We start from the raw sequence: 62394 nt of genomic DNA on the forward strand, positions 1-62394 counted from the left end.
ACTATGTGTTCTATGATTACTATTGTGGTGACGCAAATGCCAAGTGATGGGCGTGTGGGCGTACACCGTGAGTATTACGGCCTGGATCATTCCACGGCACTGCTTAGTAGCTTTTTTGTTGATATTCGTGCTTCTATCATGTGATTAAGTAAATATGCTGTAAAAACATGCTAGATATCCTGTTAGGGCTTCATGCCGATACTATTGAGACCCGAGTGGTCATTTCTTGCTATCATCTCATTTCATCCATTGATATTCTGTACTCAGTCTTGCTCATGCATATCATATCATGTCTCGGTCTCAGTTATTATTATTTGGCACATCATATTATTATTTTTTGGCTAGTTTCATGGAGCCTGTGTATGTGAGACTGGAGAGTGATGATTGAGTGAGGCCGAGAGCCTGATTATTAGTGACAGCTATGGGATCGGGCTGCACGCCGCAGCGAATTATTGATATATGCCTTCATTGGCTTGTGATAGCGCTTTGGCTGTAGAAGCTCATCCGGAGTCTGTAACACACCCCCAGTGAGCGCAGTTGATTACATTCAGGGATAGATCTTCCCTTGGTATGGATATGGATCTTCTCCATGATGGCTGGATTAACATGTTCCTCGGTACTGGAGATTGTTGGTCTGTGATGTGTATATATTCCGGGATGGATCTTCCTTGGGCTTTGTGAGCCATATACAGTACCGAATGGTTGTGAGGTTGTTATTATTATTATTATTATTATCTGGAGATGGATCTTCTCTATAGGCTGGAATGGCCTTCCTCAGTACTGAGTGAATATTATCAGAGATGTATATATTCCGGGATGGATCTTCCCTAGGCCGAACGAGCCATATACAGTACTGAGTGAACGAGCATTTTAGATTGCGGGCACATGAGGCACTCAGCATGGCTCATTTCATACAGCATGTGCATTGACATGTAAATGTAGCAGAGTTACACTTCTTTACCTTGTTCATACTTGCTCTGTTTTACTGTTCGAGCTGTTTATTTAACTGAAAGTATGCCTATGTTTCTGTACATACCTTTGATGAGGTTGAATTCGTCACTACCTATCAGTCCAAAGGTTGGACTTTTTACTTACTGAGTTAGTGTACTCACGTTACCCCATGCACCTCATATGCAGATTCAGGCACTTTGGATTCAGTGGCGGTGGTTGATCGAGGCTTCTGACTCAGGAGATTATTGAGGTATCTTCACGGCGTTCGCATGCCTTGGTTCTCCACTTTACTTTCCAGTTGTATTTCAGTTGTTCCCTTAAACATTATATTAGACTATGTATTTTCCTTAGACGCTCATGCACTCACTGACACCTCGATTTTGGGCTAGACTGTATCTATTCTTGGAATTTCTTATGTTTCAAATAGTTCTTTAACTGTTAAAAGCTTCCGTAAATATTTTTAAACTTATTATTATCGGGTTGATTGTTGAGTTGAGGCTGGCCTAGTACCACGATAGGCGTCATCATGACCGGCCAGTTTTGGAGTCGTGATGTCAAGCCTCTCATTTTTATGTGAATGTACATGTCATGCACAAAATTAAGCTTCATAATATACGCCTATAAATAATTATTACATTTTTTCATCAATAAGTATTAAGAGCTCAAATCTACAAAATGGGTTATATTTTATCCATTGACTGAAAATTAGATAATCAAGTATGACAAAATTAAAGAAAAAGGGTCATATATCTCCCGTACTTTTCAGATAGTTCAGATTTCTTATTATTATTTTTAAAAAGAATTTAGAGCTTGATATCTTTCTTGAGTCGCCACCTTTCGTCACATTTGTATATCAGAACAAGGAGCTCTCCTTCTCTCCCTATTTAACTAAATAGGACTTAGATAAAGGCAACATAAATTTGACATCTAATTTAAATGGGAATTAGATATAGGAAAGCTTAGGAGGAATTGATACATTAATCAAAATGATGGTTTCTTTGTCCCTCTACTTTCCTAAAATGATTCGGTTATAGTAAAAATATATTACTATTATTCCTAAGAAGTGTATAGTGCGTATGTAACTTGAAAAATGCAACAAATTAATTAAAATCAGTAGAATGGGGACTAACAGAACTTTTGATAAATACATATGCAATTTCATCTTTCTCAAATATGTATATATGTAACTATTCGGCCGGTCGTTTTAAGAATTGGCGCCCCGCCCTATTAACTGCATTTTCCATATTTGTTTCTGCTATTATGAGTTGTGGGGAGGATTTATTTGGAGTTTCGGAGAGTTTTGGGACACTTAATCCCTAAATGAGAGTTTAAGTTTTAGATTATGGACCGTAGTCGGAGCAGTGTGAAGACGGCCTCGGAATGGAATTTCGTTGGTTCCGTTAACTCCGTTGGGTGATTTCGGGATTAAGGACGTGTTCGGATTGTGTTTTGGAGGTCCGTAGCTTATTTAGGCTTGAAATACCGAGAGTTAAATTTTCGAAGTTTCCGGTTCGATAGTGAGATTTTGATCTAGGGATCAGAATAGAATTCGGAGAGTTGGAGTAGGTCCATAGTGTTGAATGTGGCGTGTGTTCAAAATTTCAGGTCATTCGGACGAGGTTTGATAGGCTTTTTGATCGAAAGCGAAATTTGAAAGTTTTGGGAATCCTTAGGCTTTGATTGGAAAGCGATTTGTGATTTTAGCGTTGTTTGATGTGATTCGAGTGTTGGAATAAGTTCGTAGGATGTTTTAGGATTGGTTGGCACGCTTGGTTGAGGTCCTGAGGTCCTCGGGTGAGATTCGGATGCTTAACGGAAGTTGAATTGGACTTAGGAGAAATCTAAAGTTGGCTGAACCTGTCATAACTACATATGCGTGTGAGGGACCGTAGGTGCGGCGCCGCAGAAGCGGCTAGGTGACCGCAGAAGCGAAATTTGGCTCAGGCTCCAAAATCCGCAGGTGCGAGAAGTCGAACGCACTGCGAGACCGTAGGTGCGGTAAGGGAGTCGCAGAACCGGAATTTTTGGTTTAATGAAAAGTCGCAGGTGCGGCTTGGCCTTCGGAGAAGCGGGACCGCAGGTGCGGTCCCAGAGCCGCAGATGCGGTTCCACTGGTCAGAAAAAGGGCAGAAACGAGAGTTTAGTCTCAAAATCTTAGAAATTGATTTGGGAGCTCGGGATTGGCGATTTTGGGGGAGAATTTCACTGGGTGTTTTGGGTAAGTAATTCCTACTCGGTTTTGATTTTTTCACGAATCTATGCTTAAATTCATCCTTTAAATTCGAATTTGGAGTAAAAATTTAAAGGAAAATTGGAAAAGTTCTTGGGCCTAATTTTGGAGTTTTGGTCAATATTTTGATGTCGGATTGGAGTAATTTCTGTATATATGAACTCGTGAGCGTGTGAGGATTCTAAATTTGTAAATTATACCCGATTTCGAGGCGTGGGCCCGGGGGGCCTTTTGGGCGATTTTCCTAATTTTGCGTATTAGCTTCGAATTAATTAGTTGAATTAGTTACTTGAAGTTATATTTACATTATGCAATTTATTTGAATAGATTTGGGCCATTTAGAGTCGAGTACTAGTGGCAAGAGCGTAGTTTCGGGTTGATTTTTGAGCCAATTCGAGGTAAGTGGCTTGCCTAACCTTGTGGGGGGAACTCCCCTTAGGATTTGGTATTGATGATATGTGAAATGCCTTGTACATGAGGTGACGAGTGCGTACATGTGCTAATTGTTGAAAATCATGTTTTCATTAAGTAACTATAACTGTGTTTTCTTCCCTGTTTATACTACTTGTAATTTAAGCCTATTGTTAGCTTAGGGAAGTATGTCTAATTGACTTGATTGCTTTATTTGAATTCTGTGCAGCATGCTAGGTTAGAAATACTTGTTTTACCTTGGTATGAAACTGGATTGAACTTAATATTCTTCATGTTGTTGTTGTGTTTTTACTTTGGGACTACGGGACGGTATCCTGGGAGATACCCCTGCATGTTTACTTTGGGACTACGGATTTGTATTTCGGTAGATCCCCTGCACATTTACATTGGAATTACGGGGCTGCACCTGGTAAATTCCTCCAGTACTGGGTATTTACATTTGGGACTACGGATCGAAATTTCGGTAGATCCCCGCGCACTATGAGTTGGACTACGGGACGACACCCGGGAGATCCACTGAATATCTACATTTGGGGACTACAGGACGGTATCCTGGGAGATCCCCGATTGTTATCTCTGTGTTGAGTTGTATTCCTTCTGTGATTATTTTTGTCTCTGTTGTAGTTGTTGCTACTTTTATTACCCTGTGTTACTTTAATACTGCTTCTTTTCCTTATATATTATTGTACATGACCGGTAGGGCCCTGACCTTCCTCGTCACTACTCGACCGAGGTTAGGCTTGGCACTTATTGGGTACCGCTGTGGTGTACTCATGCCCTCTTCCTGCACATGTTTTTCGTGTGCAGATCCAGGTACTTCGACTCAGCCCTGCTACCCTTAAGGCGAGGCAATTCTCTAGAGATTTCGAGGTATATCTGTCGGGTCCGCAGACCGAGGAATCTCTTTCCATTCTCTCTTACAGTTTTAGCCCTTCTGTATTTATTTTGATTTAGACATTCCGGAGTTAGAGCATAATATAATATCCATAGCTTGTGATTTTATGAGATTCCGGATTTTGGGAAGTTGCTCAGTTTGAGAGTTATATTTGTATATGCCGAGCGGCATTTTAAACCTTCATTACGTTTATTCCGCAGTTTTTTATTAGTTGATATGTTGTTTTCCCTTTTTTCCGCAATTGTTAGGCTTACCTAGTCGTAGAGACTTGGTGTCATCACGATAGTTCACGGAGGGCGAACTGGGATGGGATCGTGACAATATAAAATTTTGTCTGCAAGATCAAGAGGCAAATAATAGCAAAGTTATAAGTCATATGGCAATAGCTTTCGTCGTAAATCCATATTCTAAAGCTATTTATATTACAAAAGATTTTACTATGAATTTTTTCTAGACTTCATTAGAGTTATCCAATAGTCTTGTTTCACGTGAAAAAAACTTGTAAAAATATAGCTAAAGAAGAAATAGTCAAATGTCAACGATCCATCGCCCCTGCACTCACACTAAACCATAAATATTCTACCCAATTGTATTTTTTTGTCCATTCAATGTCACTTGGCTTTATTTTTTAACCGCATATATTTTAATTTTAAACATAATTTGGTAAATTTCTGTATTATGCTAATATTATATGGAGAATCTGCATATCAATTCAAATTCATAATATAGGATTTTCAATACTAATTAGGAGGAATTGAGCCTCTTACTATGTCCGTTTTATATTTAAGTATTAAACAATAAATACCCGGACTTTGAGGGAAAACCGCCTTCTTCTCTACTTTTTATTCAGTTTGCAACGATATATGTATTTAACTGTAGACAGCACATTTTACAACCAAGTTTGAGAAATCAATGTAACCATATCTTTTCATATACAAGTTCAAGAGAAAGAAAGTACTACTAAAATGTCTTGCAAAGTGAAAATAAAAAGTCAAAAAATATAAAAAGAATTGCTACTACTTGTACTTAAATTAGGTGAAAACCCAACAATGAAAAAGAAGAGACGGAAAATAAAAAACAACAAATCAATTGAATTGGCATTTTAAAAGCATGAACTTTATGATAAAGGACATAAAAATTCCGTGAGTACAACTCAAACAAACTCTAAATAAGAAAAATCACTAATTATCCTACGATCATCTCCAAGGTTTAAATATATTGGTATCACTTTACAAGTAAAAAAACAATTTCTACCAAACTGAGACATTCAATATAAAATATCTTAAATGAAGTCATACTACATAACCAAGCATTGTCTAGATCATAACTAATATTATTAAGCTAATAAACATGACTACTAACTATATCTTTTATATGCTGGAATAACAAAACAAAAAAAAGCAAATAACGAACCAGAATTAAGCGTGACAGCAGTGGCTCGTCGAGTATTATTCTATAACGCTCTCTTTTGCGAAACTTTTTTCAAAAGCATATCCCTCAAAATATTTATCACACTTGCAGCTTGCAGTGAAACCTGGTAAAAACTGCAAACAAAGTCAACTAAATTCTTAAACTTGCATCCGAAATCATGCGTAAAAATGATTACTTTGACAAATTTTGCCCAATCGACAATCAGATATAACTCCAATTTAACTTAGAAAAGAAAACAACAGATAATAAAAATAATGTTGATAATTATGCGGAATATGGAAGTATATGCGTATAGAAGAACTTGGTGTTTTCGCGGTTCGCTCATGGTTGATTAAGCCATTAAGATTATACAAGAGATGTAATTTGTGGGTAATGCGGATAACAATGGGGTAATTAGGAGTTGTTTGTAGGTGTTAGGTTTTGTTTTAAGAGTTTTTAGAAGAAGAAAAAATATTTTTTTAAGAGTTGTGACTATTGATGTGAAGAATATAAAGGGTTAAAACTTAGAAACAGGTTTCTTCTAAATAGGCGCCCGATGAAAAGTTGTGTTTCCTTGTAGGCTTTAGTTTTTTTATTTACATTTAAAAACTATGTATAGGTTAATTAAAGGATACTTTAGTAATTTAAAGTTTAGCTTAAGGATTTCTCACTTTTAATATAGTACTAGTTTCTGATTGCACGTGTAACCTTATCAATTGTTACAAACTTTTCAAAATTGCAAATATCCAAAAATATCTAAATGATTTGTTCAAAGTTTTATAAAATGGATGTAGCTCTTGGAAGTCAAATGTATTCAAATACTTAATTTTTAATTTTCCCACAGAAACTAATTTCGATATGTAAGAATTACAGTGCCCTAAATCCTACAGAATGATAATTGGTTTATAAGGATTTGAGTTATGTTCTTCTACTTGTCTTATATTCATCTACTTATATATCGTTGAAACTTATATTCAAATGATAACAATTGACTTATGAAATAATTTAGTCATTGACCGTGCATTGTAGACACTATTGTTCACCCTCTTTACTTCGATTATTTATTTATAATCTAAGATTTCTCTTTATGAAATAAGTCAGTAACAATAGATTTGATTTACGTAGTAGACCTTCGCATTACCCATGACTTCTTAATGGTAAAATTAAATAGAAGAGGAAGTAAGGAAATTAAGTTTATTAATGGGTGTGGTAATTAGCCTAACACTTGAATAAAAAAAATTCTTGTTACAGCAAAAAGAAAATGACAAACTCAATGCTATTTTTCACTGAAAATCAGTTAGGATAGTATAGTAGCCAAACTTTTCATAACAAAAGATATTTATTTTCATGATAAATTAAAGACTATGAAAATATTATATAAAAACATGAATAATTGTAAAATTTGCGCAAAACTTGTAAAACTAACAGGAAAAGAAAAAACGTTACCTCATTTGAAAACTATAGATTGATATTATGTATTGTAGACAGTTAGCAAGTATGCCAAATGAAAAGAACAAATTGTTAATGAGAAAAAGGATTTTTCCAATTGATAAAATGGTCTCACGGTAAGAAGAATTGTTTATTTGATTTCATTGTCCAATTTTATAAAGTGAATGAAAGAAGGAGAGAAGGCTGAAAAATATGAATCTTTAATAATTGTTGGAAGCTCATGTCGCGACCCGGATTTTCCACCGTCGGAATCATGATAATGCCTAACTCTTAAATGCTAGGCAAACCAACGGATACGGTTCTAACACATTAATCATTAACCAAAACGGTAATAGATACTAATTAAAGCTAAATAGATATGAAGTGCGGAAATTTTATAACAGTTCAAATCTCTAAAATACGACTACCCCAATAATCTGGTGTCATAATCCACGAACGTCTAAGAATTTCTACAAATACTGGTTTAAAGGAAAAATACATCCGTTTTTTCGGAATGAAAGAAAACAGGAACTAAGATAGAGGGAAGGGGACTCCAGGGTCTGCGAACGCCGGCAGATCTACTTTGGATCTCCTATGGACTGAAGGCAACAACCTCAAACTCTGATCAGTATGGTTCAGTACCGGGATCTGCACAGAAAGTGCAGAGTGCAGTATCAGTACAACCGACCCCATGTACTAGAAAGTACTGAGCCTAACCTCGGCAAAGTTGTGATGAGGCTAGGACACGACAAACAACATAAACTTATGCAGTTAAACAATATACTAACAGAATAACAAGTAATAAAAGCTAAGCAGAAATGAACAGGAAGGGGCAACATGCTATGGGAGTTCCAACATACAGAATCACAACAGTAAAGAAATCTAAATAGCTAGTACACTTGAACCGATAACAACAAATAAACACATCAAACAGAAAATGCACGGCATCACCCTTTGTGCTTTTACTCTAAATCCTCACCATGCGATTAATAGAAACGTGCACGGCATCACTCTTCGTAGTTTATCACTCTTCCTCATCTATGAATAATAGAAATGTGCACGGCATCACCCTTCGTGCTTTATCACTCTTGATCACCATATGGACAATATAAATGTGCACGGCATCACCCTTCGTGCTTTATCACTCTTCCTTACCATATGAATAATATAAATGTGCACGGCATCACCCTTCGTGCTTTATCACTCTTGCTCATCATAAGAAACAACAAAAATAATAATAACCCGTCAAGAGAATCACAATTAAACAACTTGGTTTCATCACTTAATTTTACAACAGAAATCTCAACTGGAGCCAATACTCAACCAATATCCAAAACGAGGAAAAAACATAATAAAACTTATTTAACATGAGTAATAACTAGTTTAAGCAGGAACAATACGTACAAAGAAACACAACCGTTACAAATATAAGACTCCCCCGCATGCTATAACCCGACAACAACATATAGAACTCGCCACAACACATATATATCGTACTTAACAACTAAACAAATAGCAAATAAGGCAACAACACCTAATCCCTCAAGTTAAGGTTAGCCACGATACTTACCTCAATTCCAAGGCCAAACTCAAGCCTCAAATACCGTTTTTCCCTTAGTTTTCACTTCTAATCCGCTTGTATCTATGCATAATTAACTTATTAACATCAATTAATACCAAAGAAACCAATTCTAATGTATGACTACAGATTTCCTAACATTTTTCCCAAAGAATCAAAAACCGACCCTAGGCCCGCTTGGTCAAAAATCGAAGTTCGGACCGAAACTCGATTACCCATTCACCCCCGAGCTCGGATATGCAATTGGTTTTGGAATCCGACCTCAATTTGAGGTCTAAATCACCAAATTTCGAAATTCCTAAATTCTACCCAAAACACCTAATTTCCCATGAAAAACCCTAAATTTTGTGATGAAATCTTGTAAAAAGATGAAATAGAGAGAAAGAAAAGATTTAGAAATCATTTACCTATGATTTGGGGAAGAATTGGTCTTTGGAAAATCGCCTCTTGAAGTTTAGGGTTTGAAAATTTGAGAAATGAATCAAAAATACCGTCTAAGTCCCTTTTTACACAGTTGCAGATGTCGCATTTGCGACCAGAGCTTCGCAATTACGAAGCTCGCAAATGCGAGACAGGTGTCACAAATGTGAACCTGCTGCATTTCTACTATTGTCGCAAATGCGAACCCTTTGGTCGCAAATGCGAAGGTTTCCCCTTCCCTTACTACTTCACAAATGCGAAGATATGTTCGCAATTGCGAACTCTGCTGGCCCAGGTCTTCTTAACAATTGTGATAAAGACCTCGCAATTGCCATGACTGTTAAGCTCGCAAATGCGAAGTCTGATCTCGCAATTGCGAGAGCAGAGGCCTGCAACAGGTATCAGCTGCAACAGCAGATTTCTAAGTTCCAAACTTACTTCGTAGCCTATCCGAAACTCACCCGGGTCCTCGGAGCTCCAAACCAAACATGCACACAAGTCTTAAAACATCATATGAACTTATTTGTGTGATCAAATCACCAAACGAACATCTTAAACAACGAATTTAACCCCAAAACTCATGAGATTCTTAAGAACACTTGAAATTTCTATTTTCACAATCGGACATCCGAATCACATCAAATTACTTCCATTTTTCACCAAATTTCACAGATAAGGTTAAAATATTATGATGGACCTGTATCGAGCTTCAGAACCAAAATACGGGCCCGATACCAACAAGTTCAAGCATTGTTCAATTTCTAAAAAAATCATTATATTTTTCAGTTAACAATTTTTTTCAAAACTTCATTTCTCGGGTTAGGGACCTTGGAATTCGATTCTGGGCATACGTCCAGGTCCCATATTTTACTACGAATCTTCCGGGACCGTCAAATCATGGGCTGGGGTCCGTTCACTAAAACATATTGATCGAAGTCAAGATAAATCAAGTTTAAAGGCAAACTCAATATTTTTTCTCAAATTTAACATAAAGGGTTTTCAAAAATTCATCCGGACTGCGCACGCAAATCGAGGAGAAAGGAAATCAGGTTTTGAAGACCTCAGAACCCTAAATTGGGTCCTAAAACATGACATGACCTTTTGGGTCATCACATTCTCCATCTCTAAAACAACCGTTCGTCCTTGAACGGACATAGAAAAGTACCTGAGTCGGTGAAAAGGTGGGGATATCGGCTCCGCATATCAGACTCGGACTCCCAGGTAGCTGCCTCAACAGGTCGGCCTCTCCACTACACACGAACCGATGGATAACTCTTCGATCTTAACTGTCGAACCTTCCGGTCTAGGATAGCTACCGGTTCCTCCTCGTAGGTCAAGTCCTTGTCCAACTGGACAGTGCTGAAGTCTAACACGTGGGATGGATCATCATGATACTTCTGAAGCATGGACAAATGAAATACTAGATGCACTGGTGATAAACCGTGTGGCAACGCACGCTCGTAAGCCACCTCACCTACTCTCTGAAGAATCTTAAAAGACCCAATGAACCTAGGGCTTAACTTGTCCTTCTTCTGAAATCTCATCACGCTCTTCATGGGCGACACCCCAAGTAACACTCACTCTCCGACCATGAATGCTACATCATGAACCTTACGGTCGGCATAACTCTTTTGCCTGGACTAGGTTGTACGAAGTCTATCCTGAATGATCTTAACCTTATCCAAGGCATCCTGTACTAGATTTATACCCAGCAACCGAGCCTCCCCTGGCTCAAACCACCCAACTGGCGATCGACATCGTCTACCATATAGTAACTCATAAGGAGCCATTTAGATGCTCGACTGATAGCTGTTGTGGTACGCAAACTCCGCTAATGGCAAGAACTAATCCCAAGAACCTCCAAAGTCAATAACATAGGCGCGGAGCATATCCTCCAAAATCTGAAGAGTACGCTCGGACTATTTGTCCGTCTGAGGATGAAATGTTATGTTCAACTAGACCCGCATATCCAACTCATGTTGTACTACCCTCTAGAAATGCGAGGTAAACTGTTTACCTCGATCAGAAATGATAGACACGGGCATTCCATGAAGACGAACGATCTCCCGGATATAGATCTCAGCTAACCGCTCTGAAGAATAGGCAACTGCCATAGGAATTAAATGCGCTGACTTAGTCAGCCTATCCACAATAACCCATACTACATCGAACTTCCTCTAAGTCTGTGGGAGTCCAACAACAAAATCCATGGTCTTACGCTCCCACTTCCACTCAGTAATCTCAATCTGCTGGGGCAAACCACCAGGTCTCTAATGCTCGTACTTCACCTACTGACAATTCAAATACCAAGTTACATATGCAATAATATCTTTCGTCATCCTCCTCCACCAATAATACTGCCGCAAGTCCTAATACATCTTAGCGACACCCGGGTGAATAGGATACTGAGAACTATGGGCCTCCTCTAGAATCAACTCACGAAGTCCATCCACATTAGGAACACAAACACGACCATGCATTCTCAAAACCCCATCATCTCCAACTGTAACTTGCTTGGCTCCACCGTACCACGTTGTGTCTCTAAGGACAAGCAAATAAGGGTCATCATACTATCGATCTCTGATATGCTCAAATAATGAGGACTGAGCGACTGTATAAGCTAAAACACGACTGGGCTCAAAAACATCCATCCTCACGAACTAATTGGCCAAAGCCTGAACATCCAAAGCAAGCGGTTTCTCACTGACTGGAATATATGCAATACTGTCCATACTAGCTGACTTCCTGCTCAAGGCATCGGCCACTACATTGGCTTTCCCGGGATGATACAAGATGGTGATATCATAGTCTTTCAATAGCTCCAACCACCTTCTCTACCTCAAATTTAGCTCCTTCTACTTGAACAAATGCTGCAAACTCTTATGATCCGTGAACACCTCACACGACATGCCATATAGATAATGCCTCTAAATTTTCAGCGCGTGAACAATGGCTGCTAGCTCCAAGTCATGGACTGGATAATTCTTCTTATGAATCTTCAACTATCGCGAAGCATATGCAAGAACCTTGCCATTCTACATCAACACTGCACCAAGTCCAATACGAGATGCGTCACAATATACTATATATGGCCCAACACCTGTGGGCAACACCAATACTGGCACCGTAGTTAAAGCTGTCTTGAGATTCTGAAAGCTCGCCTCACACTCGTCTGACCACCTGAACTAGGCACTCTTCTGGGTCAACCAGGTCATCGAGGCTGCTATAAACGAAAACCCCTCCACAAACCGACGGTAATAACCCGCCAAACCCAAGAAACTCCGGATCTCTGTAGCTGATGTGGGTCTAGGCCAATCCTTGACTCTCTCAATCTTCTTAAGATCCACCTGAATACCCTCTGCCGATACAACATGACCCAAGAACACCATTGAACTCAACCAAAACTCACATTTTGAAAACTTAGCATATAATTAGCTATCTCTCAAAGTTTGAATAACAATCCGAAGATGCTACTTGTGCTCCTCTCGGTTGCGGTAATAGATCAAGATATCATCAATGAACACAATCACAAAGGAATCCAAGTAAGGCTTGAACACCTGGTTCATCAAATCCATAAATGTTGTTGGGACATTTGTCAACCCAAATGACATCAATAGAAACTCATAATGCCTGTATCGAGTGCGAAAAGTTGTCTTATCCCCTAATCCTCAACTGATGGTAGACAGATCTCAAGTCAATCTTCGAAAACACTTTGGCACCCCGAAGTCGATCAAATAAATCATTAATCCTCGGCAGTGGATACTTGTTCTTGATGGTGACTTTGTTCAACTGCCGATAATCTATACACTTCCTCATCGATCCATTCTTCTTCTTAACAAACAACACTGGTGTGAGCACGTAATTTTTTCCCTATATGAATTACTCCTACAAATTCAAAACAAAATAGTTTTTCCATTGTTTGCAATTTCATGGATTTTCGTAGCATTTTTGTTATTGTTTGCATTTGGCTGCGCACGTTTAATTTTGTTTAAATTATGAAAAATACAAAAATATGTTGCATTTGCATTTTTATATCAATTAGTAATTTAGTTACTTTATAAAAATGAAAAATCACAAAAATGGTTTATTTTGCATTGTTCGATTTTTAGATTTGAGTTTTGGTATTTAATCAGATGTAATAATTATTAGGGCAATTAATTTAATTTTCTAGGATAATTTGGTTTAGGAATTAAGTTGGGTTTTGTTTTATTTTCATTTTAGAAAAAGAAAAGGAATTAAAAAGAGAATTGAAAAAAGAAGGAAAGAAGTGAGAAGGATCAAATTTTGGGCCAAACTAATTAAATTCCCCAATCCAAATCATTTTTCTTCCCAAACCCATATAAACCCAGCCCAAACCCGCGCCCCAACCCGTTCCACCCCGTCTAGTGTCCAAACGATACCGTTTAACCAGTTTTCAATCCCAGCCGTCGAGGTTTCTCGATCAAACGGCTGGGAACACGGGGTTCTTTAGTATATAAATGTCCTAATGCCCTTACCCCCCCCCCCCCCCCCATCGTCTCTTTCACAACCTCAGATACCCTAACCACTGAAAACCCTAGAAGTCACCATTAAATTCCTACCGCCATTAGTGGCGGCGCCACCTCCAATCCACACCAGATTTACACCATAGCACCCTCTTACTCCCCTCATGTCGAATCCGTTGTTTGTTTCCTTCGAATCACCGCAAAACTCGTCGAATCTTTAATCAAAGACTAAACTAAAAACCTAACCTTTCCCAAACCACCCTAAATTAACACTAGATAACCCCATTGCTCAGTCATCCCTAATCCACAATGAGTTTCTCTCAAATCCTCACAGAGTTGCTCGAATCTCAAATCAAATGAGAGACCCTAAAACCCCAAATCTCTTCACCTTCAGTTCTGAGCGTGCAATGGCCCAGGCTTCTTGGTTGTCACGAGTCGAAGTCTTGGTTTGACGCAAAATCGATACAGTTCACTTGTTCTTAACAATGAACAAGTGAATAGCATCAATTTTGTTAAACCAAGAAATTCGGTTTGGTTTCGAGTCTGCTTGGTGAGTTCTTCTGCATGTCCGTTTTATCTCTTGATCTTCTTCTTTTCTTTTCCGTTTGCCTTGACTAATTTTGTCTTATGTGAATAGTCTTAGATTTAGTTTTCCCTCCTTTAGATTAATTTGGGTTTGGTATTTGATTCTGGTCGTTTTTAATTTTCTTTTCAACTCCTAAAACTTGTTCACTAACCTTGTTTGCCCGTTTGTTTAGTTTTAGAGTTAAGTCTCTGATTTCCTTCTTGTTAGTTCCGTAGTTTAGGTTAATTAGTTTATGTTGATTTAGTAATTTAGTTAATCCCTCACCTAGCTGTGAATTGATCAGTGATTGAATTAGGATTGTTGTTGAAATCATTTCATGATATCTGGGTCTGTAGTGTATTCTTTTCAATTGGATAAGTGCTCGCTTGGGCTTTGGGCTGTCTCTGATCCATTTGGCAAGGAGTAGCCCACCTGATTTGGTTTAGTATTGGGCCAAATTTTGACCCATCTTGGTCTGGTTCTCAAAGTAAAATTCAGGGGGTATTAAGGGTAAACTGGGGAAGTTACTGAGATAATCTCTCAAGTAACCACCCATGAAGCTTCCTAGAAGCTGCATAGTACACTTGCTTGGTTAACAAGTCAAAAGTCAGGGCTAAAAAACAAAAAAAAAAGAAGCTGAAAAGGGTCTAATTGCAAATCTGATCTTCTGTAAGCTGCCCTACTTCCTTGCCTATAAAGGCATGGTTTTCTTGCATTTCAAGGCAAAAATTGAAGAGAAAAATCAGAGAAAAATTGAAAATGACTAGAAATAAAAAACCACTATTTCATTGAGCTTTTTCTGTGATCTTGAAGTTTTGAACTAAAAAAAACAACTTCTAATTCTCTTTGGGGTCGAAAAATGGATTAAATTGGGATTTTGAAAGTATTGGTTCAAGCTTTTATGTTGGTTTACTGTTCCATTGGATTGGTTTTGAGTTGTCTTTGTTGGTTGTCTCCTGCTACTGGGTTCTGATGCTGCTTTTCCTTCTGCTGAACTTGGTTTTCTTTGCTTCCTTTATTCCAGGTATTGTTCATCTCTTTGACATATGAAATGAAGGAGTACAAGTGTGTTTGCTCGAAGTTTGGTATACAAAGAGCATTAGTTTCTTAGATGTTTGTTTTTATATTTCTGAAACCTTCAAAATTAGTCTTGGTTTTCATTGTAGTTAGTTAATTTCCTCTTCAACCTAAAGTTCACTTACAGTGTTAAACAAGTCAAGTGTTTTAAATTATTGGCGGTTGGCATGAATCAGAATTCAGATTTCGTACAAAGGACTTTAAAGGGATATTATAGTGCTCGAAGCTTAGATGTTTGCTTATTATCTATTGAGATCAATACTGCTTAGTATAAGCTATCAAAATGCCAGACACTAGCTGAATAAAGCCTGAAATTGTATGTGATGTATGTACCCTGTTAAGTCTCAGGTTGATGTTTAAATTCTCATTTGTGGGTAATGACCTTACATGCACAGGTGACTCATGAGTTTAATAGTAGCTTTGAGTGTTTACTGTTACTTTCCCTTTAAATTTGACAATTAAGTGATGAGTTCACGTTTAGAGTATGAAGGGCCACAGGCCACTATTTAAATTTTGTATCATGATAAAACAGTTGATGTTGGCATGAAATTTGAACGATTATGTATCAGTATCAATAGTGGTCCACAGATGATTGCCTAGAACAAGCGTGAATTAATGTTTATATCGCAGCATCTGCATAAACGTGACGATAGGAGTGTTTCAACCATTAATTATTCGATTTTCTTTAAGCAACATGATCTGTAAAGTCGAATGCCATAACTGGACAACTTGTGCTATGTGTGGACTCGAACTGGGAATCCCATGGTTTGTTGAGACTGGTCCTTTTCAATTTGGGCTCTATCTTGCGCTTGGCATGGACTGGTGCTAATTGTCACTTGGAATAGCCTCATGTTGGTAGGCTGTTGGGCCTCATGCTAGGCTCAAACATTAATTTTGAACCATCAGCCTCTCTTTATTTATTTTTTTAAAAAAACGTACTTTTGTTAGTTTGAACCATAGTAGAACCCTTGCCTATTATTGTTTGGATAATTAAGCTTCTTTAAATAGTTGGGAGTTGAGCCGTAATAGATAACACAAAATAGCTTATGGACCTCCGAGTCTAATTTGAATTTTCTTTAAAATTGGAATCGAGGTGTGCCGTGCCGAATAAAAATGACAATTGCATGGTCGTTGTCTAATTAATTTTGTTTATCCTTAGAAATCGAGGCGTGCCATTTAGCGAATTTTCATGGACCTCACAAAGTTGCAAATTCGTAATTGCTTTAGGAGCGTTAGTTTAATAATATTACTTATTTAAATTCGGGTGCACATTTATGTGACCCAAATCCAATTCACAATGATGTTAAAATATGTCAAAGATCACGGGTGCATTTATGTGATGTGGTTTGAGACATGTTTTAATGACGTTGCAATTTTCTCTAAAAAATAAATAAAAGCGGATAAAAAGTTAAATTTGCATAGGTTCATAATTATTTACAATCAGATAATTAAGCCAAATATAACAGTTGAGCGACCGTGCTAGAACCACGGATCCCGGGAATGCCTAACACCTTCTCTCGGGTTAACAGAATTCCTTACCCGGATTTCTGATTCGCGGACTGTAATATAGAGTCAATCTTTTCCTCGATTCGGGATTTGAACTAGTGACTTGGGACACCATATAATTATCCCAAGTGGCGACTCTGAATTTAATAAACAAATAATCCCGTTTCGATTGTCACTCTAATTGGAAAAAACTCCCTTATATACTCCCTTCCCGGGGTGTAGGTAAAAAGGAGGTGTGACAGCTTTGGCGACTCTGCTGGGGATCGAACCCAGAATCTCTAGTTCAGGGTTCAGAATTCGAGCTTAGATAAATTGTTGTATTTGGTTTTATCTATTATCTGATTTTATTACATGATTGGGCCTAATGTGCTAAATGTTGCTTTTACCGCTTTGATATTATCTGAATTGTATAAACTGCTACGAAACCCTTCTCTTCCCATCTTCGGGGATGTGCTCGTTGGTCGAGACTCCCTATTTTATTAGTGTCATACCCTGAAATAAAAAAGAGGCTCGGACAAGTTACTAAGTCGTATGGCCTTTTGGTTCCCGGTACGTAGCCCCCTCATCGGCTCGAGTTGTCCTCTCGGGTACACAATCTAGAACACATACCCAGGTTTTTGAACCTAGAATAACTCAGCCTCATGTCGGATCCCTAGTAGGAATATTTGTTTGTATCATGTGCATTTGACTTTGGAGACTCAACACAGGGGTTGGGTCTATCTAGGACAGGTGTACCCGAAATGTAATGACCAATATGATGCATCTTACTTGCTACTTGCGCATTCATTTGCTACGGATTTGCATGTTGACCGGCTTACAAGAAAAACTTAGATGGTTGAGAGGGATAAGTGTCTGTTTTGAAGAACCAATGTCCCAAAACATATCGAAACTCTACCGAAAGTTTGAAAAAAAAAAAGAATTTTGTGGTTTTCAAAGAAAAGAAAAAAGGGAAAATCTTTGTGTTTTAGAAAGGAAAAATAGTTGGCTTTATTTTGTTAAAATTGCCCGAACTACGCCAATTTGATTCTCACCGGATGTGGGATACGTAGGCAACCCCCGTTGGGTCCAACTTTTCTTTTGCAAAAATAGCCGAAAAGAACAAAAAAATTATTTTTATTATAAATAGGTAAGGTGATGTCATTTTTGTCAAAAATAGCCGAATGTCCCCAAAAGGACGCCGGAAGGATGTTTTTGCAAGAACAACCACCTTGGGTCTTTTTTTCCAATTTTCGGCAAGCTAGCGGGCACAGCCTTAAAATCTTCCTCCGGAAGTGCTGAAAGGTCGTATTTTTAAAAGTTGGGTTTTTTTTGTTGTTTAGAAGTAAGAATCTGAAAAAAGGTGTCAGCTTTGATTTTGAGTCAAAATAGAGTAAATCATGATTTTTTTTGCTTAATCACCTTAATAAATGTGCAGAATGAGCACAAGTCAGAATTTGTCAATAACAATCGTGAACAATATCCCTTTGGAGTTGCATATGTGGTGGGATGATTTGGGTGAGTCAGGGCGAGACACGGTCAATCTATATTTGGGGGGCCTCACTGGATTGTTGAAGATTAATCCTAGGGGAGACATTATAAAGGCATTGGTTACATTCTAGGACCCGGCCCACAACGTATTTCATTTCTCAGATTTTGAACTTACCCCAACATTGAAAGAAATAGCCGGATATATTGGGGGGCCCAAAGTTCCTCTGAGACACCAGTACCTGATTGCTCCAAGGGACGTAGCCGTACACAGGTTCCTAGACTGTTTGAAAATAAGTAGGGGGTCCACAACCCTGACTTGGCAGCTGGTTTTTGTACTTTACAGTTTATATACAACGGATATGGTCATATAGGGGGTTCAACAAGCTAGAAAACAAAATCTGCAGCAAAGGAAACCGCCTTAAGTGGGAAGAACACAGGTGTTTTGCTTTTATGGTGGCCTTTTTGGGATTTTTGGTGTTTCCTAGAAAAGATGGGAATATTGACATACGAGTAGCCTGGATTGTCAGCACTTTGCTTACTCAGGCCAACATCACCCTCGCACCCATGATAGTAGCTGAAATCTTCCGCGCTCTCACAACCTGCAAAGCCGGAGGAGACTTTTTCGAGGGGTGCAACGTGTTGCTACAGATGTGGATGATTGAACACCTACGCCATCATCCTCAATTTATGAGTTATAGGTTGACAAAGAAAACATGCATAGAAGAATTTTATACGAGGGTTGATGGGATCAGCTTGTCGGAAGGGGTCACAGAGTGGGTAGCGCGCCTCCGTTCCATCACTGCAAACCAAATAGAGTGGACATTTGGATGGCTGCCTATGGATGAGATCATATACATGTCAGCCACCGGGCCTCATTTCCTCTTGATGGGACTCAGGAGTATCCAGCCTTATGCCCTATATCGGGTTTTGAGGCAGCTGGAGAGATACCAAATAATTCTTAGAGATGAAGATCTTAGTGCCCAAGTAGTCGAGATCGGACCCAACGGCCAGTTTCATGAAGCAGTGGTCCGCCAAATTTGGAGTGAATGTCAATACTTAACAGCAAGTACATGTGTACGTGATCGATCCAAAGGTGAAATTTCACCGGGTACCTGGCTTGGTATAGAAGAGAAATTGAGTTTGGGAGGTCGTCCAAAAGACCCCACCTTCAGGAATTCGTCGAGGCGTCACAAGAACAATGGGCTTGGTTGGCCAAGGAGAATGAGTACAGGGCCACAATAGGAAAGTTGGAGAAACAAGTCAAAGAACTTCAATTCGAGAATAGCTTGCAAGCCGTGGTGGATGATGGTGAAAAGAAAAAAGCTATCTAAAGAAAACGAGGCCCTTCGAGCCCAAATTCAGAAAATGAAAGTAGCGGCAGAAAACCCCGCCCGAAGTGCCAAAGATGAAAAACTTATAGGTAACATGAGGAAGAAAGTGAGTGACTATAGTTTTGATTTGAACAAAGCAGAAAGTGAACTAGCCAGGGCTCGAAAGAAATTGGCTAAAAACGTGGATGAACGAGCACGCCTGGTTAAGCAGTTGAAAGAAAAGTACGAACATGAGGTCGCGGGATTAAAGAAAAGAGTCGTTGCCGCAGAGAATAAAATGATCAAACAGGAGAAAGATTTCAAGGCTGAAAGATAACATTGTTATACAGCATTGGCATAATTAGAAATAGATTTGCAACAACTTTAGGAGCAGAATCAAGTGGCCGAGCAAACTCTAGAAGCCAGGGCCCAGTAGATCGGGCGTTTGTTACAAGAAAAAGGTGTCAAATGAAAGAGAATTAGAACCATCGTCGATTACATTGTTGTGAAGTGCCAAGCCTGTGAGGATATGACTCACACCACCTTCTTCGTGGTAGTGATGACATTTGTTAAACAGATAATGAGTGACTTGGATCGATTCAAAGGGATCTTGCATATAGGCCCGCGGTGAGACCGAATGATGTCCCGCAGGCACCAAGAGCATTAATGTATTCATGATTTTTCAGTTGAGTCTGTCTTTCCTTTTCCGTTAAAGTCTGTCAGTTGTTTTGAGTCTGTATTTTCCTTCTGCTGGAGTCTGTCAGTTGTTTTCGAGTCTGTACTTTCTTTTGTTGGAGTATGATAGTTTATATTTGGAGTCTGTATTTCGTCTTTGCATCAGAGTCTGTTAGTTTTGAGTCTTTGTAATCAAAGCATTTGCTTTTATGAAAATTAAAAATCCTAAAATGTTTTATTATTCACTTTCACACTTATCTCCCAGAACTACGCTCGGTCTGATTCATGCGGGGTCGTGATACCTAGGCAATCTCCATAGAATTTGACCATACCCAAAAAAAGAGGAAAAACAAGAAAAGAAAAGAGAGAAAAACAAGAAACCATGGGGTGGAAACCATGTGAGATCAAGCAAGGAAAGGCTAGAATGAAATGAGAAGTTGCAAATAAAAATAAGGAAAAGCCAGGATGATGCAAGCAGCCGATCAAATGCATAATAAAAACGGTTAACTGCTTAGGTGCATTCATTCCCCAAAATGTGCGGTTACCAATTTGTTAAAGCCCTAATCACTAACAAGGTTGTTGTTGATATATTGAGATCCAGGCAGGTGGTTAGTTGATTGGCATTCTGGCAACTCACTCCTACAACACCCGATCAAAAGACAAGCTGAACATGGCCAACCAAGAACTGGAGGCAAGTATTGTTGATCCACCAAAAGAGGTGGAAGAATTGGATGTTAATACGATGAAGGAAGAGATGTATAAGTTAAAGCAGCAAATGGCTGAAATGTACCAGGCCTGGGCAAAGGGGCATCCACCACCGGTTTATCCCGCCAACCCTGCCTATATCCCACCATTGGCTCAACCTCAGGAACCTCCCACTGTGAACTCGTCTCCGGCCTTTCCCCTCTACCAACAGTGTTATGGCACCTGATAATTTAGGATTTTAAAATGTTTATGTCCCTACTTGCCTATGCTTTGAGTATAAATTGATACAAAAACAGTCACAAAATGCTCACAAGTTGTGCTTGATTGCAGGGTAGATTGACAAAGTGACGAAATGTCAAAGATCGGCTCAAAAAGGAGTGAAACCTGCTCAAGTATCAAAGACCAAGAGAAGTGAAGAAAAAGGGGCCTAGTTCGGACCGCGTAACAATGACCGCGGGCGCACTAGGATGTTCAAAGACTGGACATTTTCATGTTTAAGGTCACGCGGCCGCAGTAGGATTCACGCAGCCCGCGGAGAAGATTCGCGGCCGCACTCCTGCTCTGTGCGGTCCGCGTTTATAGGGTTCAACAAAGGGCATTTGTCCTCATGTAGTCCGCGGTCACGTCTGCGTGGACTGCGCCAGTTGCCTTTGCAGCCGCGGTACACTTCCACGCGGTCCGCATGCCCCAGTTCAAGTCATCAAACAATTGAAGCCCAAGAGCCAGTGTTGTCGCGGTCCTTTTTGTGCGGCCCGCAATGACCCTACATGAGTATTTTTGTCCAGATTTTCCAGCCTAGTATAAATAGAATATTTTACTATTTTTTTAAGGGGGCGGTTAGATCTGAGAACAGAAGAACAGCTGCGCTTGGTGTTGTAGCCATTTTTGGCATATTTGCTTCCTATTAACAATAGATTATTATAGTTTCTTCTTAGTAATTAATTAATATGTGTAGTTCTTCATCTATTTCTTCAGTTTCTTCTTTAATTATATGTAGCTAAACCCATTATCTCGGGTTGTGGTTCAACCCTAGTATGGGTAATTGATGGGTGTTGCCATCTAGGGTTAGATTGACTATGGGTGTTTGTTATTTGGGTTGATTTTTTTATTTAATTTAGAATTGGTGGTTGCAAACACTGATTCAAGTTTTGTGGGTTTAACTCTTCTTGAGAAACAGAGTTTATGACCTCAAAATTGACCCAACAAGGAATTGAGATGAACTCATGAGAAATGATAGTCCCAATTAACGGGTTAAATCTCGAGAGAGTAATTACCCAACTTGAACCTTGGTTGATTGGTCTAATTTGCCAACCCAATTGGTCTCGAGAGAGTCAATTGGGAAAAATCATTCTCTCTACCGAGAGGTGTGAGAGTGGGTAAAATTGTGCAACGGTTATAGCATAAGCCCCAAATAAGTCAATCGAACCTAAGTAACATCTACCCGTCAATTAGCCACCAAGGTAATGTCACGACCCTAGTGCTCTTCCTTCCCATTAATTACAACTTAGCAATATTCTCCTAGCATAATCTAGCTTTAATCCGTAGTTTTATAATAGTAGTTATAAATACAAAAACTCAAAAGATGCTTGAAGTGACATTAGAAGCACAACCGCAACTCTAGGCTAGACAGAAAATACAACTCTACTACTAGCTCCATGTGGAAATTCGATCCCGGACCTCTATTCAGGTAAAAGCTATTGTGATCCGCTCTTCCTACCATAGTGTAGTGTTGAGTCGGCAGTGATCAACTTTTTGGCGTCGTTGTCGGGGAGCTTACGGTGTTGACTATCTGTTTAGTTAGTTTTGTGGTTTTCTTCTCTTTCCTTCTTGTTTGTTAATTTTGTTTGTGTCGATCAATCAGGTACAATGTCTCTTAATGCAAATAACCCTATCGGCAATGTGATAGTGGGGGAGGAGGTAGAGGATCTAGAACTAGATGAGGTCTTACCTCAAGTTGCATGGAGAGGCCGACATGTTAATGTAAATGCAAATGAGAACAACAATATTCCAGACCCTCCTCCGGCTCCACCGAGAGTGGCTCCCAGAGTTTTACCAAATCAAGGATACGCCAGTGCTATTGTTCCTCCCCGAATCCGAGTGGGGAACTTTCAAATCACAAATGTTATGCTGACCTTGCTCGAACAAAGAGGGTATTTCACAGGTGCCTCCGATCAAAATGCCTACAAGCACTTGAAGGGGTTCATAGATACATGCTGGGGTAGCAAGCAGACAAACGTGTCCGAGGACGCGTTGAGATTGAGGCTTTTGTCGTTCTCTCTTCGGGGTAAAGCATTGGAATGGTTAGAAAGGCTCCCCAATCATTCTATTACAACATGGGATGAATTGGCGGACAAATATATTTCCAAGTTCTTTTCTCCAAGTCATATGGCAGCTCTTCGGGATGAAATTCTAGCTTTCAAGCAAGAGCCAACGGAACCTTTGCAAGAGATATGGGAAAGATATAGAACAATGGTGAAAGAGTGCCCTAATAACGACATGACCGAGGCTATGATTCAACAAACCTTTTATCGGGGCATCAACACCACGAATCAATGCATTGTGAACCAATTGGTCGGAGGGAACTTTATGAAACTTTCTTACCAAGAGGCATGTGATGTACTTGATAAAATGGCCGACACCTCTTCGACATGGCAAAGCCGAGCAAATGTGCCCCAAGGTGACCCCACAGTCATCCATTTGCATAAGGAATTGCATGATCATGGCCAAGACATCGCCGAGCTTACAACAACTATGAATCAATTGGCAAAGGTGCAATTGCAACAAGTTCAAAACCCGCACCAAGTCAATGCAATAGAAGGTGTTTCTATGTTGAAAAGGAGGCAAAGAGGGCAACAACCTCAAGGTAATTGTGAACAATATGACAACAACAATGATGGTGGTGGTTATTCAAATGAGTGCTATGATGATCAAAGCGAAGAGGTCCAATATGTCAACAACTACCAAGGGAATAGAGGTAACTCTTCAAATCAACAATGGCGTCCACAAGGAAATTGGGGCAATCAACAACAAGGCGGAGGTAATTGGAATAACAACAACCAAAACAACAATTGGGGTAATCATAAGAACCAAGGAAATTGGAATGGTAGTAAGAAAAATTGGGGCAACAACAACAATCAATGAGGGTGGAACAATAGCGGGAACCAAAGCAACTGGGGGCAAGGATTTCAAAGGTCCCCCATGTACCAACAACCGAACAATCCACCCCCCTTTCCTTCTCAAGGTCTGAGTTCGTCCGGAAGTGATATGGGGAGAATTGAAAGTATGTTCGAGCAAATGATGAAAAAGAACCAAGATTCCGAGGCCCAATTAGCTTCGCATAACACATCTATCCAGAACTTGGAGGTGCAATTAGGCCAAATCTCTCAAGAATTGAATACTCATCCCAAGGGTGTGCTACCAAGTGATACGGTGGTAAATCCAAAGGGTGGGAATAATAATCATGTGATGGCGGTTACAACAAGGAGTGGGAGAGGCGGTGATGTGAATGCCTTAATGCAAAAGCAAGTTATGGATGAAGATGTTGAGTTGCGGGATGATCATGTACCTTTGATTGTTGATGATGTGGTTAATTAAAAAGTTAACAATGATATGTGGATTGATATTAATGACGAGGCCGAGGTAGAGACTCAAGATGTCGTGAACCCGTCTAGGGACCACGTGATTGACATGCCCTAGCCGATTGTACAAAAATCCAAGGCACCTTTGCCTAGTCCACCTCCACCTTATCCTCAATGGTTATCAAAGCAAAAGAGTGACAATCAATTCAAAAAATTCATTGACATGATGAAGAGCCTCACAATCAATGTCCCTTTGGTTGAGGCACTTGAGCAAATGTCGGGGTATGCAAAGTTCATGAAAGATTTGGTTACAAAGAAAAGGTCGATGGAGTGTGAAACAATTAAGATGACTCATCAAGTGAGTGCCATAGTACATTCAATGGCTCCCAAGCTTGAGGATCCCGGAGCTTTTACTATCCCATGTACTATCGGAAGTGCGGATTTTGCTAAAGCCCTTTGTGACTTGGGGGCTAGTATTAATTTGATGTCGTACTCGGTCTTCAAGACTTTGGTAATTGGGAAACCTCGACCTACCTTAATGAGACTTCAAATGGCGGATCGATCGATAAAGCGACCCTTGGGCATAATCGATGATGTTCTTGTCTGTGTTGATAAATTCATATTGCCGGCCGACTTTGTCATATTAGATTGTGAGGTGGATTTGGAAGTGTCGATTATTCTTGGAAGACCTTTCCTAGCTACGAGGAAGGCATTAGTTGATGTTGAAGTGGGTGAGTTAACATTCCGAGTGGGAGATGAGAAGGTGGTATTCCATGTTTGCAAGTCAGTGAGACAATCAAAAAGCACGGAGGTGTGTTCTTTTGTAGACATTGTCACAGCCGTGATAGTGGATGACACAAGTTCCATGATCAATGTTGAAGATCCTCTTGAAGCCGTGTTTATTAACATGGATATCAATGATGATGCTAGTAGAGTGGAGTGCGTGAATGCATTGCATGGTATGGATTCATATTCTTATGAGCCTAGAAGGCTATCTTTAGATCATGAAAACCACAAAACTCCACCAACGAAGCCATCGATTGAGGAGCCACCGGTGTTGGAGTTGAAGCCACTTCCTCCACACCTCAGGTATGAATTCTTGGGTTCAAATTCTACTTTACCTATCATTCTTTCTTCTTGCCTTACTAACATGCAGGTTAAGGCCACCTTGACGGTTCTTCAAAGGCGAAAGAGGGCAAACGGATGGACTCTAGCTAATATTCGGGATATAAGCCCCGCCTTTTGCATGCATAAAATCATATTGGAGGAGGATGTGAGGCCTTCACTTGAGCATCAAAGAAGACTAAATGAGGCTATGCAAGAAGTAGTAAAGAAAGAGGTTATTAAGTGGCTTGACGCAGGTGTGGTTTATCCCATTCTGACAGTTCATGGACTTCTCCGGTGCAATGTGTACCGAAAAAAGGTGGAATGACTTTGGTGACTAACGACAACAATGAGATTATTCCGACTCGGACAGTGACGGGTTGGAGAGTTTGCATGGATTACCGGAAGCTGAACAAGGTGACTAGAAAAGATCATTTCTCATTGCCATTCTTTGACCAAATGCTTGATCGTCTTGCAGCCCGGGCTTTCTATTATTTTTTGGATAGTTACTCGGGGTATAATCAAATTCTCATTGCCCCGGAGGACCAAGAGAAGAAGACTTTCACACGTCCTTATGGCATATTCGCTTTCTCCAGAATGCCATTTGGATTATGTAATGCTCCGGCGACCTTCCAATGTTGCATGATGGCTATTTTCACCGACATGGTGGAGGATATCTTGGAGGCCTTCATGGATTATTTTAGCATGGTTGGGGATTCTCTTGAGGAGTGCTTGGTAAACTTGGATAGAGTGTTGTCCTGGTGTGAAGATACCAACCTTGTTCTAAACTGGGAAAAGTGTCATTTTATGGTAGAAGAGGGTATAATTTTGGGTCACAAGATCTCGAAGCGAGGAATTAAAGTTAATAAGGCCAAGATCAAGGTTATTTCAAGGCCTCCTCCCCCTACTCCTGTCAAAGGGGTGAGGAGTTTTCTTGGGCACGCGGGTTTCTACCGGAGGTTCATCAAAGATTTTTCTAAGGTAGTTAACCCATTGTGCAAATTTCTAGAGAAAGATGCCAAGTTTGTTTTTCACGAGAAATGCATGGAGGCTTTTGAGCTCCTTAAACAAAAGCTGACAACTACCCCCATCATCACCACACCAAATTGGAGCTTACCATTCGAGCTCATGTGCGACGCGAGTGACGTTGCGGTGGGGGAGGTTTTAGGCCAAAGGATCAACAAGATGTTCCATCCAGTGTACTACTCAAGCAAGACCATGAATGAGGCTCAAATGAACTACACAGTCACCAAAAAGGAGTTGTTGGCTATTTTTTTTGCTATGGAAAAGCTCCGTCCTTACCTTATGGGGGCTAAAGTTATTGTGCACACCGACTATGCCGCCCTTAGATATTTTATGACCAAGAAAGATTCAAAGGCAAGATTGATGAGATGGGTTCTTCTCCTTCAAGAGTTTGATTTAGAAATTGTTGACCGGAAGGGTAGCGAGAATCAAGTGGCGGACCACTTGTACCGTTTGGAGGAGGAGGGGAGGCCTTGTGACGGCCTTGAGATCAATGATACATTTCCCGACGAGCAACTCCTTGCAGTGTCAATGAGTGGAATAACGTGGTTCGCCGATATTGCAAACTATCTTGTTACCGGAATCATCCCGTGTGAGCTCTCTTCTAACCAAAGAAAGAAGCTCAAATGAGATAGCTTGGATTATTATTGGGACGAGCCCTATTTGTTTAAGATTTGCACCGATGGTGTGATTCGACGATGTGTCCTGGAAGAGGAGCAATTGGGTATTTTGGAAGCTTGTCATTCCTCACCCTATGGTGGCCATCATGGCGGGGTGAGAACGGCTTCTAATGTTCTTAGCTGTGGATTTTATTGGCCTACTTTGTTTAAATATGCCGGTGATGTGGTCTAAAGATGTGATGAATGCCAAAGAGCTGGTGGAATTTCAAAAAGGGATGAAATGCCCCTCAATACAATTCTCGAGGTAGACATTTTTTATGTTTGGGGCATCGACTTCATGGGTCCTTTCGTGAGATCTTGTGGAAACACTTACATTCTGGTGGCGATAGATTATATCTCCAAGTGGGTTGAAGCCGTATCTTTGCCCAACAATGAAGCCCGGAGTGTTGTGGCATTTCTTAAAAAGAGTATCTTCACGAGGTTTGGCACTCCCCGTGCTATAATTTGTGACGGGGGATCTCACTTTTGCAACAAAGCTTTTGATTCATTGCTAGCCAAATATGGAGTTAATCCCAAAGTAACCACCCTCTATCATCCTCAAGCTAGTGGTCAAGTGGAAGTCTCCAACCGAGAAATTAAGAGTATCTTGTCTAAAACTATAAATGCAAATAGGACCGATTGGTCGAAAAAATTGGATGATGCTCTTTAGGCCTATCGGACAGCTTACAAGACTCTGATTGGTATGTCCCCGTACCGGTTGGTGTTTGGGAAAGCTTGCCATCTTTCGGTGGAATTGGAGCACAATGCTATGTGGGCCTTGAGGAAGTTGAACTTAGAATGGGATGTTGCTACAAATCTGAGGGTTGAACAACTTAATGAGCTTGATGAGTTTAGATTCCATGCATACTCTAGCTCGTCCTTGTATAAGGACAAAATGAAGTACCTTCACGACAAATATGCTCGGGGCAAGGAGTTCAAAGTTGGGGATATGGTTCTCTTGTTTAATTCCCGGTTACGTCTATTTCCGGGTAAGCTCAAGTCAAAGTGGAGTGGGCCATTTGAAGTTGTGTTCGTGACCCCGTTTGGTGCTCTTGATCTAAAAACAAAAATGGTGAAGTCTTCAGAGTCAATGGTCACCGGGTCAAGCATTATCTCGAAAAGTTCGATGGCAACCACGTAGTGGCGCTTTTTCATCTAAAGTGATGTGGTGGTAACATGCGTCGTGCCGCGACGTTATATCAGGCGCTTCTTGGGAGGCAACCCATGTGTAGCTTAGGATTTTTAAGCTAACTGTTTATGAGATGTTGTAGGGATTGTGTTGAAGCAGTGCAAAACAAAGTTGGAAAATGGCTTACTCTCTGAAGATTGCCAGCGCGGCCGCGATACATTTTCTGCGGTCCGCGCTGGCATGAGTCAAAAGGGGGACTCTTTGAAGTTCTTCACCGCGGTCGCGGTCAAGTTAGTGCGGTCCGCGGTGGGCTGACGCGACTGCATTACACATTTGTGCGGTCCGCGTAGGTTTCATCATGAAGGGTCACACAAATAAACCCAGCGCGGTCCGCGGTCACTTTTGTTCGGCCGTGCTGGTAGGTAAGTACGGGTCCTACTGGGCTCTATAAATAGAGACCAAGGGTCTCATTTTAACTTTTTTGCAAATTGGAAACCCAGAACCCTAATTCCACTATTCATCCCCGTCTAAGACTGAGATTCTTGCTTGTGTGGATAGATTGCATTCACTCTTCATAATCCTGGTAACATTTCATGCATTTTTGATTATTACTCTTTTATTTTTTTATTTAATTGCTTGCCAGTAGTCTGTAACTTCTTTGCCATCACAATTGTCTTCGAACTGTTAGTCTAGGGTAGCTTCCATGTTAGTTTGAAATAACTAAGGATTGGGTACATGAGTAGGGACAAGTAGGGGTAAAACGTTGAACAAAAATAGAACAAAAGCATGCAATCCCTAGCTTACTCACTGAATCTAACCCGGTGTGGCCCGCGGTCACCTTAGCGCGGTCCGTGGTGCCCTAACGCGGTCTGCGATGCTTGAATGAATGAAGAACAACTTGTGTCCACGCGGCCGTGGTAACTTTTGTGCAGTCTGCGCTGGCCCACCGCAGCCGCGACCCCATTTTGTGCGGACCGCGGTGTGAGATTCAGAGAAGACCCTTCCTGGGGTTTTGTTCAAAGCGGCCCGCGGTCACCTTAGCGCGGTCCGCGGTGCCTCCAACGCGGCCGCATTCCTAATGGTGCGGTCTGTAGTGCCTGGTTCTGCAGTAGTGTCTGCAACTTTTATTTTTTTGTCTACAATTTTAATTCAGTCACATGTTTCACTGCCTGTGCTACAACTAACAATGTTAGATGTGTTTGTTTGTAGACAATGGTAAAACAACGAGGAAGAGGTGCTAAACAACCCGGCCGAGGTGACTCCTCCCGGGGAGGAAAAGGGAAACAAGTTAATCTCACTTCCCGACCTAAACTGAAAACAAGGAAACAAATTGTTATAGATGACCAATCGGGGGGTGAGTACGTACCCTCTCAGGACCTTTCTTCTGATTCAAGGCTAGCTACTGCAGTCCCGACTTCACATACTGCCCAAGCCCCACAACGTATACCTTCTAAGTCGTCTGATGGCTCAGCAGCAGGCAGTGGTGAATACTCCACCTCCCCCCACAGCTTCAGTATCTCGGGAGAGTGCAGAAGGTGGGTCTAATAGTGATAATGAGGTACCGAACAGTGGGGTGCCCAAGGTTGGGGGTGTTGAGAGAACTAGAAAACCTGAAGTTTGGGAAGATCGATTTGCCAGCCAGGTGGCGTTCTACAAATTTAGAGAATGGTGGCTGTCACGGAAGTTGATACTTGAGCGGAGCTTTATTGACAAAGACTTTCTACCCTAAACCCCAATGTGCATAGACAGTTCCAGGCTCGAGTGGGTTGGGAGTTGTTTAAAGACAATTGTTTGAAGGCAAATGAGCATATGGTCAAGGAGTTTTACAGCAATGTGGCTCATATCTTGAAAGGCACTAAAGTGACGAAAGTGAGAAACAAAAATGTGGTTTTCACCGGGAAGGCGTTGAATGAGTGTTTGGGGTTCATTGACGAAGATGAGTCCCTGTACAATGAAACGTTAGCAATGGGCGAGGAGGTTCATCCGTGGTTAGCTTCGTACCTGGCAATCCCGGGTACGGTTCCAGAATGGTTACAAGTAGGGACCAAAATACTTCGGAGAACTTTCAACTTTGAGGCTAGAGGGTGGTTGACCTTTGTATGCAATCGGCTCGACCTGACTACTCATGATCAGACTATTCCACTTGCCCGGGCGGTTCTTATTGCTTCTATTATGGCAGGTTATCCTATCAATATGGGCAATGTGATGTCCCGCACTATTTCTGCAGTAGGGGTCGAGCATGACCGGAACTACCTTTTTCCCAGCACCCTTACTATGTATTTCCGGGAATTGGAGGTGGAGAAGAGACCGTTTGACGTCAAGGTAAAACCTGTGTCTCCATTCTCCTGGTACAGTTTGAAGGGGCCAGACAACCCCAAAGTCAAAAGTTACAAGCCGCCTTCCTCTACTCCAGCTGGCCAGTCTGAGGAGCCAGTGGCGGTAGTGTCTTCGGTTGAGCTCCCCACAGAGCCTTCCACCATGCCTACTGTCACCACTGTTGATAATTTGCCTCCACGACCCTCCTCCTCTGCTGGACCCAGTACTTCAGTTGACACGGGGGTCCCTTCTTCCCGGACTCATCCTTTGATGGCCTAGCAGTTGAGCCGGACACTAGCCAGTTTGAACAACTGGATGTCAGCTGCGACATCCAAGTTGTCTACATCGTCTGCTACAGTTGAGGCCCATTCATCACCTTCCACTACTCAGTTTACTCAGTCCATTGAGGACACACTGAAGAAGCTCCTGGAAAATCAGGAGAAGATTATGAGGACTCAGGACGCCTTGACAATGGCGGTGGATTCACATAGCAAGGCTTTGAGGGAGCTTGCCAAGGAGCACAAGAAGATGAGGAAGTCAAGGGCACCTAAGGAGTCGGTGAGAGTGCTACGGACTGATGTGGACAGGCTATTGGCAGACCAGATGCCTTTAGACTTGTTATTCAGGGATCCAGCCCCAGCAGCAGCACCAGTGCCATAGCCACAGCAGGAGCAGGAGCAGGCACCTAGGCCCCCAAGAAAGAAGAGGAAGCTCCCCAATTTAGTTGGTGAAGTTATTGAGCTACCAAACCCACAGGAGACCCCCTCCAGTGATGCACCTATCAGTCCGTCAGTTCAGGAGCAGGCCCCAGTCCCAACAGCTGAGCAGCAGGAGATCGGGAACCAGTCTGAGGTTCCCGTACATACAGAGGACTTGGGCACCAATGATGATCCCATGCAGACGGACCACGCCTAGGGAGATCCTATATCCTTTCTTTTGTTTTGATATTTATTTGATAGTTGGCATTAAGGACAATGCCAGCTTTTATTCGTGAGGGTGCACCCTACGTTTTTCTAGATGACTGTATATATATAGATTCTTAGTTTATTTTTATTGATTTTGTGTTTTTTTTACTTTGGGTTGTATATAACTTTACATTTCTGTATATATTCATCCACCGTTGTATATTCTACTCCCCTATTGTACATATTCATTGTATTTTCTATTTTCGCAAAATTTTTGTTTTTAGCTTTGTAGTTAGACTCGTAGCCGCTTGTTTTGATTTTGGCGTTTCCAATAAGCCCTTGGTTTTCTTAATGCCACGGTTCTTTCCAAGGGTGAAATATTGTGCGAACCGGGTGGCTCTTCCCAATGATAGATGGCGTGATAACCTTCTTAAGGGTTTGAGTTCGTTTCTTTGATTTTTCTTTTGTTTTTGATAGCGTAGTTAAAGGCACCTCAGGCAAAGCTTCACTTGAGCCTAGCACATTTGCCTTTGATCCCATGGTCAAAGACATAATGTTGTGTTCAGGATGGTGAAAGTCGTGGCTTTGAGACTCTTGCATTGACCAAACGATCATCATGTGGTCTTTTTGGACCATTGTGTGTTTAAATCATAACTAAGGTCATTGTGGGCCCTCGACTCGATGTCTTTAGCAAATCCCTAGCGCGTGTGGTGAGGAATTGAAATTTGAGTCCAAGTCCCGAGCCAATGGTCTAGAACTTGCCCTGAATGTCTGTTGAGGCGAAATCCTAGGTGAAATTTGACTTGAGAAATGATTATAGGCTCTCCTTGATCCAAATGCTAAGTTGAACAATTTCATAGCTTTCCAATGAAATAATCCCTAGTTAACCCTTTGAGTCTTAAACCTTTTTCTTTCAAGAACCAATACTACAAGCCTATACCCGTTCTAAACGATTACCCTCTCTCGGCACCCAAATCTTCCCTTGAGTAATGGAAAAAATCTAAGTTTGGAGGGAGAGACAAGAAAGTAAGCAAAGCAGTAAGGTACAAAAGAAAGAAAAGAAGGCAATGAAAAAGCAAGAAAAGAAAAATGACAAAAAGAAAGTCCCATGTGAACAAGAATAAAAAGGGATTCAAGGAAAATAAAAGTGAAAAAGGTGTGGAGAAAGTAGAAAAAGGAGAAATGTTTTGAATTCTATAAGAAAGAGTGACAATGTGTCTCTCTAACCCCTTGAGAAGAAGTGAAATCCTCAAAAAGAGCCAAGAAATTTGCGCCGAAATGAATCAAAAGAAGTGCTTAAGGGAAGATTGAACCAACGTGAATAAAAATATGTCCTACCCTTGCCTAAAAGCCTTCAAAATGACTCCACAAAAGCCCTATTTGATCTCAAGTTGAAGGAAGCTTACATTAGTGGATACTTACATAAGGGGAAAGCGTATGGTACTTAGAGCCGGACTTGTGACCTTCCTTTTTGAGAGAGATGAGTGAAATAATTTGCTTCAATTTGTGTATCAACATTTAAAAGGTGAAGTTTGCTTAGGGAGAGTTGAGGATGTGAGAGTTTGGGTTCCACAATGACCAAAGTAAGTGAGAAAAGCTCTTTGATGAAATGTGTCAACTCTTGATGCTCTTGTGTCACACTTGATCCATAGTTTTCAAAGTTTTAAATGTGTTAATGATGCATTCGTATTGAGGGCAATTGTTAGTCCCAATTGATGCTTGTTGAGGTTATTTCAGGATAGCTGGAATTACTTGGATGTTCCTTTAAGGGGTGGGTGTTATTTTGTTTGCTTGAGGACAAGCAAAGGTTTAAGTTTGAGGGAGTTGATAAGTTAGGATTTTAAAGTGTTTATGTCCCTACTTGCCTATGCTTTGAGTATAAATTGATACAAAAACAGTCCCAAAATGCTCACAAGTTGTGCTTGATTGCAGGGTTGATTAACAAAGTGACAAAATGTCAAAGATCGGCTCAAAAAGGAGTGAAACCTGCTCAAGTATCAAAGACCAAGAGAAGTGAAGAAAAAGGGGCCTAGTGCGGACCGCGTAACAATGACCGCGGCCGCACTAGTAGGTTCAGAGACTGGACATTTTCAAGCATAAGGTCACGTGGCTGCGGTAGGATTCATGCGGCCCGCAGAGAAGCTTCGCGGCCGCACTCTTGCTCTATGCGGTCCGCGTTCATAGGGTTTAGCAAAGGGCATTTGTCCTCATGCGGTCTGTGGTCATGTCTGCGCGGACCGCGCCAGTTGCCTTCACGGCCGCGGTACACTCCTACGTGGTCCGCATCCCCCAGTTCAAGTCATCAAAAACCTGAAGCCCAAGAACCAGTGCGGTCGCGGTCCGTTTTGTGCGGCCCGCAATGACCCTACAGGGGTATTTTTGTCCAGTTTTTCCAACCTAGTGTAAATAGAACATTTTACTACTTTTTAAGGGGGTAGTTAGATCTGAGAACAGAAGAACAACTGCACTTGGTGTTGTAGCTATTTTTGGCATATTTGCTTCCCATTAACAATAGATTATTGTAGTTTCTTCTTAGTAATCAATTAATATATGTAGTTCTTCATCTATTTCTTCAGTTTCTTCTTTAATTATGTGTAGTTAAACCCATTAGCTAGGGTTGTGGCTCAACCCTAGTGTGGGTAATTGATGGGTGTTGCCATCTAGGGTTAGATTGACTATGGGTGTTTGTTATTTGGGTTGATTTTATGATTTAATTTAGAATTGGTGGTTGCAAACACTGATTCAAGCTTTGTGGGTTTAACTCTTCTTGAGAAAGAGAGTCTATGACCTCAAAATTGACCCAACAAGGAATTGGGATGGACTCATGAGAGATGATAGTCCCAATTAACGGGTTAAATCTCGAGAGAGTAATTACCCTACTTGTACCCTGGTTGCTTGGTCTAATTTGCCAACCCAATTGGTCTCGAGAGAGTCAATTGGGCAAAATCACTATCTCTACCGAGAGGTATGAGAGTGGGTAAAATTGCGCAATGGTTATAGCATAAGCCCCAAATAAGTCAACTTAAGTAACATCTACCCGTCAATTAGCCATCAAGGTAATGTCATGACCCTAGTGCTCTTCCTTCCCATTAATTACAACTTAGCAATATTCTCCTAGCATAATCTAGCTTTAATCCGTAGTTTTATAATAGTAGTTATAAATACAAAAACTCAAAAGATGCTTGAAGTGACATTAGAAGCACAACCGCAACTCTAGGCTAGACAGAAAATACAACTCTACTACTAGCTCCTTATGGAAATTCGATCCCGGACCTCTATTCGGGTAAAACTATTGCGATCCGCTCTTCCTACAATAGTGTAGTGTCGAGTCGGCAGCGATCAGCACCACTTTACATACATCACAAGCTCCACCAACCAAACAAGTCTCGCACCCTCCTCTACCAGTCACGCTTGTTTTTGTGGCACCTCCACCTGCTGCATTACTGCGGTCTTCCAGTGAGCCTCTGCTCCAGACTCATGACAACCAGTATTATCCCCATGAACCCACCTTCAACGTTCCAGAACCATATTCTTACACCCCTTATCTTGATCTCCCGGCAGAGACCGAGAAGCCACCCAAAAATCCCGAACATGAGTAGATGATCAGAAAGATCAAGAGCTTAGAACAATCGTTCAGAGATATGAGGGGGTTGGGAGGTCAAGTAAGTGTGGCCTATAAGGATTTATGTCTATTCCCGGATGTTCAGTTACCAGCAGGATTTAAGATGCCCAAGTTTGATCTGTACGACGGGCATGGTGACCCAGTATCACACTTAAGAGGATTTTGTAGCAAGATGAGAGGAGCAGGTGGAAGAGATGAATTACTGATGGCCTATTTCAGCCAAAGTCTGAGTGGATCGGCATTGGAATGGTATACCAGACAAGATCACAGCAAGTGGTACACATGGGATGATTTGGCCCAAGCCTTCACCTGCCATTTTCAGTATAATCTTGAAATTATTCCGGACTGCCTGTCTTTGACAAAACTTGAGAAAAAGCACAATAAAAGTTTCAGGGAATATGGTTTTAGGTGGAGAGAGCAGGCAGCAAGGGTTTACCCTCCAATGAAAGAAAGTGAAATGGTGGATTATTTTTTGCAGGCCTTAGAACCTACTTATTACGGTCATCTGGTATCAGCGGTAGGCAAGTCTTTCAATGAAGTGGTAAAGACGGGTAGTATGGTAGAAGAAGGGATTAAGACAAACAAAATCATGAGTTATTCGGCTATCAATGAAACCACTCAGGCCATTCAAAGCGGAACTGGGGAAGTAATTGGAAAGAAGAAGAAAGAGGATGTAGCAATAATTGATTCAGGAGCTTGGTTCATACCCAGAGGTCCAATTACTATAGCCAACCTCAACCCCACCACCAAACCTATCCTCATACCCCATATAGCCCACCACAACACTACTACCCACCACCAGTCCCTCATTTTTCTGTCCATCATGCACAAACATACACTCAATCTCCCACTCATGCGCAATGGCGTGTGCCAGCTCCACAAAGTATCTACCCAGCTCCACAAAATGCCTATCCACCCCCAAGAGTCTACCGAAATCCCCCTGGAATAGGTTTCCGACCCAATCAGGCCACCAAGAATGAGAGGTTGCAGAAGAAGAAAACTTTCACTCCATTGGGAGAATCCTATACCAATTTGTTCTGTAGGTAGAGACAATTGGGTATGTTGAGTCCGATTGAAGCAAAATTGCCAAATCCTCCCCCGAGGAATGTTGATCACTCCATGAGTTGCGAATATTGTTCTGGTGCCCCGGGGCACGACACAGAGAAGTGCTGGCAATTGAAAACAGCTATTCAAGAGCTCATTGATACTAATCGGATTGAGGTCCAAGCTCCAGAGGCACCTAATATCAACCAGAACCCATTGCCAGCTCATCAAGAGACAAATATGATTGAGATAGTGCATAAGGAAGGGGAGCCTAAGAAGCCTTCGCAAACTGTCATGATGATTCGGTGCAGTGAAGCCAGGCCGTTCGAGAAGTCAACAAGTGAGAAGTTTGCGATCACGTTGAATGGGGAAAATAGTGAACCATCTGTGGTAGTCAAGAAGGGGTCCTCAAGTGACGTTGCAGGGAAACATGAAAGAGCAAAAGTGGTTGTGCCAGGAGTGGCGAACAAGCCTGTTGTAATTATGGAAGGTGCCCGCATAGACCCTATCATCATCAAGCCGGTAACTCAATTACCAATAGTAAACAGCAAGACGATCCCGTGGAATTATGAACGAGTGACAGTGACTTACAGGGGGAAAGAGGTTAAAGAAGAAGTTTGTGAGACCCATGGTTTGACTCGATCGGGGAGATGCTTTGCCCCCAAAGAGTTGAGAAAAGCTAAGATCTCCAAAGATAACCCAGTATTGGCGAAGAAAGTTGTGACCGAGGAAGAAGTAGAGGAATTTTTGAGAAAGATGAAAGTGCAGGACTATTCCATTGTGGAGCAGTTGAGGAAGACACCGGCTCAGATTTCATTATTGTCATTATTGATTCATTCAGACGACCACCGTCGGGCTTTGATGAAGATCCTAAATGAAGCCCACGTTCCTGACAAAATCTTAGTAAACCACTTGGAAAAGATAGCTAACAAGATATTTGAGGTGAACAAAGTCACTTTTTTCTGATGATGAGTTGCCCATGGAGGGTACCGAGCATAATAGAGCCCTCCATCTGACAGTGAAATGCGAAGATTCCGTGGTTACTCGGGTACCGGTTGACAAGGGTTCCAACGCGAACATTTGCCCTATCTCCACTCTAAACAAGTTGAAGGTGGATGATGAAAGAATTCACAAGAACAATATCTGCGTTTGGGGATTCGACGATGGGGGGAAAGATTCAGTCGGGGACATAGTGCTTGATCTTACAATAGGGCCAGTTGAATTTACCATGGAGTTCCAGGTTCTCAATGTGGTTATTTCTTACAATCTTCTATTAGGTCGACCTTGGGTTCATACTGCCAAAGCGGTCTCGTCTACTCTGCATCAAATGGTCAAGTTCGAATGGGATAGATAGGAAATCGTTGTGCACGGCGAAGATAATTAGTGTGTTCCCAGCGATGCCATTATTCTGTTCATAGAGTTAGAGGACGACGAGGGGCCATGGGTTTATCAGGTTTTTGACACGGTATCGGTAGAGAAAATTCCAGAAGGGAAGTGCGTTCCAAACCCGAGGGTAGCTGCCGCATCAGTCATGGTAGCTACCGAAATGTTGAAAAATAGTTTTGTACCGGGCAAGGGCTTGGGTGCATCTCTGCAAGGTATCGTACAGCCGGTATCTCTCCCCAAAAACTTGGATACATTTGGTTTGGGGTTCAAGCCCACAGCTACGGACGTGAAAAGAGCTAGAAAGTTGAAATAGAGGGCCTGGGTCCTCCCAAAGCCCATCCCACGGCTCTTCGGGTCATTTGTTAGGCCTGGCACTAAGAAATGCCTAGTGGCAACAATTCCCAGTTTAGTAGTTGATGTAGATAGAGATTTGATTGAAAAGTTCGAGAGGTTATTCGCCGATGTGAACATGTTGAAAGCTGGAGAGGGTTCGAGTAAAGCGGATGTGCAGTTTGTTGGGCTCAGAGCAAAGATTAAAAATTGGGAAGTTACTCCTCTCCCCACCAGGAAGGAGTTTTGGTAGTATGTTTTGATTTTCTTTCAGTTTATCTGGATTATTCCAGGGTTGTAATTCAGATTCTAGATTCCGTCCGTTTGGATGTATAAACCTTGTTATCTTTAATGAAATGCAATTTCCCTTTTTCTTCCTTCTTGATAGTTTTATTTTTGTTTTTCTTTTCTTCCTTGTACAGTTCTTTTTATGCTGGCTTCAATGATATGACATGCATGAGGAATCTCCGGCCCAGTCTTAAAAGCCAATCTAATTCTGAAATAGTAATTCAAGAAATAGAATGTGATGGTGAATCGGAATATGATGAGATAATGGGTGATACAGAAACAATCAATTTAGGGGACCAAGATAATGTCCGGGAAACTAAAATAAGTGTCCATCTTGAACCACAACTCAGAATGGAGATAATTGAAGCATTGTTCGAGTATAAAGATGTTTTTTCATGGTCCTATGACGACATGCCGGGTTTGAGCACTGACTTGGTGGTTCACAAATTGCTCACTAACCCGGCATTTTCCCCTGTCAAGCAGAAGTTGAGGAAATTTAAAACTGATATGAGTGTGAAGATTAAGGAAGAGGTTACCAAACAGTTCGAGGCCAAAGTCATTTGGGTCACCCGGTATCCCACCTGGTTAGCCAATGTTGTGCATGTGCCAAAGAAAGATGGCAAGACCAGGGTGTGTGTTGATTATCGAGATCTCAACAAAGCAAGTCCCAAGGATAACTTCCCATTGCCGAACATCCATATATTGATCGATAATTGTGCCAAACATAAGCTTGGTTCTTTTGTGGATTGTTATGCGGGCTACCACCAGATCTTAATGGATGAGGAGGACGCTAAAAAGACGGTATTCATCACGCCATGGGGAACGTACTACTATCAGGTCGTGCCATTTGGTTTAAAAAATGCTGGGGCAACCTACATGAGGGCGATGACGACTATATTCCACGACATGATACACATGGAGATCGAGGTTTATGTGGATGATGTGATTGTAAAGACTAGAAAGCAATCTGACCATGTCAGAGATCTAAGAAAGTTCTTCCAAAGGCTTCGCAGGTACAATCTCAAGCTCAATCCTGCAAAATACGCGTTCGGTGTTCCGTCTGGAAAGTTGTTGGGATTCATAGTCAGCCGTTGAGGTATTGAATTAGATCCGTCAAAGATCAAAGCTATTCAGGAATTGTTACCCCCCAAAGAATAAGACTGAGGTGATGAGTCTGTTGGGGAGATTGAATTACATTAGCAGGTTTATTACTCAGCTCACGATAACTTGTGAGCCTATCTTCAAATTGTTAAAGAAATATGTTGCAGTCAAGTGGACAGATGAATGTCAGGAAGCATTTGATAAGATAAAGGGGTACTTGTCAAACCCACCTGTGTTGGTCCCGCCAGAACCAGGGAGACATCTGATTCTGTATTTGACGGTCTTGGACAATTCATTTGGATGTGTGTTGGGACAGCATGACATCACTGGCAGGAAGGAGCAGGTCATATATTATCTCAGCAAGAAGTTCACATCTTACGAGGTTAAGTACACTCATCTTGAGAGGACGTGTTGCGCCCTAACTTGGGTAGCCTAGAAGTTAAAACATTATTTGTCATCTTATACTACTTACCTCATCTCTCGCTTGGATCTGTTGAAGTATATCTTCCAGAAGCCTATGCCCACGGGAAGGCTCGCAAAGTGGCAGATTTTTCTCATGGAATTTGACATTGTCTACGTGACTCGGACGGCGATGAAAGCACAAGCATTGTCCAACCATTTGGCTGAGAATCCTGTGGATGAAGAATACGAACCTTTGAAAACTTATTTCCCTGATGAAGAGGTAATGCACACTGATGAATTGGAACAGATTGAAAAGCCAGGATGGAAACTTTTCTTTGATGGGGCTGCTAACGTGAAAGGTGTTGGGATAGGAGCGGTACTTGTTTCTGGAACAGGGCATCACTACCTTGTTACGGCTCAGCTTCGGTTCTACTGTACTAACAACATGGCTGAGTACGAGGCATGCATTTTGGGTTTGAGAATGGCTGTGGATATGAGTGTCCAAGAAGTCTTGGTCTTGGGTGACTCGGACCTCCTGGTGCACCAGATTCAAGGAGAATGGGAAATACGAGATTTAAAACTCATATTGTACCGACAGTGCTTGCAGGATATTTGTCAACAGTTCCAATCAATAGAGTTCAGGCATATTCCAAGGATTCACAATGAGCTCGCCAATGCTTTGGCTACTCTGACGTCAATGTTGCATCACCTCGATAAGGCTTATATGGATCCTTTGCAGATTCAGATCCACGATCAGCATGCTTACTGTAATGTGATGGATGAAGAGCTCGATGGGGAGCCTTGGTTTCACGATATCAAGGAATACATCAAGATGGGGGTGTATCCAGTACAAGCCACAGGTGATCAAAAGAGAACGATTAGGCGGTTGGCAGGTGGTTTTTTCTTCAGCGGAGGGGTTCTATACAAAAGGACTCCAGATCTTGGGCTGCTGAGATGCATAGATGCTAGGCAGACTACAGCTATTATGACTGAAGTACATTCTGGAGTCTGTGGACCGCATATGAGTGGGTATGTTCTGGCAAAGAAGATTCTTCGAGCAGGTTATTATTGGCTCATCATGGAGTGAGATTGCATCAGTTTTGTGCACAAATGTCATCAATGCCAAGTACACAGAGATTTGATTCATTTGTCGCGATCTGAATTGCATACAATGTCCGCACCATGGCCCTTTGTCGCTTGGGGCATGTATGTCATTGGGCCAATTGAGCCATCAGCATCAAACAGGCACAGGTTCATTCTGGTTGCCATAGACTATTTAACCAAGTGGGTAAAGGCTAAAACATTCAAGTCTGTAACCAAGAAAGTAGTGGTTGATTTTGTGCATTCAAATATCATCTGTCGATTTGGTATCCTGAAGGTAATCATCACGAACAATGGTGCTAATCTCAACAGTCATCTGATGATGGAGACATGTCAGCAGTTTAAGATTATACATCGCAATTCCACCCCATATCACCCCAACGCAAATGGAGCAGTCGAGGCAGCTAACAAGAACATAAAGAAGATACTTCGGAAAATGGTGGAAGGTTCCAAGCAATGGCATGAGAAGTTACCTTTTGCATTGTTGGGTTATCGCACTATTGTTCGTACTTCAGTAGGGGCAACTCCTTATTTGTTGGTATATGGCACTGAGGCGGTAATACCCGCAGAAATTAAAATCTCATCCCTTCGAATTGTTGCCGAGGCTGAAATTGATGATGATGAGTGGGTCAAAACCCGCCTGGAGCAACTAAGTTTGATCGATGAGAAGAGACTGGCAGCAGTGTGTCATGGCCAATTGTATCAACAGAGAATGGCAAGAGCATATAATAAGAAGGTGCATCCACGGAAGTTTGAAGTGGGTCAGTTAGTATTGAAATGTATCTTGCCTCATCAGGCTGAAGCAAAAGGAAAGTTTGCCCCAAATTGGCAGGGGTCGTTCGTTGTAACTAGAGTGTTGTCCAATGGTGAATTGTATTTGATAGATGTAGAAGGCAAATGTGTAGAAATGGCTATCCATTCTGATGCAGTCAAGAGATACTATGTATGATTTCTTTATTTGATTGTACTTTGTTTGTATTTGGCATGTTTTGAATATTGAAATGACGAAGGTATTTTTGGTCTACTATCTAAACATTTTATCCCTTGTCACCCCCTTTGAGTCTTATTTATTTTCTTGCATACCCCTCTTTTGGAATCAATGTCACAATTCAGAAACGCAGATGGGGAAGATAGGCAAAAAAAAAGGAAAAGAAAAAGAAGGAAAAAAAAGAGAGAGAAAAGAAGAGGAAAACAAAAAGAAGAAAAGAAGAAAAAAAAGAAAAGAAAGATCACAACAAAGCAATTTCTATGACATGCACTACGTTCGACCTGATTCCTTTTTAAGGATACGTAGGCAGCCTCACGGTTCGGTCCCATCAAAATAAAAATCCAAAAGTCCCCAAACAAGAAACTGGGGCAGAAGTTGTGGTTGTTGTCAGAAATCTGATTCCGAAAGTTGTAATTTTGAACCCATTCGAATTGTTTTGAGCCGTTGATATCCTTTCTTTCTAACCCTATCCAAAAGCCCACATTGCGGTCCAAATAAAGACCTTCCGATCAGTCTTCGAGCGATGCCAAGTCAAGCAAGTGGAGGTGATTCATATCAAGGGCAACACTCTGGTCCAAGCAGAAAACATTGAAAATGAGAGAGTCTTATTGGTGAAACCCTCACGGGCACCATAAGGCGACGGGAGCTGAGAGAAATCAAAAATGAGAGAGTTTTATTGGTGAAAACCTTTACAGGCACCTTGAGGCGAAAGTGAGTTGAGAGATAAACAAATGAGAGAGGCTTGTTGGTGAAAACCCTTCAGGGCACCGCAGGCCGAACAAGGTCAAGGTTTTGGTGAAGAAATCAGGTTATGGAAATTCCGGGGCAACAAGTATGGCAACTAAAAGTTGTTTGGTTGGACAGATTGGGCCGATTAATCCGAAATGCATGTCATGATTATTGGTTCCAGCGGTCCACTCAGATAAGTCCCTTTTTCTTTTTCCCCTCAAATAGTCTTCCAGTTTTGGATTTTTCTCATCCTTAACTCTGAAAGTCATTACATTTAATTTCTTTTGGGTTTATTTTTCTAAGATTTTCCCAATGTCAGTTTTGTTTAAGCAAATAAAAGGAATTTCAAAGCTTACTACCAACCTCCAAAGTGGCACAAGGCGCAGGGCGGCCAAGGCATTGCTAGAGGTAATATGATGTGAAATGGGGTATAAAAGGTCAGTGGAAGTCCCATCTGTGAAATGGTTTAGTAATTTTGTGAGAAATGCAGAGGTTCAAACAGACGGGTCAGAGATGTAACACAACGGTTTGGGTATAGAATATTTGGGTCATCCAAGGTCATGGGATTTGAAAGATAGTCATAAAGTCAAGAGGTTCAGAGCCAGTTCAGGGAAGCCAGTCAAAACAAAGCATGGTAGCGGGGAGACTTTCAGCAAAGAATGCCACAAACTAACCACCACATTTTAAACTGACAAGATTTTTCTCTGATTGAAATAGGGGCAGAAAAGTTTCGATTGTTTGGGGGAAACCCTCCGTAAGGAAAGGCAAGCACCAAACAGTTTTGACCGTAAAATTCTCAAGACCCTCCTGGATAATGGGATTTCATTTGAAGTTTGCAGGACCCGCCTAGATAATGGGATTTCATTTGAAGTTTCAGGACCCTCCTGGAAAATGGGACCTAGTAAAAGTCAAAACAATCAGGAGTAACAAAAGCTAGCATAAATGTACCCCAGGGAATATAAGTTTGCATGTTTAAGATAGGATTCAATTAGGAATTTTTCGGACCCTCCTGGATAATGGGATTTAGTTTTAAATTTTCAGGAACCTCCTGGATAATGGGATTTAGTTTTTAACTTTTCAGGACCTTCCTGGATAATGGGATTTAGTTTTTAAGTTTTCAGAACCCTACTGGATAATGGGGTTTAGTTTTAAATTTTTAGGACCCTCCTGGATAATGGGATTTAGTTTTAAATTTTCAAGACCCTCCTGGATAATGGGATTTAGTTTTTAACTTTTCAGGACCCTCCTGGACAATGGGATTTAGTTTTTAAGTTTTCAGGACCCTCTTGGATAATGAGATTTAGTTTTAAATTTTCAGGACTCTCCTGGATAATGGGATTTAGTTTTTAAATTTTCAAGACCCTCCTAGACAATAGGATTTTGTTTTTAAGTTTTCAGGACCCTCATGGATAATGAGATTTAGTTTTAAATTTTCAGGACTCTCTTGGATAATGGGATTTAGTTTTTAAATTTTCAGGACCCTCATGGACAATGGGATTTAGCTTTTAAGTTTTCAGGACCCTCCTGGATAATGGGATTTAGTTTTAAATTTTCAGGACCCTCCTGGATAATTCGATTTAGTTTTTAACTTTTTAGGACCTTCCTGGACAATGGGATTTAGTTTTTAAGTTTTCAGGACCCTCCTGGATAATGAGATTTAGTTTTTAAATTTTCAAAACCCTCCTAGACAATGGGATTTAGTTTTAAATTTTCAGGACCCTCCTGAATAATGGGATTTAGTTTTAAATTTTCAGGACCCTCCTGGATAATGGGATTTAGTTTTTAAATTTTCAGGGCTCTCCTAGACAATGGGATTTAGTTTTTAAGTTTTTAGGACCCTCCTGGATAATGGGATTTAGTTTTTAACTTTTCAGGACCCTCCTGGACAATGAGATATAGTTTTTAAGTTTTCAGGACCCTCCTGGATAATGGGATTTAGTTTTAAATTTTTAGGACCTTCCAGGATAATGGAATTTAGTTTTTAAGTTTTCAGGACCCTCTTGGATAATGGGATTTAGTTTTAAATTTTCAGGACCCTCCTGAATAATGGGATTTAGTTTTTAAATTTTTAGGACCCTCCTGGATAATGGGATTTAGTTTTTAAGTTTTCAGGACCCTCCTGGATAATGGGATTTAGGTTTAAATTTTCAGGACCCTCCTGGATAATGGGATTTAGTTTTTAAATTTTCAAGACCCTCCTAGACAATAGGATTTAGTTTTTAAGTTTTCAGGATCCTCATGGATAATGAGATTTAGTTTTAAATTTTTAGGACTCTCCTGGATAATGGGATTTAGTTTTTAAATTTTCAGGACCCTCCTGGACAATGGGATTTAGTTTTTAAGTTTTTAGGACCCTCCTGCACAATGGGATTTAGCTTTTAAGTTTTCAGGACCCTCCTGGATAATGGGATTTAGTTTTAAATTTTCAGGACCCTCCTGGATAATGTGATTTAGTTTTTAACTTTTGAGGACCTTCCTGGACAATGGGATTTAGTTTTTAAGTTTTCAGGACCCTCTTGGATAATGAGATTTAGTTTTTAAATTTTTAAAACCCTCCTAGACAATGGGATTTAGTTTTAAATTTTCAGGACCCTCCTGAATAATGGGATTTAGTTTTAAATTTTCAGGACCCTCCTGGATAATGGGATTTAGTTTTTAAATTTTCAAGGCTCTCCTAGACAATGGGATTTAGTTTTTAAGTTTTCAAGACCCTCCTGGATAATGGGATTTAGTTTTTAACTTTTCAGGACCCTCCTGGACAATGAGATATAGTTTTTAAGTTTTCAGGACCCTCCTGGATAATGGGATTTAGTTTTAAATTTTTAGGACCCTCCAGGATAATGGAATTTAGTTTTTAAGTTTTCAGGACCCTCTTGGATAATGGGATTTAGTTTTAAATTTTCAGGACCCTCCTGAATAATGGGATTTAGTTTTTAAATTTTTAGGACCCTCCTGGATAATGGGATTTAGTTTTTAAGTTTTCAGGACCCTCCTGGATAATGGGATTTAGTTTTAATTTTTCAGGACCCTCCTGGATAATGGGATTTAGTTTTTAAATTTTCAAGACCCTCCTAGACAATAGGATTTAGTTTTTAAGTTTTCAGGACCCTCATGGATAATGAGATTTAGTTTTAAATTTTCAGGACTCTCCTGGATAATGGGATTTAGTTTTTAAATTTTCAGGACCCTCCTGGACAATGGGATTTAGTTTTTAAGTTTTCAGGACCCTCCTGGACAATGGGATTTAGCTTTTAAGTTTTCAGGACCCTCCTGAATAATGGGATTTAGTTTTAAATTTTCAGGACCCTCCTGGATAATGGGATTTAGTTTTTAAATTTTCAGGGCTCTCCTAGACAATGGGATTTAGTTTTTAAGTTTTCAGGACCCTCCTGGATAATGGGATTTAGTTTTTAACTTTTCAGGACCCTCCTGGACAATGAGATATAGTTTTTAAGTTTTCAGGACCCTCCTGGATAATGGGATTTAGTTTTAAATTTTTAGGACCCTCCAGGATAATGGAATTTAGTTTTTAAGTTTTCAGGACCCTCTTGGATAATGGGATTTAGTTTTAAATTTTCAGGACCCTCCTGAATAATGGGATTTAGTTTTTAAATTTTTAGGACCCTCCTGGATAATGGGATTTAGTTTTTAAGTTTTCAGGACCCTCCTGGATAATGGGATTTAGGTTTAAATTTTCAGGACCCTCCTGGATAATGGGATTTAGTTTTTAAATTTTCAAGACCCTCCTAGACAATAGGATTTAGTTTTTAAGTTTTCAGGACCCTCATGGATAATGAGATTTAGTTTTAAATTTTCAGGACTCTCCTGGATAATGGGATTTAATTTTTAAATTTTCAGGACCCTCCTGGACAATGGGATTTAGTTTTTAAGTTTTTAGGACCCTCCTGGACAATGGGATTTAGCTTTTAAGTTTTCAGGACCCTCCTGGATAATGGGATTTAGTTTTAAATTTTCAGGACCCTCCTGGATAATGCGATTTAGTTTTTAACTTTTGAGGACCTTCCTGGACAATGGGATTTAGTTTTAAAGTTTTCAGGACCCTCCTGGATAATGAGATTTTGTTTTTAAATTTTCAAAACCCTCCTAGACAATGGGATTTAGTTTTAAATTTTCAGGACCCTCCTGAATAATGGGATTTAGTTTTAAATTTTCAGGACCCTCCTGGATAATGGGATTTAGTTTTTAAATTTTCAAGGCTCTCCTAGACAATGGGATTTAGTTTTTAAGTTTTCAAGACCCTCCTGGATAATGGGATTTAGTTTTTAACTTTTCAGGACTCTCCTGGACAATGAGATATAGTTTTTAAGTTTTCAGGACCCTCCTGGATAATGGGATTTAGTTTTAAATTTTTAGGACCCTCCAGGATAATGGAATTTAGTTTTTAAGTTTTCAGGACCCTCTTGGATAATGGGATTTAGTTTTAAATTTTCAGGACCCTCCTGAATAATGGGATTTAGTTTTTAAATTTTTAGGACCCTCCTGGATAATGGGATTTAGTTTTTAAGTTTTCAGGACCCTCCTGGATAATGGGATTTAGTTTTAAATTTTCAGGACCCTCCTGGATAATGGGATTTAGTTTTTAAATTTTCAAGACCCTCCTAGACAATAGGATTTAGTTTTTAAGTTTTCAGGACCCTCATGGATAATGAGATTTAGTTTTAAATTTTCAGGACTCTCCTGGATAATGGGATTTAGTTTTTAAATTTTCAGGACCCTCCTGGACAATGGGATTTAGTTTTTAAGTTTTCAGGACCCTCCTGGATAATGGGATTTAGCTTTTAAGTTTTCAGGACCCTCCTGGATAATGGGATTTAGTTTTAAGGTTTTCATAGATAACAAGACTTAGCGGAAGTCGTACCTTTAGGAAATATAACTTAGATTTAAAACTGTCATATAACTAGGAGTTTTCATGACCCTCCTGGATAATGGGATCTAGCTTTTAAAATTCTTTGAGATTTTCTGGTAATATGATTCAATTAACACTCACAGATGCGCCCAGCACCAAACTGGGGCAGAAGTTTTCTTTGTTTTGTCTATATTGTGGAAATCAGGCGCCCACTTGGAGCACAAGGGAATACACTTCAAAGTTCAGCAATCAGGCGCCCACCTGGAGAACAAGGGAATACATTTCAAGTTTCATCAATCAGGCGCCCACCTGTAGAACAAGGGAATGCGTTTCAAAGTTCAGCAATCAGGCGCCCACCTGGAAAACAAAGGAATACATTTCAAGTTTAGCAACCAGGAGCCCATCTGAAGAACAAGGGAATACATTCAAGTTTCAGCAAGCGGGTGTCCACCTGGAGAAAGGGAAACATCTCAGATTACAATTCAAGGCGACAACAAAGGGATTCCACCGGGAAAATACAAGTCAACAAGGCAACAGGAACCACAAGAGCAAGTTTGAAGATATAGATAGGATTTTGTAATGCATAGATCATAGTCTAGGCTAGCTTCTTTTTTATTTTTTGGTGTAATAAGGGGTTCAGTAAGCAGTAGCAGCAGCAACAACAACAACAGTGAAGTCACAGTTTCATGGTAGTCCCAGCTACCAAACATTCCTGAACTACACTGACCTGATTTCTTTTTAGTCAAGGATATGTAGGCAACCTCGGAAGCAGGGTGCGGTCAAATATTTCAAAAATGCTTCCCACGGAGTATTCAAACTGGCAAAAATCGCTCGTATCCGCTCACTTATCTTTGCACGAAATCTCTTCGTGTTTCCGAGCAAAGAGGGCCAGCTGTGAGCACGTGATTTTTGCCCTATATGAATTACTCCCACAAATTCAAATCAAAATAGTTTTTCCATTGTTTGCAATTTCGTGGATTTTCGTAGCATTTTTGTTATTGTTTGCATTTGGTTGCGCATGTTTAATTTTGTTTAAATTATGAAAAATACAAAAATATGTTGCATTTGCATTTAGAATTTAATTTTGCATTTTTAAATCAATTAATAATTTAGTTGCTTTACAAAAATGAAAAATTACAAAAATGGTTTATTTTGCATTGTTCGATTTTTAGATTTGAGTTTTGGTATTTAATCAGTTGTAATAATTATTAGGGTAATTAATTTAATTTTCTAGGATAATTTGGTTTAGGAATTAAGTTGGGTTTTATTTTATTTTCATTTTAGAAAAAGAGAAGGAATTAAAAAGAGAATTGAAAAGAGAAGGAAAAAAGTGAGAAGGATCAAATTTTGGGCCAAACTAATTAAATTCCCCAGCCCAAACTCGCGCCCCAACCCGTTCCGCCCCGTCTAGTGTCCAAACGACACCGTTTAACCAGTGTTCAATCCTAGCCGTAAAGGTTTCTCGATCAAACGGCTGGGAACACGGGGTTCCTTAGTATATAAATGTCCTAATGCCATTACCCCCCCCCCCCTCATCGTCTCTTTCACAACCTCAGATACCCTAACCACTGAAAACCCTAGAAGCCGCCATTAAATTCCCACCGCCATTAGTGGCGGCGCCACCTCCAATCCACACCAGATTTACACTATAGCACCCACTTCCTCCCCTCATGTCGAATCCGTTGTTTGTTTCCTTCGAATCACCGCGGTACTCGTCGAATCTTCAATCAAAGACTAAACTAAAAACCTAAAATTTCCCAAACCACCCTAAATTAACACTAGATAACCCCCATGGCTCAATCTTCCCTAATCCACAACGAGTTTCTCTCAAATCCTCACAGAGTTGCTCGAATCTCAAATCAAATTAGAGACCCTAAAACCCCAAATCTCTTCACCTTCAGTTCTGAGAGTGCAATGGCCCAGGCTTCTTGGTTGTCACGAGTCGAAGTATTGGTTCAACGCAAAATCTATACAGTTCACTTGTTCTTAACAAAGAACAAGTGAATAGAATCAATTTCGTTAAACCAAGAAATTCGGTTTGGTTTCGAGTCTGCTTGGTGAGTTCTTTTGCATGTCCGTTTTATCTCTTGATCTTCTTCTTTTCTTTTCCGTTTGCCTTGACTAATTTTATCTTCTGTGAATAGTCTTAGATTTAGTTTTCCCTCCTTTAGATTAATTTGGGTTTGGTATTTGATTCTGGTCGTTTTTAATTTTCTTTTCAACTCTTAAAACTTGTTCACTAACCTTGTTTGCCCGTTTGTTTAGTTTTAGAGTTAAGTCTCTGATTTCCTTCTTGTTAGTTCCTTAGTTTAGGTTAATTAGTTTATGTTGATTTAGTAATTTAGTTAATCCCTCACCTAGCTGTGAATTGATCAGTGATTGAATTAGGATTGTTGTTGAAATCATTTCATGATATCTGGGTCTGTAGTATATTCTTTTCAATTGGATAAGTGCTCGCTTGGGCTTTGGGTTGTGTCTGATCCATTTGGAAAGGAGTAGCCCACCTGATTTGGTTTAGTATTGGGCCAAATTTTGACCCATCTTGGTCTGGTTCTCAAAGTAAAATTCAGGGGTATTAAGGGTAAACTAGGGAAGTTACTGAGAGAATCTCTCAAGTAACCACCCATGAAGCTTCCTAGAAGCTGCATAGTACACTTACTTGGTTAACAAGTCAAAAGTCAGGACTAAAAAGCAAAGAAAAAGAAGTTGAGAAGGGTCTAATTGCAAATTTTATCTTTTGTAAGCTGCCCTACTTCCTTGCCTATAAAGGCATGGTTTTCTTGCCTTTCAAGGCAGAAATTGAAGAGAAAAATCAGAGAAAAATTGAAAATGACTGGAAATAAAAAAACCACTGTTTCATTGAGCTCTTTCTATGATCTTGAAGTTTTGAACTAAAAAAAAACAACTTCTAATTCTCTTTGGGGTCGAAAAATGGATTAAATTGGGATTTTGAAAGTGTTGGTTCAAGCTTTTCTGTTGGTTTACCGTTCCATTGGATTGGTTTTGAGTTGTCTTTGTTGGTTGTCTCCTGTTATAGGGTTCTGCTGCTGCCTTTTCCTTCTGCTGAACTTGGTTTTCTTTGCTTCCTATATTCCAGGTATTGTTCATCTCTTTGACATATGAAATGAAGGAGTACAAGTGTGTTTGCTCGAAGTTTGGTATACAAAGAGCATTAGTTTCTTAGATGTTTGTTTTTATATTTCTGAAACCTTCAAAATTAGTCTTGGTTTTCATTGTAGTTAGTTCATTTCTACTTCAACCTAAAGTTCACTTACAGTGTTAAACAAGTCAAGTGTTTTAAATTATTGGTGGTTGGCATGAATCAGAATTCAGATTTCGTACAAAGGACTTTAAAGGGATATTATAGTGCTCGAAGCTTAGATGTTTGCTTATTATCTGTTGAGATCAATACTGCTTAGTATAAGCTATCAAAATGCCAGGCACTAGCTGAATAAAGCCTGAAATTGCATGTGATGTTTGTACCCTGTTAAGTCTCAGGTTGATGTTTAAATTCTCATTTGTGGGTAATGACCATACATGCACAGGTGACTCATGAGTTTAATAGTAGCTTTGAGTGTTTACTGTTACTTTCCCTTTAAATTTGACAATTAAGTGATGAGCTCAAGTTTAGAGTATGAAGGGCCACAGGCCACTATTTAAATTCTGTATCATGATAAATCAGTTGATGTTGGCATGAAATTTGAACGATTATGTATCAGTATCAATAGTGGTCGACAGATGATTGCTTAGAACAGGTGTGAATTAATGTTTGTATCGCAGCATCTGCATAAACGTGACGATATGAGTGTTTAAACCATTAATTGTTCAATTTTATTAAAGCAACATGATCCGTAAAGTCGAATGCCATAACTGGACAACTTGTGCTATGTGTGGACTCGAACTGGGAATCTCATGGTTTGTTGAGACTGGTCCTTTTCAATTTGGGCTCTATCTTGGGCTTGGCATGGACTGGTGCTAATTGTCACTTGGAATAGCCTCACGTAGGTAGGCTGTCGGGCCTCATGAGGCCCAAACATTAATTTCGAACCATCAGCCTCTCTTTATTTTTTTTTAAAAACACGTACTTTTGTTAGTTTGAACCATAGTATAACCCTTGCCCATTAGTGTTTGGATAATTAAGCTTCTTTAAATAGTTGTGAGTTGAGTCATAATAGATAACACAAAATAGCTTATGGCCCTCCGAGTTTAATTTGAATTTTCTTTAAAATTGGAATCGAGGTGTACCGTGCCGAACAAAAATGACAATTGCATGGCCCTCGTCTAATTAATTTTGTTTATCCTTAGAAATCGAGGCGTGCCATTTAGCGAATTTTCATGGCCCTCGCAAAGTTGCAAATTCGTAATTGCTTTAGGAGCATTAGTTTAATAATATTACTTTCCTAAATTCGCGTGCTCATTTATGTGACCCAAATCCAAATCACAATAATGTTAAAATATGTCAAAGATCACGGGTGCATTTATGTGACATGGTTTGAGACATGTTTTAATGACGTTGCAATTTTCTCTAAAAAATGAATAAAAGCAGATAAAAAGTTAAATTTGTGTAGGTTCATAATTGTTTAAAATCAGATAATTAAGACAAATATAACAGTTGAGCAACTGTGCTAGAACCACGGATCCCGGGAATGCCTAACACCTTCTCCCGGGTTAACAGAATTCCTTACTCGGATTTCTGGTTTACGGACTGTAATATAGAGTCAATCTATTCCTCAATTCGGGATTTGAACCGGTGACTTGGGACACCATAAAATTATCCCAAGTGGCGACTCTGAATTTAATAAACAAATAATCCCGTTTCGATTGTCACTCTAATTGGAAAAAACTCCCTTATATACTCCCTTCCCGGGGTGTAGGTAAAAAGGAGGTGTGACAACTGGCGCACTACAAGGCGAGACACTCGGCCTAATGAAGCCCTTATCAAGCAAATCTTGCAATTGCTCCTTCAATTCCTTCAACTCTGGCGGGGCCATACGATATGGCGGAATAGAAATGGACTGAGTGCGGAGCCAAATCTATGCAAAAGTCAATATCCCTGTCCGGTGGAATCTCCAATAGGTCTGCAGGAAATACCTCTGGAAACTTCCGGACAACTAGTATAGAATCCATAGAAGAAACCTCAGCACTCAAATCACGAACATAAGCCAAATAAGTCAAACACCCATTCTCGACCATACGACGAGCCTTCATATAAGAGATAACCCTGCTGGTAGAATGACTAAGAGTCCTTCTCCACTCTAATCAAGGCAACCCCCGGCAAAGCTAAGGTCACGGTCTTGGCATGACAGTACAATATAGCATGATAATGCGACAACCAATCCATCCCCAAAATAACATTGAAGGCAACCATGTCGAGAAGTAGGAGGTCTATACTAGTCTCAACACCCCCAATAACAACCATGCACGAACGATAGACATGGTTTACAATAATAGAATCCCCTACTGGCGTGGACACATACACGGTAGCACTCAACCAATCACGAGGCACAACCAAATATGGGGCAAATTAGGATGACACATAGGAGTATGTAAACCCTGAATCAAATAGAACTGAAGCATCTCTACTGCAAACTGAAATCGTACCTGTGATAACTGTATTGGAGGACTCAGCCTTAGGCCTGGCTGGAATAGCATAACATCGGGGCTAGGCCCCACCACTCTAAATTACATCCCTGGGACAGCCTCCTACTGGCTGGCCTCCACCTCTAACACCTCGACCTCCATATCTAGCTGCCTGACCCCTACCTCTAGGTAGCTGGGCAGGCGGTGGAACACCTAGTGCCGGAACCATGGCACGAGAACCCTAATGCTGAGAGCTATTCGAGGCTCGAGGGTAATATCTAACAATGTGCCTCGCATCGCCACAAGTGTAACAAGACTTCGGCTGGTGAGACTGCTGACCCTGAAATTGGCCTTGATGGCCGAAGTAACCACCCTGAAAACTCTAGAGCGGAGGTGCACTGATAGGAGCTGATGGTGCACTGTAGGGTAGCTGATCTGAATACTGCATATGATGGCCACGGCCACCTGGAGCACTGTGAGAAGTATGAAGTACTGAATGAAATGGCTTGGGAGGATGGACTATACCAAAAGAATCCCTGCCTCCAGATGAGGCACCACTGAACCTGCCAGAATGACGGGGACTCTTGTCAGACCCCTGACCACTCCCCTGAGCTAAAACCATCTCGACTTGCCTGGCCACATTGGCCGAATCCTAAAAAAAATCTCACTCCATGACTCCTTAGCCATCTGCAATCCGATAGGCTGAGCAAGTCCCTCAATAAACCTCCTCACCCTCTCTCTCTCGGTGGGAAGTATAAGAAGAGCATGATGGGCCAAGTTAATAAATCTGGTCTCGTATTGAGTGACAGTCATAGAACCCTACTGGAGGCACTCAAACTACCTTCGATAATCCTCTCTCTAAGTGATAGGAAGGAACTTCTCCAGAAATAACTGAGATAACCGATCCCAAGTCAAACCAGGTGACCCAGCTGGTCTAGCCAAACAAAAATCCCTCCACCATTTCTTGGTGGAACTTGATAGACGAAAAGCGGCAAAGTCGACCTTGTTTGTCTCCACCACCCCCATGTTCCATAGAACCTCGTGACAACTGTCCAAATAATCCTAGGGATCCTCTGAAAATGTACCGCCATAGGTAGTAGTCAAGAGCTTGGTGAACCTGTCCAACCTCCATATGGCCTCAGAAGACATAGCTGATCCATTACCGGTTTATGCTACAACACCTGGCGGAACTACCCCAAGTGGCGAAGCTGCTGGAGTCTGAAATAAGGAACCATCTGCTCTGGAGTGTAAGTAGCGGGAGTCTGTTCTCCTCCCCCAGCACGAGAGATGGATGGTGCTACATGAAGTATGCTGGCCTGAGTAACACTCTCCATAAGGCCCACTAATTTGACCAAAGCATCTTGAAGTACCGGGGTAGCTATGAACCCCTCTGGAACCTAAGCTGGCCCTGCTGGAATGGTCTAGGTTGGGATCATCAAACTCTACTTGAAGCTCCGTCATTGGTGCTACTGCTCGAACTCTGGGCTGAGCCTTGCCCTTGCCTCGGCCTCTGCGCTGCATAGGAGATGTCACTGGGGGCTCAGGCTGTTGATCAGCTGATGAAGCGGTACATTTTCTCTCCATCTATGAAAGAATAGAGTAGAAGTTCAATTAGCATTGAGAAATCAAATCGAACGACAAAGAAGAATAGATGTGAAGTTATTCTTAAACTCTGTAGCCTCTGTGGATAAGCACAGACGTCTCCATACCGATCTCTCAAATTCTACCTAGTTTGTTCTTGAATTGTGAAACCTAGTGCTCTGATACCAACTTGTCACGGCCCAGATTTCCTACCGTCGGGATTGTGATGGCGTCTAATTCTTGAATGCTAGGCAAGCCAACAAATATGGTTCTAACACATTAATCATTAACCAAAACGGAAATAGATATTAAATAAAGCTAAACAGATATGAAGTGTGGAAATTTTATAACAGTTCAAATCTCTAAAATACAACTACCCCAATGATCTGGTGTCACAATCCATGAATGCCTAAGAATTTCTACAAATACTGGTTTAAAGGAAAAATACATCTATTTTTCAGAATGAAAGAAAATAGGAACTAAGATAGAGGGAGGGGACTCCAGGGTCTGCGAACGCCGGCAACCTTGGGTCTCCTGTGGACTGAAGGGAGCAACCTCAAACTCTGATCAGTATGGTGTCACGAACCAAACCGATGGGCCACGACAGGCACCCGGTATCTTACTCAACCGAGTACCAACGTAACGTATCTTTCATATTACATCATATTATACATGTGACATACGAGCCTAATAGGCCAGTATTATTATTTACAAACTCAAAACAAAGGACGACAAGGCTGTACAATCTTTTATATACACGACATATATCTACAAGCCTCTAAGAGTACATAAATATCATAAAGGTCGGGACAGAGTCCGGCCTTACCAAACAATACACGTCTAAATCATATTAACCAAACGAGCAACTCCGAAGTAAATGGAGCTCACCAACATCTTTCGCTGAGTTGATAGCCTACTTGGAGGGCTCTCGACCTGTCTATCGGGACCTGCGGGCATGAAATGCAGTGTCCCCAAGCAAAAGGGACATCAGTACGAATAATGTACCGAGTATGTAAGGAACATAAATAAATACATAAGAGGCATGAAAGACATATAGAGTACATGACTTAACCTGTAAGTCTGAATAACTTTGTAAATCATAAATTACTATTAGCGTCGTGCATATGCGTATGAATGCCATGTCGTGCATAGGTACATATTTCATAACATCATCAGCCTCTGAGGGCATCCCATCATATCATTTGGCCATTGTGGGCAAAATCATCATCGTATACCAACTGATCAGGTGGTGGTGCGTATATAATGCCATAACCTTTCCCATATCCCATATACATATATACATACATATATACGCGTATATAACGCCGTTTGAATCATACTTACATATATATGCATATATAACGCCGTTTGAATCATATTTCGGCCACTGTGGGCAACATCATCATCATATACCAGCTGATCAGGTGGTGGTGCGTATATAACGCCATAACCTTTTCCCATTCCATATACATATATTTACATATATACGCGTATATAACGTCATATGGTTATGGGTCAATTCACATGAATGCAATGCATGATAAGTAGGTCAATAAAATCATTCGGAAGGTCATAAGACCACTTTGCCTCTTGAGCAATATCATAAAGTAACATCTTTTCAACTTTCGTATTTTTCTAAGACCCATGAACAGATGATAAAATATTATGACACATGAGAATTAAAGAACATAGATATTTCTATTACTTCTATGAGTAGAGTCACTTATGTAATTTGTGCATTTGTACGTTTCGTTCATATCGTATGGGTCATGCCAAAAGAAAGAAGGGATAGCCTTAACATACCCGTTTCTGCAAAATTCTTGAACGAAAACTATGCTTGAATCTTGGATTGAAATTTGAACTGAAATTTCAATCGAAATTTTGAAGTGTTGACAAAATTGATTCTCTGGTTCAAGACAACATGCAATTATTTGTTTTTGCATTTTTGGCTTTGAAATTGTTTTCACGTTTTGGCTTTGAAATGTTGAAAAATCTGATTCTTAAGTTTTTAGTTCCTTAAGAATCTCACTCACGTTTATTTTTGTTTGGTTTCTAAATACAAAAAGTCTTTTTGAAACTTTAAGAATCGGATTTTGGTTTTTGTTCTTTTATGTTCTTTATGAGTCATTAAATGACTTTATGTTACATTGCCACATAATGAAATGACTTGAAGAGTCATTCTTTTAATGTGTGGCATGTTTCCACGTTACTCTTTAGGATAATTGATTAAATTTATCCACTTATTAGTTAACCGGGTAATGTTTCGTTACCCGGTAATTAATCTATTACCTGCAAAATTTAAGAATTATCACAAATTACTTAAAATTCTATTTATTTTTAAAAATAATTCATATATACTTTATATATTATACTAACATGGTCATATGGTACCTTGCATGGTACTAGTTCATAATTATCGGGTATTATCGCTCGACCCGTATTTTATTCTAAATTGATCACTTCCAACGAAACTCGTTTTATTTAATCTGTGTACCCCTTTATCCTTCATAACACTTATTTATCGCCTGTTATAAATAGCATAAGTACGTTAACGTCGAGATGATCTCATCCCCGAGTCTACGTCGGTTATCTGAAAACGAAATTTTAACGTACAATACTTCAGGATGCAACATCGTCGTAACTTAATACTGCAAAGCGTAACATCACTGTAATATAATACTGCAGGACGTGACATCTCACTTCCGGGCTCTCATTAATTTATTTATGGCGTATTTTCATGTACGAAAATATGGGGTGTAACATCATTCCCCCTTTGGAACATTCGTCCTCGAATGTTGACTGATGCACTTATCGTTCTCATATCCCATAGCTCTTGTGAATACTTTAGTAGTCCTCTTGCCATCTAGGCAACTGTTCTGTGATTAAGTCCAAAGTCTATGGCATTCCCCCCTTAGGCATCCTTCTCACACCACAAATTGTAGTCGGAATCCATTCAATCTCGTAATTGTTGCTACCTTTCATCATGCAGCATGTACAATTTTGACCTTGTAAGTGTGCCCAATCTCTAGGCTTCATATGTAGAGCCTGATAAGATGTCCCTTTAGGCATCTATGAGTATACTGAAGTTCTTTGCTCGGTACTTTGTTGAATTCACGAATATGTATCTCATCGCATAGGTCCGTTTAGCCATCTGTATGAATTTACTGCCATAACTCTTACTTTAATTATCATTGCTGAGGTCTGTTACCAAATCCCAGCTTGCTCTCATTGCTTATCCCATATGTATAAGTCTAAGTCCTTTAATGCTTCCTCATTACTGTTCATCTTAAGAGCGATGATCTAACCTCATTTCATACTTTGTAACTTTTATCCATCCATTATTAATTCACCTCAATATCTATCTACAATCCACCACTGATAATTGAAACCTCTTATGTAATATCTTGCTACTAGGGCTTACGTTGCATCGATAAATACAAGAAGTGATTCCCATAATCGTATTTCATAGTATCTCATTGTGATTCACCTTATGAGGGTATTCTAATCCTGTGTCGTCCGCAAAATCTTTTCTCTTCCTCCCCTTTATTTTTTTTCCTTCAAATCATTATTCAATCAACGGCCCAAACGTCATCTTTTATCTGTCATAATTACACCCTCATTTTATTACCAGGTCAGCATTCCATTTCTTCTAAATGATACTAGTCATAGACTCCTTTGAGCTCATTCACGCTATACTGGGCTTTATATAATTTAGATAACCCATCAACTCCCTTGATTTCACGGGCTTAATCCCGAGGATTTATCCATTTTCATCATCTTCTCGCTTGCCCTTTTCTTATCCTTACTCCTGTCTTTCTAAAGCCTTGTTGTTCTATCATACTTTAGCTTGCGACCAATTTCCTTATGCTTTTATGGAACATTGAGATATCACATCGTCTCTAACTCTCCTTTCACTCTCTAATTAGACCTTTCGGTACCTAAAAACCATAGGCTGGAAGGTATGCCACCGATGACGCTGCTATCATTCCTGGATACTGAATCCCCGTGCTTCTAGCCCATTATCCGCAGTATGGACTATTTATAACCTTATGTATTTGAGTATCTTGTATGTTTTTTACATTTTCCTTACTTACTTTAAAATATTTCCTCACATTCTTCTATCTTTCTTTTATAACCTCCCTTCCGCATGGGTAGAATTCACATCCACAATTTAAAACTCTATTATAATACTTGCACCTCTGGTGCCTGTACAATCTGATGGGAGTTCCATACTGACTTCTTATGAGGCTGGTACTTCTTCTAACTGGATTTATCGTATAGCCGTTATAGAATATAGTTGTTGTGTTATCTCTCTTGCACCTATAATATTAAGAGTGATTATGTTATGTTCTCAATCATGATTCCTATAACTTCTGGCTCCAATAATCGGATTCCTGATTTACTTCGTTAATGTAACTCTTTTAGTTTCCTCTTCATTCTGATCGGTCTTTATGTAGGCTTAAGCTATCTTCCAATCTGTGGCTCATGGTATTAGTTATTACCTTAGCCTTTCATGGGCGTTATGGAATATCCATGATACAATCTTCTAACAATTCAATCCTTTGTCTATGCCCTAGGCTCAATTCTTTCTTTTAACTTATACCAGAGCCTTCTGTAGCTGTATGATTGTCAACAAATATGATGCCTGGATAATGGTCCAAAATCTTGAGTGTATCCATAACGTACTAACTCTGAATCATTGATCGAATAACTCTTTCATTCCATCTTAGTTTTCTTTCAATGTGAGCTATTACTTTTCCTGGTCTTTCTACCCCATTGTTGCGTCCATACTTAGCTTATCTTAGTTCCCACACTTGGCAGAGTTTTTATACAACTAATATGATCTTGAATATTACTTTTAATTTTTTATTTCTCGTTCATTAGCCATTGTAGGTGCCAGTTTCCTTTGGAATGCTTACACTGTTGTTGCGAGATTGTTGGTACACGACCATTTCCTCTTTAGGCCATTGTGCTTAGGTCGAAGCCTTCTTTCTTATTAATAACAGCTCGGGCAGGAACCCTTAATTCCTCTCCTTGACGTCGTGCTTTCACAATATTCTTGAATTGTAGTGTACATGTAAGATTTGGATAAGTGCCATACCATTCCTCTTTCATTTATCACATTCTTCCTTTACCATTCCATTGTCACTAGAACCACTTAATTCTGACTTAATGCCGCATTACTCCATATTCCCCCCTTTAGGGGTGTACTAAAAGTTGAAGCCACGAGGAGCTACCTATAGATGTTTTACCTCTTCATCTTTGGCGTCGTTTTTCAACATCAATGATCCTTACTCGCCTTGCGGCAATTCTTCTGTACCAAGGATGACAAATTTCCTTACTCGCGAGGGCGTCACTTAGCGTAACTGGCACATACAGTCTCTTAAGCTTAACTTTGCTCCCATTGCTTGCTCTAGGGAAGCGTCTCCCTGAATGACTATTCTCTGAATTCATCGTGACTCTTCTTCTGTGGTCCATTCTATTACCACCGGAATGAAATATGAAATTCTCATGATGCCGAGTACTTTCCAATCATTCAGTCCCTAATTCATATTTAGTTTATCTTGTTTACCAGTTCATACTGATTTATGTTACTCTAGGGATTAACTCTCCCCTCTGGTAGTCGCGTTGGAGTCACGAACTTATTTCTCGAAATGAGGATATAACCTTATGGCCTATACTCTTTCGTTGTCTTAAGGCACATCACCTTTTGTCTCTTCCTTCATTTGACTATAGGTTCTGTAATATTCTACCGTTTTCATCCATATATCACACCTTATTCATAATGCTTCCTTATCTCTCTTCTCATTACTCTGCTAATATTTCTGCATATCCCTTTCCTTGTGAAAACTTCAATACGACATTCTTTCGCTTTTAGCTTTCCTTTGCTCCATCCAGTGGCTCTTCAAATTGCTTAACGTTCTCACTTTACTAGGGCCGCGAGCCACACTAAGGTAATATTTATCCCTTCAAGGTTTATAGTGCATGTCTTTGTAGTACTCATATCTAGCTGTACTATTTTAGGGTGCACCATCGAGGTGTCTCACAGGGAGATCCATTACCACATTTGCACTATCCTTCAGAAATGTCAACTAACTCTACCAATCCATCCACTATTTTGGGTTACTATATCCCTAGCCGGATCCTGATAACTCATCCTTTTCTTAAACTATGTTTGTTATCCCCCCCCCCCACAGGGCATAACTGAGATGGGTACGGCCAATTATACATACCTTTGTTACCATTGAATATAACTCAAAAGGCTTACATTCCTCTGCTTGAATTATAAACACCGTTAATCTTCATTAACTGGGTGCCTCGTACTTTTCTTCATCTTACTTCTTTTACTTATTGACACTTGTATTTACCTTCTAAAGCTCTTATTGTCTTTCACCATAAAGGTGGATAGGCATTCTTACCTTAAGGCTCCTTATCAAGAGGCTTACACCTTTCAGTACGTACATGATCTGCTGAAGACCTCATATTTACTTATCATAAGCATGATACAAAGTCGAGTTCCTCTAATTCAGCACTTCCACAGTTATATCTCTTATTGATCATCTTTCTGAACGTAGGCATCGTCTTATTACGAATAAAAAATAGAAGCTCGGGACTTGAATTCTTATAAGTGAGCTCTACCATACGATCTAGAGTAAGAAGAAAGAGTGATAGTCTTAAATGCCCTATAGCCTCCTGCTTATAAGTGTGGTGCATGACACACCCATAAATAAGACTCTACTAGACACGGCTTGTAGACTCCCTAGGACAGAACTGCTCTGATACCACTTTTGTCATGACCCAAACCGATGGGCCGCGACGGGCACCCGGTACCTTACTCAACCGAGTACCAATGTAACGTATCTTTCATATTACATCATCATATACACGTGACATACGAGCCTAATAGGCCAACATTATTATTTACAAACTCAAAACAAAGGACGACAAGGCTGTACAATCTTTTATATACACGACATATGTCTACAAGCCTCTAAGAGTACATAAATGTCATAAAGGTCGGGACAGAGTCCCGCCTTACCAAATAATACACGTCTAAATCATACTAACCAAACGAGCAACTCCGAAGTAAATGGAGTGCACCAACATCTTTCGCTGAGCTGATAGCCTACTTGGAGGGCTCTCGACCTGTCTATCGGGACCTGCGGGCATGAAATGCAGCATCCCCAAGCAAAAGGGATGTCAATACGAATAATGTACCGAGTATGTAAGGCACATAAATAAATACATAAGAGGCATGAAAGACATATAGAGTACATGACTTAACCTGTAAGTCTGAATAACTTTGTAAATCATAAATTACTTTGAGCGTCGTGCATATGCGAATGAATGTCATGTCGTGCATAGGTACATATTTCATAACATCATCAGCCTCTGAGGGCATCCCATCATATCATATCGGCCACTGTGGGAAAAATCATCATCGTAGACCAGCTGATCAGGTGGTGGTGCGTATATAACGTCATAACCTTTCCCATATCCATATACATATATACATACATATATACG

At 40.4% G+C, this 62394-nt stretch overlaps 1 protein-coding gene across 1 annotated transcript; it reads left to right on the forward strand.

Moving 5' to 3' along the window:
• The first annotated feature begins 37493 nt into the window (after positions 1 to 37493).
• LOC138881594 (uncharacterized) lies at positions 37494 to 37868 on the forward strand. The gene has a single exon (XM_070161829.1). It carries the CDS (start codon positions 37494 to 37496, stop codon positions 37866 to 37868), a length of 375 nt encoding a protein of 124 aa, XP_070017930.1.
• Positions 37869 to 62394: the final 24526 nt, after the last annotated feature.

The sequence above is a fragment of the Nicotiana sylvestris genome, chromosome 11 (genome assembly GCF_000393655.2).
Source record: "Nicotiana sylvestris chromosome 11, ASM39365v2, whole genome shotgun sequence".
NCBI lineage: Eukaryota > Viridiplantae > Streptophyta > Magnoliopsida > Solanales > Solanaceae > Nicotiana > Nicotiana sylvestris.

What these genes read in the sequence shown, in the direction of transcription:
- LOC138881594 (XM_070161829.1), top strand. Translation starts at nt 37,494, where the DNA reads ATGGAGGGTACCGAGCATAATAGAGCCCTCCATCTGACAGTGAAATGC.